This window comes from Clinocottus analis, unplaced genomic scaffold (assembly GCF_023055335.1).
Source record: "Clinocottus analis isolate CAN_PGR_092001 unplaced genomic scaffold, fCliAna1.0.p SCAF_52, whole genome shotgun sequence".
Lineage (NCBI taxonomy): Eukaryota > Metazoa > Chordata > Actinopteri > Perciformes > Cottidae > Clinocottus > Clinocottus analis.
In genome coordinates, this window is record NW_027176210.1 from 41,698 (window position 1) to 112,982 (window position 71,285).

At 45.6% G+C, this 71,285-nt stretch overlaps 3 protein-coding genes across 10 annotated transcripts in view; all 3 read left to right on the forward strand.

Moving 5' to 3' along the window:
- LOC137803304 (protein PALS1-like) overlaps positions 1-11,049 on the forward strand; it is a 20,553-nt gene extending 9,504 nt beyond the window's left edge. For both annotated transcript variants that reach the window (XM_068601611.1, XM_068601610.1), the window contains 16 exons: positions 2,148-2,431; positions 3,639-3,816; positions 4,435-4,535; positions 5,476-5,583; positions 6,687-6,764; positions 6,877-7,017; positions 7,303-7,464; positions 7,919-7,996; positions 8,105-8,288; positions 8,373-8,444; positions 8,680-8,751; positions 9,075-9,242; positions 9,332-9,421; positions 9,811-9,923; positions 10,062-10,172; positions 10,294-11,049. In XM_068601611.1, the coding sequence (XP_068457712.1) occupies positions 2,252-2,431; positions 3,639-3,816; positions 4,435-4,535; positions 5,476-5,583; positions 6,687-6,764; positions 6,877-7,017; positions 7,303-7,464; positions 7,919-7,996; positions 8,105-8,288; positions 8,373-8,444; positions 8,680-8,751; positions 9,075-9,242; positions 9,332-9,421; positions 9,811-9,923; positions 10,062-10,172; positions 10,294-10,470 (2,013 nt within the window). In that variant the 5' untranslated portion in view covers positions 2,148-2,251 and the 3' untranslated portion in view covers positions 10,471-11,049. The remainder of the gene's footprint in view (positions 1-2,147; positions 2,432-3,638; positions 3,817-4,434; positions 4,536-5,475; positions 5,584-6,686; positions 6,765-6,876; positions 7,018-7,302; positions 7,465-7,918; positions 7,997-8,104; positions 8,289-8,372; positions 8,445-8,679; positions 8,752-9,074; positions 9,243-9,331; positions 9,422-9,810; positions 9,924-10,061; positions 10,173-10,293) is intronic.
- A 4,233-nt stretch (positions 11,050-15,282) lies between these two features.
- On the forward strand, positions 15,283-51,563 carry ccdc88c (coiled-coil domain containing 88C). Of its 2 annotated transcripts, XM_068601598.1 has the most exons (32): positions 15,283-15,323; positions 15,680-15,936; positions 17,697-17,809; positions 20,600-20,708; positions 28,462-28,531; positions 29,196-29,254; positions 30,200-30,283; positions 31,325-31,468; positions 32,303-32,526; positions 33,000-33,081; positions 34,068-34,226; positions 34,530-34,676; positions 34,811-34,961; positions 35,055-35,236; positions 35,326-35,463; positions 35,557-35,841; positions 35,934-36,731; positions 37,056-37,183; positions 37,275-37,416; positions 37,509-37,619; positions 37,829-37,990; positions 38,093-38,370; positions 39,454-39,597; positions 40,162-40,348; positions 40,458-40,603; positions 41,347-41,436; positions 41,550-41,854; positions 45,175-45,264; positions 45,790-45,894; positions 45,989-46,126; positions 46,686-46,924; positions 48,410-51,563. In XM_068601598.1, exons 2-32 carry the CDS (start codon positions 15,877-15,879, stop codon positions 49,175-49,177), a joined length of 5,838 nt encoding a protein of 1,945 aa, XP_068457699.1. In that variant the 5' UTR covers positions 15,283-15,323; positions 15,680-15,876; the 3' UTR covers positions 49,178-51,563. The 2 variants fall into 2 exon arrangements, with proteins under 2 accessions (XP_068457699.1, XP_068457698.1); XM_068601597.1 differs by lacking the exon at positions 15,283-15,323 and having other exon boundaries at positions 15,333-15,936.
- Positions 51,564-63,499: 11,936 nt separating this feature from the next.
- The window catches only part of LOC137803307 (ovarian cancer G-protein coupled receptor 1), an 11,127-nt gene continuing 3,341 nt past the window's right edge, over positions 63,500-71,285 (forward strand). The window contains exons 1-8 of one of the 6 annotated variants that reach the window (XM_068601632.1): positions 63,522-63,578; positions 64,879-64,953; positions 65,462-65,489; positions 66,504-66,701; positions 68,962-69,232; positions 70,296-70,445; positions 70,739-70,872; positions 70,977-71,199. In XM_068601632.1, coding sequence (XP_068457733.1) covers positions 69,137-69,232; positions 70,296-70,445; positions 70,739-70,872; positions 70,977-71,199 — 603 coding nt within the window. In that variant the 5' untranslated portion in view covers positions 63,522-63,578; positions 64,879-64,953; positions 65,462-65,489; positions 66,504-66,701; positions 68,962-69,136. Of the gene's footprint in view, positions 63,579-64,498; positions 64,954-65,461; positions 65,490-66,503; positions 66,702-68,961; positions 69,233-70,295; positions 70,446-70,738; positions 70,873-70,976; positions 71,200-71,285 lie in introns of those variants that run through there. The other 5 variants (XM_068601634.1, XM_068601630.1, XM_068601635.1 and 2 more) reach the window with 5 other exon arrangements.

Consider the following 71,285-nt stretch of genomic DNA (forward strand, 5'->3'; position numbering starts at 1 on the left):
TGTGTGTGTGTGTGTGTGTGTGTGTGTGTGTGTGTGTGTGTGTATCCTGCGGGTAAGAGATAGCATATCACATGCTGTTGTTATTGTGTCAGGGAAAGATAAGGCATCCATCCGTCTCACCTGTTTATCCCCCTCCCTGCTCCATCCACTCTTCACTGCCGTGTGTGTGTGTGTGTGTGGCGGGGGGACCACCCGGCTGCTGACAAAGCCGTTGTCATGGTTGTGTGCGGGGCGGTGAGGATGTTGTTGTCTCTGAACTACTGTAGAGAGAGAAAAGCAACCGCGGTGGAGAGAAGGTGACTTTGGGTTGAATCTCTGTTAGGAAACCAGTGACCAGCTGCTGTGTGGACCAGGTGCTGGTCTCACCCAGTGACTTCAGAAACCAGTGAGGACACAGCCAGTGACTGGAGAAACCAGTGGAAGCTGCATGAACTGGCAGGCTGGCCACCAGTGTGTAGTTGATCTGAACGTTGACACGCTTCGATTGTGGATTTAGCCGTCATGAATGAAATGAGTGAAAGAGCTCCTGTGGGTGGAGGATGTACGAACTGGTAGAAGCAAAAGAATAAACACATTTATCCCTAATGAAGGAGGTCCGTGGCCCTGAAGCTCAGCTGCGTCCGCTCATAGTAAGAGTTGCATGAAGCCGAGGCGTTCCACCAAAGCTGCACATGCTCGGTCATCTCCATCAGAATCTGATCCTCGTTGCTCTCCTGCCATGTGAGCGTCCCTCTGTGGACCGACCAGAGTCCAGCAACGGCTGGAGCCAGATCAAGGCCTCACCTGCGTGGTTGTTTCCTCATGCTAATCTGATGCAGCAGATTACGTCTCTTTTTTTAATCTAAATTGTCCCTTTGTTGATTTTCAGGGCTGTACTTGTGTAATTGTGTCACAGTCCTGTATTTACATGACACTCATCGGGTTGTGCAGAGACGTGTGAACAACGATAAACGTTTTGCTGGAACATTTCAGACCAGTGCTTCTCAACTGGTGGGTTGTCCGTTTGTAATGGGTCAAGGACCTTTGCTTGGAATATATATACATTTTTATAAGTCCTATGATTTTATTTTAAAGGGACTTTTATGACGCGCAGTGTCCCTCCATGTTTTCAGCGGTGTGTGGGGTGATCCCTGTGGGTCCACAGCGTTGGGCCTTCCTCCATCAGCAGCCGGCCGCTCTGCTGCACAGAACACGTTAAATTGACTCTAAAAGCTAAAGTTCAGAAACCACTGACCCACTGACTTGTACACTATTCCTCGCCATCTGTATTCAAACTCATGGTTTGGATGTTTCTTGCTGGTTTTCAGAGCTTTTTGGCGATTTGAGTCTATTCTGTCTGGATTTTAATCCAGAACTCCGGCAGACTTGAAATGTACATTTAAGTTTTATTTTTGGGGCAACGTTCTCACGTAGCCTCTGACATGTGTCAAGAGTAAGAGGCTCAGACGCACAGACGGATGTATCCGGTCTGTTTTCAAAATAAAACTGGCCATGTTTTTCTGTGTTTCTTTTTGTTTTCATTCTTTCTGTGGCTTGATACCAAGGGGACGTTGGTCACTCGCTCACAGACGAGGACGTTTTTTAAAGTGATTCATCAGCATGGCGCCAACATGTAAATCCTTTTAAAGGAGGACACTGATATTTATTTATTCCCATGTGACTATTATGTTATGAGATGTTGAGAATGTTCCTCCATCGGGGTCGTGGCTTGTCATTAGGGTGGTGGTGGGTCCAGACCAGCTGAGAAACACAGCTTTAGGCCAAGCTGTCGTCTCGTCTCCGGTCGGCTGTCTGTCCGTCGGCTCGCTCGTGTTCCCTGATCTCTGCTGCCAACGGCCAGAATCACAGAAAAGAGCCACATTGGAGTGATTGTAGTATTTACCAGTTAGTCAGGCGATGCAGCTGTTAGTTAAGTATCAGAGTCTGAGTCAGTCCAGCAGTCAGTCGTGTGTTCGGTCTGTTTGACCAGTCACACCAGTCTGTTTACCTGCTGGGTAAATGGATACCTGGCGGTCACCGGTCATGAGGCCTGGGTCTGATGGTGTGACGGCCACGGCCTGCTGGACAGAAGGAAACCTCGTGTTGTGCAGCTGACTGTCGCTCACCAGATCAATGACTCAGTTTCCTGCTCTCTCCGCATGGTGAAGGTGTCATGGCCGCCCTGTTTACCGAGCTGCCCTCCTAGAGCCGCCCGGTGTCCAGATACACATGCCGTAACGGACCCACAACCCACACACGCCCACTCCGAGGGATGACGACCTCCCATCTGAACGGCTATGTCGTCGAGGAGGGAGGAGGAGGAGGAGGAGATGAAGAACTGAGGGGAGGACAGCAGCACCGGGAGATGGCCGTCGACTGTCCAGGAGAGCTGGGCAGTCGAACGCTGCCAGTCCGCCGGTCCGCACAGCTGGAGAGGATACGACAACACCAGGTACACACAGACACACACACAATGTGCATTTAAGGACAACAGGACTGCACACCTGGAAAGGGAACAGACAAACAGAGTAGAAGTCACAGACTGTGCTGACCAGTATCAGTCAGTCTCTGCGGTGGCGGACCTCACGCGCTAACTAGCTAACTAGCTAACTAGCTAACTAGTGGTGAAACCACCTTCACTCAGATGATGCTCTAAAGTACAACTCTAAGTTGCCTTGTACTTCACTGGTCTGCTCATTTCATTATAAAATAACTGGCTTTAGTTACGCTGCTGTTCAGGAATAACAAACAAAACACATGATACAGCTAACGGACATGATGAATTGTAAGAAAGTGAACTACCACAAAAGTTTATACCATGAATAATGATCCTCTCTGTGACTACCGGTCTGTGCAGTGGACCAAAAGGGGCATTTGTTCCATGCACACCTGTAAACATGGAAAGGAGAAAGAACGAGACGTTTGGAGACTCACAGCTCACATAAAATGATCATCTAGGAAGTTTCAGTCGAGCGATCTTCATCCTGACTTTTGGTAGCTTGTTTGGGTGAAGCGGCTTCCTAGATTTCCCGTAACCTCGACCAGTAGCTGAGCCTCGTGGACGCCCATCTTTATCTGCACACATGACAAAAGACTCTGCTGACCTTCACTTCAGCATGTTTTGTGCAGCCGGGAACACAAAGGCTGTGCAGTCTGCACACTCAGGCGTCCTCTTCGCGGCTGCGTGACGGACATGGGTCCACTCAGGAACCCGCCCACCTGAAGCCTCACACAGTGAACATCTGCACAGACAATGTTGCGTTGGATTACTTTATATCGTGCTTTGGTCTGCAGTTTTAGATTGATGAAGCAGCAAAAGCTAAAAGACGCCGCCGCCTCGTTTCTGAAGGAACAGAAAGTTCTTTCTGGTGTTGGCTGGTTGCTTTAAGGCCTCCATCGTATAATGTACAAAACAACAGATCTGCATCTTCACTTTAAATGTGTGACAAATGATTAAAGCATCGAGTACAGATTCATGGTTCCTCTGTTTTTAAATGAGGTTGATGAAGTTCAGTCATTCTGATTTTGGGCACTTTTGTATAAAGTTAGATAACCAATTAATAGAATCATCATTTGCAAAGCGCGATGTAAACTGTGAACAGAGAAGTGACCGCCTTTGCGTTTCCCTCTGTGCTGTTTGTGTGTCTGTCGTGCGTCAGGAGGACCTGCGGCGCCGCAGAGAGGAGGAGGGCCGGCAGCTGGACCTGAACGCCTCGCTCAGACTGCGGAAGCTCTCCCAGCATCCACACATCGGCATCGACAACCCCACATTCCTGCAGGACGCTCACACGCCACAGCAGCCGCCGCTCGGCAGCCAGCACACACACGCACTGCTGGGTACACACACACACACACACACACACTTAGAGGAGAATGACAGATTATGGATGAAGAAGTAGAGGTGAGAAGAGTGCTAAAACCTTGAAGCTCATTTAAATGTGAAAGTGAAAGGGTGAGGATACAGTATTACATCACAAGGAATACATCATTTACATCAGCAACACTGCGTCTGCACCAGAGAAAACCTCCATCGAGGCAAACAAGGTGCACTGGAGGGTGGAGCAAAGAGATGGAGAGAGAAAACACTGCCTGTGAGGAAGAGGAATGTAAGGAAGACTTTCTGCTGCTGGAGTAGAATTCCTCCGGGAGGGAGAGAAGACACAAGAGGCTCTTCAGGGCGACTTAATTAAAAGTGTGTTTCAGTTGGTGGTGTGGACACACCGTCACACAAACAGGAACACACAATCTGAGGTCTTGACTTAGAAATGAGATGCAGCCTCACACACACACACACACACACACACACACACTAGTCTGGAGCCATGGCAGCAGCTGCCACAGAGAATCTGTAATATTGAGCTGATTGTCGTCTTTTCTTTTGTGTAGAACGCTGTGTAAAAGTCAACTCTGTGTGTGTGTGTGTGTGTGTGTGTGTGTGTGTGTGTGTGTGTGCAGAGTTGGAGGAGCTGCTGCTGTCTCTGAAGCAGGTCCGTGGCTGCCTGTCGGACCAGCAGAGTCAGAGCGACGTGGAGCTGGTGTACTCGCTGCTGAACAAGGTACCGTGATGCAGCTGGAGGTTTGATGGGTGATCGAGTCATTTCATGACGTACAGAAGCTCCACAAAGACGGAGCGGCCATGATCTGTACAGTGGTATTGAGGGAGGGGGAGGACACACACGAGCCAAGTCTTTGTGGAACAGAGTCCACGGATCTCTTTTGTTTTAAATATGACTTGAATTGGATGTTTTTATGCCCCGCGGTAACAAATAATTCAGTGTTGGTCCCGGATCGTTGTGTGAAGCGTCAGGAAGCTCTGGATGGTCCTTTGTGGCTGCAGGGACAAGTTCCACGAGGCTTATGTCAAGATTTTACTCACATTGCAAGTGAAGGGACCTAGTTTCAGTTTTGTTTCCTGCCTGTGGTTAAGTGGGTTAAGTTTGTGCTTTAGAGATCTAATGTTTTACATCTCTATGCCCAAGTTAAATGAAATCAAACACAAGATAAGGGAGTAAAGCGCCTCATCTGCCATTTTCTTCTCTTCTGCTATTGTAATCACTACAGTGCACATCCAGACACACTTCTTCACTTACAACCACGCCAAAGGAAACATTAAACAAATGTTGTACAAAGTCCTCTTCTTTCAACAAGTTGTTTTCATTGGTTTATTTTTCTTTGCTGTGTGTTTTCTCACCAATGAGATTCACTTTGTGCGTTTCCACCGCGCTCGCCTTCGTGCCGCGTCGTTGTGGAAATGTTCGTGACGTGGAATAATGCACGAGGCATAAAATGTGACTTTATGGTTTGGTTCCTCACGTCTGACTCTCTTCATGAGCAGCAGGAGGTCCACTAGAGCCTCAAAACCAACAAAAGAAGGTTTTTTTAGAAGGTCCAAAGTCAAAAGGGTATATGAACTGAAACGCTGTGATGTACACTGACACTTTGATTTCCCTTTTAAACCATGTGACCACGGCCTCGTGTGTTTTTGTTCTCCTTCAGTCGGACTTCCAGTCGGCGCTGAAGATCCACAATGCCGTGGCCACCAGCATGCACCGGCCCTCTCCTCCATACCCGCACACCCAGCAGGCTCTGCAGCTGGCCATGGAGGTACGGCACCGCCATCAATTCTGATCAGACAGAAAGCTCTCTCACACACACACACACACACACACACATGCAGACACACACACACACAGACACAGACACACACACAGTCCAGGTCAGCGAGTGTATCCTGTAATAACGAGGTTGGAGACAGAGCTGCTCTGTTCAGCATCAATTAGAGCTGTGTGTACACACACACACACACACACACACACACACACACTCTTGTCAGCCAAGTCTTTTATGTTGCGATCACATTTTAAAACAACAGCCTGTTCATCCTGAATGCTGTCGTGGTCACTTTTAGTTCAGACGGGATGATTCATCAGAAGGAGCGGGCCGGCGCCGGCCGGGCGGCCATGTTGTCACTCTGCTGTTCGCGCTCCTCACGGGGACGACCAGACCTCACGGGTCCAAGAGAACCCGGTCGAGTGAAGGCTTCTCCACACGGCACTGCCAGAGACACGCGCCTGTGTCGCCGATAGCCAAGTGACGAGAACAAACCAACATAATATATTTTAATTTTCTCCTGTTAGCTGGACTTCATATTAGCTGCAGATTGGATCTATTTCTTCATCGCTGCCCATATTGAAATGATTTTCACATCCTTTGAAAACGATCGGCTTCATTCACCAACAGCTCTGAACAATAGTTTCCTTTGAAATGGTTTATTTTGACGTTTGGAGCTCCACCCCCCTGAGACTTTTGTTTTGGCGATGTCGTCTTCATTCTCTCGTCTTTTTGTTTCTGTATTCCTGCGAGTGCACGCGGCCCTGCAGCCTCGTGCTTTAACCGCAGTCACTCATGAGGATCGACTGTTCTTTCAAATGACAGGTATACTGACGTCCATCGATGTGAGGAAAGGTGTGTGTTTCAGCAGCACATTGTGAGAGAGCACATTTAGGTGAAACACTGACGAGCTTGTTTCTCTGAGAGAGCAGCACATCTATCATTCAGAGCGTAGATGGGTCCTGTCGCATTTAGCATCAAAAGCATCGTTCTTCACTGTTATCTTCATGAAAACCTGCACGTTCTACGTTGATAACATGCCAATAAAGTATGTTCGTAATGATGCCAACGGTGTGTTTTGTCTCTACGATTTCCAGACCAGGAGTCTGATCCAGTCGAGTCAGAACAAAGAAGGTCTGGAGCTGCACAGCCTGCTGTCAGACACACACATCCAGGTAGAGACACGCAGCGCTTCATCAGCAGCGACGCCAGACAACGCTTGCTCCAGGCCTGTCGCTGAGGTGTGTGTGTGTGTGTGTGTGTGTGTGTGTGTGTGTGTGTGTGCAGTCATTGCTCCTGGCCCATGACAGCATAGCGGAGACGGAGATGCAGCCCGAGCCGCTGCCCTCCGAGGGAGAGACGCTGACCCAGTGGGGAGGAGAGACGGTGAAGATCGTTCGCATCGAGAAGGCTCAGGACGTACCGCTGGTAAGAGCTGACCTCCTGACCTCCACTGCTGGGGGCTGTTGTTGCTTCAACTGCACTCAATGAAATCATCTTTCCACACTAAACCCAGTCGTGTAACTGAGATAACAAATACTTTCTGAATCTTCTGCCTTGTTCGGTTTGCTCCCGGTGAACAGATCCTGTGATTTATTTCAGTCACGTCTCTGATCCTCTTCTGTAAAGTACCAGCTGTTTCTTCCCTGGAGTCAATGCACACTCCCTGATATGCTGTGAATAACTAAGTGTCACCCCACTGTGTGTCTGTAGGGGGCGACTGTCCGCAACGAGATGGACAGTGTAGTGATCAGCCGCATCGTTCGAGGCGGAGCAGCTGAGCGGAGTGGACTCCTGTCAGAAGGAGATGAGATACTGGAGATCAACAGCATCGAGATCAGAGGGAAAGATGTCAACCAGGTCTTTGACATACTGGTAGGTTCATCCACACAGTTCCTGGAGCTCCACGCGGTGCGAGCACAGAGATTCATGGAAGAATGAGTCTGGAGAATGAACACTGTTACTCAGACACATCTTTTACTGGACTTTGTTGTGCGGTTCTCCTTTCTCCAAGGTTAAAGAAGTGTTTTCACTTTCAGTAGTTATGTTATCTTTACATGTCTCTAAATGTTCACTCAATCTTCCTCCATCCCACTGCGTTGTGTCCAGATGATTATTTGTGGAATAGTTTCCTTTGTGGCGATGGCAGTATTCTCTGCTGCTTTCATGACATGGAGCAGTATTTGTTGAAAGGTTCAATGTAAAATGCTGTGTGTGTGTGTGTGTGTGTGTGTGTGTGTGTGTGTGTGTGTGTGTGTGTGTGTGTGTGTGTGTGTGTGTGTGTGTGTGTGTGTGTGTGTGTGTGTGTGTGTGTGTGTGTGTGTGACAGGCGGACATGCACGGCCTGCTGACCTTCGTGCTCATTCCCAGCATTCAGAGCAAACCTCCTCCCGTCAAAGAGTCGGTGGTGAGTGAGTCGTGAACACCGAGTGCTCGACATGAGCAGCTTTTAAAGGGCGACAGAAGTGAAAGCGTCTTGACTTCTTGTCCCCGGCCGTCTGCCTCACTGCTGCAGGTCCACGTGAAGGCCCATTTCGACTACGACCCATCAGATGACCCCTACGTGCCGTGCAGAGAGCTGGGCCTGTCCTTCCAGAAGGGAGATATCCTCCACATCATCAGCCAGTCGGACCCCAACTGGTGGCAGGCGTACAGGGACGGAGACGAGGACAACCAGCCGCTCGCCGGCCTGGTGCCAGGTACCTGCTTCTGCCCGAGTTGTTGTTGTCTTGTTTATTTTATAAGAGCATGTGAAGCTACTCATGTTCTCTTTTCCTCCTCAGGGAAGAGTTTCCAGCAGCAGAGAGAAGCCATGAAACAGACCATAGAAGAAGACAAGGAGCCGGAGAAGTCTGGTCCGTCACAGTACTGCACACTCTCTCTTATTCAGTGACTGGTTTAGTGTCCAGAGGATCACAGGAAATACCTGGTCCACTTGTTGGTGCCCAGTCCTCCACTTAGCTACCAAACAGGAAACCATTTCCCAACACTACACATTCATACATTCACAAACTCAAACTCAGGTAATCGCCTCAGTAAAGAAAATGTGTTTCTTTTGGCTCAAAAGTGTGTGTGAATGCTTGTTTACAGGGAAGCTGTGGTGCGCAAAGAAGAACAAGAGGAAGAGAAAGAAGCTGCTGTACAACATCCACAGGACCGATGGTAAGACTTCCTGTCTCTCTCAGGCTCTAATGTAGTAATGGATGACCAGCTGTGGATGTATTGAATATTGTAAGATTGAATTGGGCATGAATGGATGTCTACAACGGCTTATCAGGTTAACAGGAAACGATGAGGGGCTGAGGCGTAGACTGATTTATCTGGACTGTTTTTCAAAATAAAATAACATCCCCTGTTCGCTGCTGACTTGATCAGGTCATCTTGCATCCGTCACGTCGTGTGATGGAGTCTGCCTCTAGCTCTTCTTCCTCCCTCTGGACCCCGTGATAACTGTCTCATGAAGTTCTTCCTGTCCATTTGCCCAGACGTTGACAACGAGGAGATTCTCACCTACGAGGAGATGGCTCTGTACCACCAGCCGGCCAATAGGAAGCGTCCGATCGCCCTGATTGGTCCAACCGGCTGCGGGCAGGTGGAGCTGAGACAGAGACTGCTCAACAGTCAACCAGAACGCTTCGCTGGAGCCGTTCCCCGTACGGCCGACACACACTGTGCAGTACATGCTCTCATGCGTTTGTGGATATACTAATGTGTGTGTGTGTGTGTGTGTGTGTGTGTGTAGACACCACGCGGAGCCGTCGGGATTGCGAGCTGAGTGGTCGAGATTACCACTTTGTGTCTCGTCAGACCTTTGAGGCAGAACTGTCAGCAGGTACGCTGTCATGTGGCTCGATACTCTGAATGGAGATGAATTATTATGACATTCATTCACCCTGGAGCTCCAGATCTCTCCAGGGGGCTCAATTCAGGTCCTCTAGTCTAGGTCTTCTTGTTTAGGTCTTCTTGTTCAGGTCTTCTTGTTTAGGTCCTCTTGTCCAGGTCCTCTAGTCCAGGTCCTCTGGTCCAGGTCCTCTTGTCCAGGTCTACTAGAGAGAAACAGTATAATTTTCGGGCTGGATTGAGCAAATGAAAAGTCCCACCATGACAGGTGACGAGCGTCACGCTGTGGAGGGTGTGTAACCTCCATGGACGTCCCGTCCTCGTCACAACAAGAGGACACGACCCCAGCAGGTCTGACGCTCCCTCTGGTTCTGTCCCCAGGGAAGCTGATAGAGTCCGGGGACTTTGAGAAGAACCTGTACGGGACCAGCTCGGACTCAGTGAGACAGGTCATCAACACTGGAAAGATCTGTGTGCTCTGTCTGCACACACAGGTGAGTGAACACACACACACACACACACACACACACACACAGGTGAGTGAACACACACACACACACACACACTGACTAAAAGGGGTGTGGTTGAATCCTCACGGATGTGTGTGTTTGTGTGTGTTTGTGTGTGTGCAGGCTCTCAAGGTGCTCAGGAGTTCTGACTTGAAGCCTTACATCATCTTCATAGCTCCGCCCTCCCAGGAAAGACTCAGAGCCCTATTGGCTAAAGACAGCAAGAACCCCAAGGTATTCATTCATGTACTCTGATACACAACACCCGCGTTTACGTCTCTGTTTGCCTCACCTGTGTGTGTGTGTGTGTGTGTGTGTGTGTGTGTGTGTGTGTGTGTGTGTGTGTGTGGGACAGCCTGATGAGCTGCGTGACATCATAGAGAAGGCCAGGGAGATGGAGCAGAGCTGCGGTCACCTGTTTGACGCCGTCATCGTGAACTCGGACCAGGACAAAGCCTTCAACGAGCTGCTGCGACTCATCAACAAGCTGGACACTGAACCCCAGTGGGTGCCCTGCTCCTGGCTGCGCTGAGAACACACACTCTCACACACACACACTCTCACACACACACACACAGCAGTCACAGAGCGTCACGGCGGCGTGCAGGTCTCTTGCGGTCCGGCCGGACGCCGAGCGCCAGGAGAAGTCTGGTGGTAGTTGTAACGACATGAGATGAAGTTGTAGTTTTATGGGGAATCATCACAATATTTACAATACAGTGTCTTAATATTTGGATATAAAGCTAAAACAAATATATTCTTATGATAGTGGAGAAAAGGTCCAATATTTTGAGATCAATTTCTAATTTCACAAGAAAAAAGTCCAGCCGATGAGCAAAAGTCATAATCTTCTTCCATCATCAGCAAATGAAATTGAATTTTCATTTGACAAGAATCCTTCATATTTGGGGATAAATATTAGTACAAAGTCCTAATATTCCAGAGAGCACGTAGTTATTGTTCTGCTGTATGTTTGATGGAAGCGTGCAGATTAGTGTGTTGGTTCATCTGACACTGCGTCTTCTTTTCTGCCGCAGTTATGATCTTAGAAGTATTGATGTGTAGTTGAAATGTGCCTTTTCTTGTAATTCCAGCTTTATTCTCATGACAAGCTGACTTCTGTCTTCTTTCCATCGACCCGAGTACTCTGTTGTACTGCAGAGAGTACAGGAAGTAGTGTGTGTGTGTGTGTGTGTGTGTGTGTGTGTGTGTGTGTGTGTGTGTGTGTGTGTGTGTGTGTGTGTGTGTGTGTGTGTGTGTGTGTGTGTGTGTGTGTGTGTGTGTGTGTGTGTGTGTGTGTGTGTGTGTGTGTCCAGCGTGTGTGTGCGTGTGTGTGTCCAGCGTGTGTGTGCGTGTGTGTGTCCAGCGTGTGTGTGTGTCCAGCGTGTGTGTGTGTGTGTGTGTGTGTGTGTCCAGCGTGTGTGTGTGTGTGTGTCCAGCGTGTGTGTGTGTGTGTGTGTGTGTGTGTGTCCAGCGTGTGTGTGTGTGTGTGTGTGTGTGTGTCCAGCGTGGCGTTCATACGACTCATCTCTTTCTCTTCGTCAGTTCTCAGTGAGAGCAACATATGGACCTGGAAAAGTCTCCTTTTCCTCTTTTCCTCTTCCTCCTTTCGGAGCTCTTCTCCTTCATTACGCACCCTTCGCCTTCACTCTGTCCTCATTTCAACCGTTATGATTTAAAATATTTAAGATGTCACAGTCACAATTATTGTAACTTTTTGCAGTGCCGAGAATGTGTAACAAAACAAATATGATTTTGTGTTCTTTTTAGTTTTTGTCTTCAGTAAGTTGTCCCCCGGTGAGATGTCACACACACTAAGATTCATAAAGTGCTCTTTAAATCCACACTGAGCCTTTATTGCTATGAAGAACACACACACACACACACACACACACACAGCTGTGTATGTGCACAGCGCCGTGCATTAGACGCTGACTTCCTCCAGAAGTCTTTCTCCTCGTGGCCTGAAGCTGCAGCGGCTCTCCAGGTCGAATCAAACTGTTGCAATAAACACTTAAAGAAACACTTAAAGAAACACTTAAATAAACACTTAAACTATTAAGTAAAGGACGCAGCACTTGATAGTTCCTCTCTGACTCATCGCATCAGACGCCTGAGCGGTACAGGCAACATGAACGTTGTAGGTTTAGTCGTGATGCTGAAGTTATTATATATTTAGTGTGAATGGATTGTGTGTCTGTGTGTCTGTGTGTGTGTGTGTGTGTGTGTGTCTCTTTGGGACAGCAAAGTATTATTATGACCTGAAATAGACCTGACGAACGATCACTCATCACTGGCTAGAGCATTTATATATTTGTAATATTGAAAATAGATTTATGAAGTGCAGAATGCACCAATAGGATTGCAGGTTTCACCTTTTGCCTCGACTGCCATTGGTCCAGGAGGAGGAGGGGGCGGAGCTAAGCGAATTAACTGTATTGAATGTCAAGTTAATTGAAACCACTTGTTTATCAGACATCACTTCTTCCTGAGTAAATCTGCTTTTTGTATGAATATTCACAACAAATAAATAAATAGATGATTGATAGACTGTTTCTTTTTGTTCTTTCTCAGTTTATTCATGTAATTATTTGCCCAGAAACATTTAAAAGTAACTCTAAATGAATGAAAGCCAGCTGTAAAAATGAGTAATTGGAATTTGGCTTCACATTCTCCACATGCCAGGAAAGAACTCATGAAGGGAAGTCAATGGTTCCCTCTTTTTCCTTCCAAATCCACCCGGGACGCACCGACCGTACGTTCATCTGAGAGCTGAGTTTGGGTGTCGGTCGATTCCTCGTCCTGATCTGCAGCGCCGCTCCATGAACCGGCTGCAGGCCTCAGGTTCTTGAGTGCAAGGCAACATTAGACTTCACATGTTTGAAAAACCAACTGTAACAAATGAACTCTGGATGTAAATGTACTTGTTGTTTCCTAACAGAATGGTTCTCGGTCCACAGCCATGTGAGTCGGTATCAGACGACGTCCTAATCGGTTCGTCTGTAAATTGAACAATTCCTGTGGTGTTGCATAGCTGCAGGACCTGCACGGTGCTGAGTCAGCGATACCAGCTGAGCGACCCAACGCCTGAGTGTCATTTACTCTCAACAAGATGTTACTAACCTCTAGATTCCACAAAGGAGGAAGAACAATGTGTGATCTTCTGATAAAAATGAAAAGACTGCATCATACTATTGACTTCCAGTAGCCTGCTGTGGATGTTTGGTGTTCTTGCCTCTAAAAAGCATTAAAATACACTGTCACAGCATGTTACAGTGTTTTACTGTGTTCTCTGTGAGAAACTGTTAGCCAGCATTTACAGCAGATTATTACAATGTATGTGACAAAAGAAAATCATATTTTAAACTCTCACGGTCTTTATCAGTGACAGCGTCTTCACCGACGTATTAGGATACGCCGGGGAAGACCATGAAATGTGCTTGAAAGCCCTGAAGAAAAGGCTGGTAGGTATTCTTTCACTCGTATTGTTCCCAAGTAATTTCATCCAATTGTGAGTTCAGATGTACACAACTGTTCATGAGTCAGGAGAGGACAAAGTATCTTCACTGCTATTTGATATCAGTATTGTTTCATTATTCTAGTTGTTTGTTTATTGATATATTAGAATAGCTTTTTCTTTTGATGTTTTTAATTTTGTTCCTTTGTTTGTTTGCGTGCTTTGTTTTGTTTCGATTAATAAATAATCATAAAAGTGGGATCCTGCATGAACAAAGCTTTCTTTTGGTTGCGTAATCCACATGAGACGCGACGGTGGCCTTTTGATTTAAGTTTGTTTTCTTTGATTTATTGGACAAATGGCCACTACAATTACTGTTAATTACTGTTCTAACGTATTTCTACTACCACTTACATACTTAAGTCAATGTAAAATGAAACACCATTATTTAAAAAGTTAAAGGATTCATGAAAACTATGACTATTTTATTACTGTGAAGCTGACTTCCATCCAGCTGGCAGAGGTCAGGTGTAGTAGAATAGAAAAGCCACATGGGGGCGCTGTTCTACAGATTAGTATTATTACCACGCGGGATCTCTAAAGTACAAAAAAAAAAACCTCTTTCTTTCGCTTCGGTTGTGTCGGCTACATGTTGGGTCTGGTTCTGGACATGAAGCTTGTCTGATCATGAAATCTAAAGCACAGTGAGCGGGGATTTTCTCCAGTACTCCTCCACATGTACTCAGACTGCTCTGAGATCAGCGTCTACACGTCTCACTCCACTCTCCCACTAAACACACGTGTACAGAATGCTTTACTCTGCAAAGTAAAACAGGAACATTCACATCAAGTGTGAGACTTCTTATACAAAGTACAATACGCATTGAGAAGTCATTTGTCATCATTTGCTTTGATCTGAGCTGATCTTCGGTTTCCTTTTCAACCTGTTTGGGGAGCCGTCAGAGAGTCTTAATGCAGAGCAAGATAACTAACCCAACCCATGTCTGCGTTAGTTTGAAGGAAACATTCTCCCTTCAAAAAATCAAACAGTGCTGTTTGATTTTTTACGTTTTTTTTAAGTGTTTTTATGTTTATCTTGCAATAGTTGCTATGAATATATTTTACAATGTTTGACCATTTGATGATTAATAGTTTTGAGATTCTCAAATGGTCAAACATTGTGAAATATACAATTCATTAGACAAAATAAATAATCTTAGAACTATTTCTGAAAAGGTTTTGCAGACAAAAGTGAGTAGAGAAACTGTCTGTAAATTACAGATAAAACAACCTTTTTGAAAACTAAAAAGGTCATGAAAAAGTACTGTGATGTGTTGTTAATAGAATGTGCTGGCTAAATATGTAGATGATGCTTAGCACACATCTGGTACGCTAACTGTCGCTAACACAATCAATTACAATGCATCTTACTAGCTAACACAAGTAAGAACCAACAGTAGAAGGAACTGTAGTTAAAACATGAAGAAAATCATCTATATCCATATTGTACTAAAAATAATATGATATTAGTAAAACATGGTTGGTTATTGTAATCTGTAATCTGATTTAAGAAAATGAAAATTCAACATCAAAAGACCGTTAAATATACATTAATAATGAAGCTCACTCACTGTTATTACCTAACTAACATAAATCCACTAATTGAAAATTCCCCAAAAAGTTAATCTTATATCCTTCTGAGGACGTTCATTATCTTGTTCCGTCGAAGGTCTTTGGCTGGTGACAAATGGCAGTGACGTCACGCTCAGTGAAAACCCTGCCAAATTACTCCACTATAATTGGCTGATTTATATCGGAGGGCGGTGACCGTGCTTTTTGCGTGAGCGGATTGGTCGGCTCCGCTGTCAGTCAACCCTCCCCTGCTGCTGGCTGCACACAGTCAGGTTGATGGAGATAGGAGGATAGAGGTAGAGAGACGTGGTGGAGATGTAGAAACAAACGGAAACATTATTTTTTTTAAACATTCTCTGTCTACTTCTACCGCGCGTTTCACTTTTCTCTACTTTGTTTACTTTACTTTTTTTGTATTTCACGGCCGTTTTTTCCGCTTTACGGTTAGAGTCTCGTATCCCTTGGAAACGCGAACAACTGTCCTGCGAAGTTTGGATCAAGTGTTTCACCTTCAGCCGGAACATAAACTGGATATTTACCCGCTAAACTAACGGAACTAACACCGTGCGGCGCATGGGCGTTTGTGGAAGTACTTCAAAAAGTTTTAATTCACATTTAAAGTTATTTTTTTCATTTCAAACCCGGTGTTTAGGGAAACGGGACAGCGCGAGACAATAGTGGTGAGAGCGAGAGAGAGCTCGTGCGGGAGATGGTCGATGCCTCGCGGGGGCTTTGTTCCGTCCCGTGTGGTGACCCAGCGCGAGCCCGCTGCGGATATCGACCGACCGGCCGGTGCCTTTATGATTGGTTGGTGATTGATACACGGACTCGGGGCCCGTTGGAAGAACCATGGACGTGACTCTGTCCGAGTTGCTGGCCGCTTTCATGGAGTCGCCGCTGGTGGTGTGGGTGAGTGGGAGCAGCACGAGCGCACGCAAACACGGTTGTGCGGCGACGCACGCGAGCTTCCGACCCTGTCTCTGCTTTACTTTCCCTCTTCTTGTGCTCTCAGCTCGGCTACACTTCTTGTTGTGGAGAAGAATAACGAACTCACCAGACTTGTAGTTATAATAACTACTTTGACCTGTAAAGTACTACTTGCAGTAGTTTGCTCTCTTTATAACCCTTCTTTTAAACCATTAACCCATTTATTGACGCTGCTCAGACAGATGCGTTGCAGTGACAGGGTAAGCTTTTCAGAATAAAAGCCGCAGACTGACTGACGCATTGAGGGATGTTTGTTCTTCTGAGACTTTCCAAGTTTAGATTTGATATCTAAACTTGGAAAGTTTAGACAGGGAAACAGGTGGATTCTCTGTTTCTCCTGTTATTTCAGCTTCCTGTTTCTTTACTTCTTAGTGTCATTCTGCCATTCAAATCCTTACTTTTCCCTCCCAGTAGACTCACATATTATCCCTGTTTTGAGTGGTTTTATCTGTCTTTGGGTGGATTTAGCAAGTGCATGGGCCAAAGGGTGTTGGAAAACAACTTCTTCCATCGGAGCAAACAGCCCTGCAGCTGATTCCCCTCATCCAGGGAGGCTTTAAGCAGAAACTAATGCCAACTGGATGGAGTCTAAAGCGGCATTGTTTTACCCAACTGAAACCTTCAGAAATGTTTTGTTTCTGGAATATTGTTTGTATGCATGTTTTCATTTACAGGCATATTTAAATAATAAAAAAAATACATTTGTTTTACAGTTCTATCCAAACATTTTTCACAACCTTAACAGAAAGCAAAAATAAATAAATAATGTAGGATTAAATATATACATTCCTTACTAAACTTTACTCTAGATTTCCGTGTCCTCAGAGTTTGGGACCTGTTTCTCCCAGCCGTGAAGACGTACATACAGCATTCAACAGTTTATTAACTGTGGTACTTCCTGTTTCCTTGTGACCCCATCCTGTTGACCCCACCGCCCAACCAACAGTTTCTCTAAGCTTTGTTGGACACAGACAATTACAGTTAACACTGAGTAGTTACGAGTTTCTCTCTCTCTCTTTCTCATTTCTTTTATTTTTTGCACATCCAAGGTCAAAGAGCCTTGGGTTTTCCTGCTATGTTTTGGAGGAGAAAATGAAAGAGCAGCGCTGGCTGCAGTGGAGTTGCTCAGCAGCAGATCAGACTGTGGTTGAACTGAGCAGCTTCCAGCTGTGTTGCTGTGTGAGCACGAGCAGGGCGTTCCTCAGAGAGAGAGCTTCACGCTCAGCAACAACAAAAAACCTGAATAAAAACGGTGTAAAACAAATTAAATATATTATATATTGCATTTTAATTCCAGGTTCACTCAAAAAGAAAGTTTCATGTTTTTTTTAAAACATTGCTGACATGAACATATTTTCAAATAGTTTTTGGTGGCCAATATTGTTCCTGCTGGCCACGAATAGATGCTTTCCAAACACACGTCTGTCAGCGACGGGGGACAAAATCCACAGATCCTTCTCTGAGCAAAAATGTATTCTAATTTTCATCCACCATCTTTTTCATGACACATTGTGTCATTATTTGTCCATGGATGTACTAGAGAGAGAAGGTTACCCAGTTTAGGAAACACGATTCAGAATATGTTGATTCAGCAGAATGTCTTCCACATGAAGTTCCAACAGGAATGGAAGGACGTTCCTGTTTGTAGGAGCCTTGTGGTTGACTTCTCCTCCTGTGCCCAGGTGAGGACGCTGGGTCCTCTGGGCTCGTGCGACGACGCGGGCTCCGAGGAGCGCGTCAACATGTTCATGGAGCTGGTGGACGGCGTCTTCCTGCACAAGATCATGACACACATGTAGGTAACGCCGCACGGATGTGAGAGCTTTAACATTCATTTTGTGTGAGTCAGTGAAAAACATACAACCCTAACAACAACACAAGAAGGTTCTTCAATGTGTCTGGAGCGGGTTTATGATAGGCAAGTGAGTTAATACAGGGTTTCCTGTGTGTGTGTGTGTGTGTGTGTGTGTGTGTGTGTGTGTGTGTGTGTGTGTGTGTACGCGCATGTGTGCAAGTGTGCGTGTGCGCGCGCGTGTGTGTGTGTGTGTGTGTGTACGCGCATGTGTGTGTGTGTGTACGCGCATGTGTGCAAGTGTGTGTGTGCGCGCGTGTGTGTGTGTGTGTGTGTGTGTACGCGCATGTGTGTGTGTGTGTACGCGCATGTGTGTGTGTGTGTGTGTGTGTGTACGCGCATGTGTGCAAGTGTGTGTGTGCGCGCGTGTGTGTGTGTGTGTGTCAGTGCGACCACATCCTGATGTGCTGGTTTCAGGTTGTAAACGTCACGGCCAGATGTGCTGCTGAAGTCTGCATCTAGACAAACAGCAGAATGAATATGGGAGATCATTAGCGGCCCCTTGAGCGGAGCTGCTGTCTGTTTGCACTGTGATTTGAAGAATTACACAGTTGCAGACGGTCAAGAGAGGGAACATCTCAGCATATTCAGTTTATGCATATTTAGATAAGCTACAGACGCACTGGGAGGCTCAGTCCCATATCTGAAGGTGATGCAAGAGTGGAGGCCGTCCGCTTCAGACAGCAGCATGTGGTGTGAACAGGCTTTTCAAAGTGTGATACTTCTTACTGTTCAAGGTCTTGTAAGTAAGTTCATTGGTGTGTTTTCTGTGGAGCTCTGTGGCAGCGAGGAGGACTTTGGATACGCACACACAAGACTCGTTAGTAGGACACGTTCATTGGTGGCTCAGGTCTTTTTATGAAATTTGTTGACAATAATATGTATGTATATATGTATGTATAGGCTTATCCTTTTTAATCTTTCTGGATTGGACAGACAGCATTTGGTCCCCCGGGACACTAATACTGTCCACAGTAATAATAACCCACCCAGACGGCCCGCTGTCCCCGATCAGACCACATGCTCATATGTTGCTTATTGTCTTCAGAAACAATGATAATCGCGCTATTGTTCTCCACGCTGAATGTAGGCTGGGCTATCTAGGGAGGGGTGCTGGTGATTAGGACTTGCTTGGGGTTTAGGGGAAAGTGGGTTACAAAGGAGGAGGCCATGAGGAACACTGGAAAGCCACTCAGAGAGCGTTGGTCAAGCAGTCAGTCAGAGAAGCAGTCAGCTGTCCTATCAGTCGCTCTGAAAAGCTGTTACTGCTCTGACCTTTCAGATCATTTCACATTTCTGCAATGACGTATGTATGTGGAGCAGAAATGTGTAATGGTTTTGTAATTTAATGTGGTTATCTTTAATGAGCTGTGTTGGACTTGTTGACGAGGAAACCACGAGAGGTGGATGTATGTCCTGGAGATAACGTCGCGTTGCTGGCTGCTGATTATTTGCGGTTGGAACATTAGAAAAAGTAGGAAACCCTAAAATAGGCTGAAGATGAAATGATGGTCCAAATTGTTGCACTGAAAGGAGTTGAAGTGTAACTGTAGGGAAAGGAATAAAGTGTTAATTTACTTTAAGCACAGAGGGAAATTGAGGTGGTAGTGTCAATGGAAGTGATTGAAGAAATGAGTCGAACAGATTAAGTTTCTGCTAAAATGGAAGCGCTGAAAACATGATTATTTATTTGATTTATGATGATTGAGATCTGAAAAGGGTTCCAAGTGTCAAATGAAATAAGTGCCAAGTGAAGTTGAAGTGAACGGGGTTGAAGTGTAGGCTACGGGATGAAAGATAAAGCTGTGGAGGATGTCAGTAGTGATTGAGTGTGGGCTCTGAAAGCACCGGTTCATTGATCCATGAGAAGAAGTAGATTTGATAATCGGTTAATCCTGTCAGACATATTTGAACTCCCTCTTCGGTTTCCGATTAGTAAATGAAATCTTCATATTGCTTTTTTTTATTAGATGAAAAAAAGCAATATGAAGATTTCACCTCGGGCTCTAATCAGTTATATTTCACTGGGACCTGAGATGAGTTAACCACCGATGGAGATAAGACATTTACAAAAGAATAACAAGTGAAACTCAACAGCTCCAGGCGTTCCACGTGCATTATGCCAAACCGTAAACAGAAAAACATGGCCGACCACCACGAACGGATGTTTCATCTTTAATGAACAAACGGTTGAGCGCTCAGAAAGTGAAGCCTCTGAGCGCGAAACAGAAGATGTTTTTATTTATACGCAGAACAGATTTCACTGTGAACACAGACGAATGAGCTCAACGCTGCCTTTTAGTTGTGTGTGTGTGTGTGTGTGTGTGTGTGTGTGTGTGTGTGTGTGTGTGTGTGCGTGTGTGCGTGTGTGCGTGTGTGCGTGTGCGTGTGCGTGTGCGTGTGCGTGTGCGTGTGTGTGTGTGTGTGCGTAGCAGCTTAGTGGTAACAGCAAAAATAAAGTGTAATCAAGCCTCTGTATACTGACGCCATGGTTTTGTAGGTCCGGCAGAGAGCATTACACACACACACACACACACACACGCACACACACACACACACACCCCTCCGCATTCATGCACGCACGCTTGTTCATTCGGAATGTGTGTGTATAATTAACACAATCTTTGTTTTAAGAAGCAACAAGTAACACCAATCTAATCTGTGTGTGTGTGTGTGTGTCTCTGTGTGTGTCTCTGTGTGTGTGTGTGTGTGTGTGTGTGTGTCTTTCCATAGCGACCCCAGTCCAACCAATCAAAGGCTGAACAAGAACGTGAACAATGACTTGTCTCTTCGGCTATACAACCTGACGGTTCTCACCAGACAAATCAGGACGTACTACAAGGTATGTTCACTTCCCTTTGTGAAACGCCCCCACGCTGGCACAGTGCTTCCTCCTGCGCCGTGCCGTTGGGATGGGTATTGATGATGCGGTTTATCCGTATGGATCAACCTTGAGCGTGATTGACAGCCGGCGCTCTGCGGCGCTCGATGGGAGCAGGAAGTAACAGTGCGGTCAGATGAGTGGAAGCAAATCTCATCGCGTCATGCTCAGTGTGAGGCATTGAGTCACGTTGACATCACGTATCATATCAAACGCCTCCAAGACTTCTTGTCTACGTTATTGTTTTCTGCTTCTGAAAGGTTTGTGAGTTACGCATCACAAAAACTACTCTTTTCTTCTTGGACTTTCTACAAGATGACTTTCAGAAAGAGGTTGTTTTTCTTCTTCCAGACAGCAGGTCAAAGGTTACCTAATCCAGACAGGGTTCCATAATGCAGCATTACTATATAAAAATATAATTTGAGTCATGTTTTTTTCTCTCACTGTTACAGACCAGTTATTGTGTCACATGATGTAGACTCCAGACCAAAGTCCAGAAAGGGTTTCTTTTCGTTTGAAGGTATCTTTGACATGCAATACGCTCCTCATCAGTGTGTGTGTGTCTCAACAGGATATGACTGCAGCTCAGCCAAATCAAATGCATCTGAGCTCTTATCTCTTGATTTATTATCCAGCAGAAACGCTGCTCATGCCTCTGTGCAGCGAGCTGCGATTAGCTTTGAAGGGATTGGCCACATTACATCATGGGCCTGGCATTAGCACACACACACTCCCACACACACACACACACACACACACACACACACCTGTGTATCATTGCCAGTTTTCTCTCTTTAATTCAGTGGAAGCTTCTTAAGCTTTTTCTTCACCATCTGATAGACATTGTGTATTTCTGATATGAATACGGTGGTCATTAATGTCATCATGAATCCACCTGAGGACGGCTGCTTCACCCACGGGTGGCCTCCTCGTGCACTCTCGTGTTCTGCCTCCATAGATAGCAGCCATGCCGTTTTGATGTGAGTAGACGACGCATGATTTGTCATGAGCTTCAAGGCGGCTTGTGTTTCCCTGTCATGGTGTCATTGTGGACGCAACACGTGTCGCCCGCCGGTTACAAACACACACATTTTGTCTCTGAACAGAAACGATGAAGCCTTCGTGTCCAGTGTCTCCCAGAATACAGTGCAACACTGGTCATGTGTCAGCAGATCAGACAACAATAAAGGCCACATCTGCTGGTGTGTGTGTGTGTGTGTGTGTGTGTGTGTGTGTGTGTGTGTGTGTGTGTGTGTGTGTGTGTGTGTGTGTGTGTGTGTGTGTGTGTGTGTGTGTGTGTGCACTTGGTGAAGTGGGTCATTCTGGGCAGCATGGGGTTAATCTGTCCATGATGGTTAATCTCTAACCGCGGTCGAACACACACACACTCCTCACAGTACAACCTTAAGTCAATGAGTTATGAGCCTCACAACGCCACTTAGTTTAGGGTCAGCCACAAGAACACAGCGTGCACACACACAGACACACACATACGTATCCATACAGCTGTTCATGAGGGGCTAGGTGTTGCTGTCTCCTCATTAGATGGTGTCTCAGCAGACACACAGGCTGATCCAGTGACTCCTCCCAGTCTCCCCAGTGACAAAGCACTGTGTGTGTGTGTGTGTGTGTGTGTGTGTGTGTGTGTGTGTGTGTGTGTGTGTGTGTGTGTGTGTGGACCCTTCTGTTCCGGCTCTATTGCACAAAGCACGGTAACCTGAGATCACAAGCTCTGGATACTCGGCTATTAACTCTTTTCACTGGTCTGCTGCGTTTTCTGTCTTAACGCAGGAAGAAGTGACCAGTTCATTGTTTGACAGAAAATCAATCGAAGACATTAAGACCGTAAAATCACCACTTGTGGGTGACGGCCTCTGAAGTGTGAGGATTACAATGTTTAATTTCTCTGTACAGGGAGAATTCCTGGATGCCGTTTGGCCTTTCTTTCTTTGATAAGTGACTTCTGAAAATAAGCTTTTGTCATATTTGCTGAAACTCTCATTAGAGCAGGAGACGGATAATCCGTGACTATAATCCGGTTCCTCTGCATCCCCAAAGTACTCGTAACGGCATTTGCCAGAATCCACCATGGCCGAAACCAATCGGAGGCCGGATGAGCCTCTTATGCGGTGTTCACACTATGAGCAGCCAGAGCCGAGCGTGGCCCGCCGCGCTGGCCTTAATGGCACTGGGAACCAGTCTTTAGACCGAACTAAAATGTAGGACTGGATGAGGCTTCACTTCTTCAGTTCCTGCTTTGTATAAGAACCAATCACACAGATGGCAGTGAGTTGAACTATGATTCAACGTAGCCAAGAGCACAGCTCCCAACACGTGAACCAGGGGAAATGTTCTTCCTCCACACTAAGGCCGATACAGGTTGTCACACTGGACAGAATTGAAATAGAAAGCGCTCCAGTGACACGACCAAATGACAAAGCATTGATTGTTTAGAGAGAAAACATTGCTGCTTCATCCAGAGGTTGGTCAGGTTACAGATACACAATCAACCTCTGTTATCGCCTCAAAATTAAACTTCCGTGAGTGTGAGGAATTTCAGAGAACATACGTATTCAAGCTCTGACACAAGGAGCTCTACTGTTGGCGTAACATGTAAAGAAAAAGATGCCAGGCAGCGGAGGAGAGCAGCCGGGAGGTGGAGGTGGAGTCAGAACCTCTTCCTTCTGAGCGTCTCGTGTGACAAAGTGTCTGAGCGTGACAGCTCCTGCATGTAGAGGAGCTCTGGCGCTGCTGCAGGACGCTTTATTGTTGTGTAGTAACTTAAGCAGAGCTCGGCCCTCCCCTCTCTTTCTCTCACCCCCACCCGTCACCTCACTCCTCCTTGGTTACTGTGGGAACGGCAGAACAAAGCCCTCAGCCTACATGGGATGTTTTTGAGCTCCATATCCTCTGGCCTACTTCATACACACCCTGGTGTGTGTGTGTGTGTGTGTGTGTGTGTGTGTGTGTGTGTGTGTGTGTGTGTGTGTGTGTGTGTGTGTGTGTGTGTGTGTGTGTGTGTGTGTGTGTGTGTGTGTGTGTGTGTGTGTGTGTGTGTGTGTGTGTGTGTGTGTGGTCTCTACAGACTTGATAGGGATCTCTAAGGTGACCATCACTTTCACACACAAACACAATATTATGGTTTTCTGATTATCCAAAAGCTAGCTTGACAAAGGTGATACACAATTGTATAACTTTATATTTATAGTTATTATGCTTTTGGTCACAAATAAAAACATATTCAAATAAGCTTTTTTTCTTTCTTGAATCTTATTCAGAAGGAAACATTGTACTTTTTGACTGCCATTATTAATTATTGGATCAGTTCTAATGAACTCTGCAACAGGCAGAACATACAGAGAGGCGCTAAAGCAGCATCCGCTTGACCAGAGGCTTCAGAAGAAAAGGTTCTTCACCGCTTCACAAGGCTTTGTGTTGTAGTCCTGTGATCATAAGCAAATGGCAAAAGTGAAGTAATATTTGAGTTGAAAGAGAACATTAAGGTTCATGCATGTAATATGTATTAATCTTTTCCCACAAAATTAGAAATTGTGGATCAACTTGTTTGTTTGCCTTCTGCTAATCAGAGAACCATACTTTTATGTTTATTCTAAACGAAGATGTTTGTGTATTTTGGAGTGGTGGTCGACTGAAAAAGGTCAACTAGGACGGTCTCCTGATTGGTTGGCATTCTGGTGTTTATGTGTTTATGTGCCCGTGTAGACTGGACAGACCGTGCAGAAGGGAACAACTGAGGGCTGAGAGACAGAATGCTAATGTTCCTTTTGTCAACAGAGAGGACAGACGGGGAGTAACTATGCAGGATGGAATGAGCCTTCACTTCTCTGCCTGTTTCTGTCGGTCCTGGAGGCCGTTATCCGTGCAGCTACTCAACCGTGTACTGTACCGCCATGCTGATTAATTAAGTTTAACGTTAACCATCACAGAGTGATATACGGTTTAAGTTTTACTGACTGCCGTATGTCATTGTTCAGTACAATATGCGAGCAGGACATCAGCATTCATGCTTCTCTAGCTGCAGGATTCTCATTATGTTACAGTGTAAACAATCAATCCGTGTTTAAATTGGCAGCACGGCTAACCGCTAACCGCTAACCGCTAACAAACAAAGGTTCCATTCAGCTGCATTGTGATGCAAGCATTGGGCAAAGGTGAGTTGTACGTTATCATGATGTGTTTGCATGTCATCTCGTAAAATGCAGCGTTGGTGGGAAACTTGAATGAATCCAGATGTTTTCACAACAAAATAAAAATATGTCAGAGCTCTTAACACTAAGCAGTTGATACATCATGAAAACTACTAATGACCAGATTTGTTTTAATCAATAAAAACACAATATTTTATTTCCTCCATAATTTGAGTTCTGTTTTTATAAAGATAAAAAAACATGAAAAATAAACTCATCTGAAGTCAGTAAACATCAACAAATCTAAATGTTATCCTTTCATTTTATTACAGCAATTTCTTAGTTGTTGTTTTTTGTTCATGAAAACACACAATGTATTCACTCAAATTATAAGGAATTAAAAGATAGTGTTTTTATTGAATAAAACAGATCTGCTCGTTAGCAGGAAGAAGGAAAAGAGAGAAACCTGACGTAGCTCTGTGGTGTGTTTGGGTTTCCATTCGCCAAGAAGATCGTGGCTTTAATGCCAGAGCTAACTAGTGCTAACTAGCGCTAACTAGCTTGTTTATTATAGATGAGACAGAAAGATTAACACTCTCTAATACCAACTGGACCTGCACTATGTTACTGTACACAAAGGCAGTTGTGTGTGTGTGTGTGTGAGTGTGTGAGAGAGAGAGAGATCTATAGATATTCTCCTGCAGCAGCATCAGGATCTAACACTTAAAACTGACATGGGATCAATGTTCCTGCTCCATGACCCATTTAGACGCACACATGCAAGGCCCTAATCCATGGCCCACTAACACACTGGGCTCACATTTCTAATCCCAGATCAATAACATGGTGGCAGCTAACAAAAACATGAGCCGCCGGGTTCTGTGCTCCACAACTTAGACACCACTTTAAATCAATGGAAAACAATGCAGTTTTTCTGGAAATACCAGTCCTACCAGATATCATTGACTGCAAGTTAACTAACATAAAATATAAAGTAAAAAACCTTGAACAAAGTTTGAATCAGTTGCTTGAGAATTCTTTTTGAATTAGTGCAGTTTTCCTTGACCCGCGGTGACGTTACTGGAGAACACGACTGAGCTTCCTTTGGTGCTCAGCAGGACACCGGCCATGACACGCATCCAAGCCGTGGCTTCTCACGGTGCAAGTGCCCCCGAAATAGAGGCCTATGGTCTCATCATGGGTACAAACAGCAGGGGTCTCATAGTAGAACCGTGTGTACGATCCACACGAAATGATTGCTGATATGCAAATGAGGAAATACAATATTCAGGTCTTTAATAAATCCCAAATTGACTTGGATATGTAACCTGCCTCCAACACGCCCACATGCAACCGCACATGGTCAGTGCACCTCAAGGAGGCTGATGCATAGACATGAAGCTGCTGATCAGCTGTTCACGGCCACTACGAGAGGAAGGACAAGAAGAATGTACTGACGTCTTTCACAATTGAAAGGTGTTTATGCTATAGGCTAACTAGCACAAGCACAAATAACACTGCTAATTGTAATGTGCATGATAAAAATCATCTTTGATTTTTTAAATTCCTTATACTCACGTTCCATAATCTCCATAATGCTTCCGTACAGGTGTGAACATTTTCTAATTGTGCTCTAAAATAACTTTCTAAACGTCCCTCAAAGCACTTTAAAAAATGCAACCCGGCTGTATCGCCTCCTGCTTCCTGTGTACTTCTACTTCCGAAGAATACATTGTAGTACTACAATCGGCGGTTATGCAGACTCACAGTGCAGCTCGCTCTGTCAACGCTGATTTTCTAGTTTTCATTCAGTTGTCAGCAGATATGTTTTCAAACCGTATCAGTCCAGCACAACTAGAATATGTCACGGCAGGTATCGCCTCGCTCGCTCCAGAGAGTGTTTGGTTTAGTAGACGGCTGTCGTTGACTCACTCCGCGTCTCCATGAAACAAACCAAAAGCTGTTTGCAAAGCCTGCAGACTGACGCGGTGGTTCAGCCCCGCTGTGACTGTAAAGACATCTGGAGGCCAGCCTGCATGTTTTATTCACACCGTGGTGTGTGTGTGTGTGTGTGTGTGTGTGTGTGTGTGTGTGTGTGTGTGTGTGTGTGTGATCGACAGAGGGAGACTGTGGGTCTCTCCTTACCGTTCTGGTGTATGGGCCGGTGCAACGGTATCTGCAGGTATACCTCTCCGGTGTAACGAAGCTGTAAGCTGATCGTGGGATGATGTGTCCGGTCAGCAGATGCTCTGCAGGCCAGAGCTCTGCGTCTCTGACCATGAAGTTGTGACTGAACAAATGTACACAAATGGCACGTTACAAATGGAGTTTTCTAGTCCATAATAACTATGGAATAGACATCAACTCACACAAATTTTGATATCTTTTCCTCGTGTGTGCGACTGTGAGCAGGAGTGTGCTTTTGAGTATATCCTTCCAGCCATCCCCTCCCTGCTGACAGCCACTTCCATCATCCCACAACACCTATATCTAACACACACACACACACACACTCTCACACACACACACACACACACACACACACACACACACAGACTTCCCTTATCCTTCACTCGGGGTCACGTCCTTTCTGTAGACCTAATGTCTTCCTTTGTGACCTTCCACAGACATGTTTCCTCGTCCCAAAGCGACTTGCTTTGACAGTCAAATGACATGTTTCAATAAAGAGACACCACCTCAGACTTTACAGGACAGAAACAATGAAAGTGTTTTCATTTGCCTCACATTCCCGTCTGGACAATTGGGTGTGTTTGGGGGACAGGAGAGGATATTCTGGAATGGAAAGCATTCCCTCCTAGAGGGCTGTTTCTTTCCTGACTCACACACACACACACACACACACACTCTTTATCGACAGTTGGGTGTTTCCGTTGGCTGCTTGCCTATATACACACACACACACACACACACACACACATGTAGGTGCACACGTCTGGGTCAGTTAGTGGCTGGACTTTGATTCCTTTCTTCTTGTATCATAATATAATATTTGAGCCTCATCAGAGCATTTTGTTCGTCCAACATGTTTAGAAACTGTTTACAATAATAGTAGTTTAGTTATTTAGAGCCCAGTTTAGCATCTTCACAACTGGCTGATTTGGTTTAGGAATCTCAATTGGCTAACAAGCCGTGAGAAAAATTTCAATAATAAATGCCAAAGACATGATGGCGGTAACTTAAACACACACAGACACCCTTTGTATATGCGTGCTGTTTGTTTCTGTATAAATGATCAATTCAGCGCGGCTGTGGCCGTGAACGTCTCTGCTGTAAAGTTGTCCATTTTAACATGGGGGTCTGTGGGGACTGACTCTTAGAGCCTCAAGTGGCCGTTCAAGGAACTGCAGTCTTTGTCAGGAAGTTGCTTCTCGTACAAAAACAAATGTGCATGATTCTTCCTTCATGAACACTGATGGGCAGTGGTGTCAGTGACACGGTCGCTTGCACAGTGAAGACCATGCAATGACTAATGCAGTTTTCTTTTTCTGCTCTGTGTCCAAACCACCTCCCCCCACACACTCCCATCCTCATCTTCTCTGCTGCAGGAGACCTTGCAGCAGCTGATAGTCATGCCCCTTCCTAACATCCTCTGCATCGCCAAGGATCCCATTTCAGGTAACGCACACACACCTTACTGCTAATCAAGTCCCACACATTTCTACTGTCTGTGGGCCACTAATGAAAGACACATAGCCGGTTCAGAAGAAGGAAGTCTGTTGTTGTTAGTTTATCAGTTGGACAGGTAACACAAGCTCTAAACACAACCCAGCTCTCACCGACAGCAAAAACAACTACGTTGGTTCTGTCTTCTTTTATGAACGTGAAACAAAAGTTGTACAAGTTCTGTCTTTCACGAAACAAAGACTTTCATTATTTCATCCAACACCAAACTGTTCTGAACACACAGCGTCACCATGGTCATACAGTGACCCTTTAAAGGGACCGTGTGCCCAGATGTCCCCTGGAAGCAAGACTACATGGAAAACACACGTGAACTTCTGGTGTTGAACCTGATGGAAGCTGTTTGCGTGTTTGAGGCGCTCCAACCTGAGCTGCTGTTAAATGGAGTAACAATGAGAGTCTGTTGTCGGCAGTGAAAGGTCACACTGCCGAAGGAGGAGAACGGCCTCAGACCTTCAAACATGCAGTTGAGAGGCTTGCTGTTTGACTTGTGTCGTCTCTCAAAGTAACTTATGCTCACTGGTACTCAGCTGCGTCGGGCTGAAGCGCTCTGAGGATGTTGTCATGCGTTCTGACATCTCTGTGTTGTTTCCTCCAGCTAAGAGCATGGAGCAGCTGAAAAGACTTTTGTTGCTGATACTCGGCTGTGCTGTCCAGGTAACACACACTCTCACACACTCACACGCAAGCCCAAACAGATTACTGTACCACCCAGTCTCTCGGCAGGAAGTGTGTTTGTGACTATTTAGTTTTGCATGTCTGAGCACAGCAGACATGAGGTGCAGGGCGGGAAGGCCTCCGTCAGTGGTTTATATGTAAAGTAATGAGCACCAGCACTACGGTGCTGTATGATGAATATTTTGCGTCCTGGTCGGAGCAGTTTGGTGCTTTCTTGAGGAGACTATGACATGTCACTGCATATTACATATTGAAGTTAATTCCATAACGTGTAAAAAGTCAATTTTATTCAATCTACTTTGGAATCTATTCTTTTCAAATGTATTTGGACTGAAGAAGGAGCCAGACATGGCGAGGTAAGAGTTAATTGGAGTCCCTGCAGTAAAGAGGAGGGGCTTGTCACATGGGAGGTCGGGCGCAGGTGGTTTCTCTGTTTGTTTGTTCTGCTCTTTGTTGTCTCTCGTCTCCACCTCTCCCACGGCTGGGAACCCACCAAAGTGCTTTTTTCTTTCCACATGAGTTTTCCCTTCATTGCTCCAGCCTTCCTCAGTCCTTCCTCCCTTTCTTTCACTCTTCCCTCCTTTTGTCTCCTCCCTACCTGGACTGGTTCTACTGGTTCCAGGAGAGAGACCATGAGGGAGCGGTGAATGGAGAGACAGAGGGAGGGAGAGGTGGATAAAGCCTCGTGCAAGAATGAATGGCAATGTCAAACAAACCATAATATACAAACTGCATTTCCCATAGTCCTGTTCTGCTCCACGGCAAAGAAACATCAACAAGCACCGTTTGTATTCAAATGCGTTTGCTGTTTTCATTTCCTGCTGTGTGTGTGTGTGTGTGTGTGTGTGTGTGTGTGTGTGCGTGTGTGTGTGTGTGTGTGTGCATGTGTGTGTGTGTGTGTGTGTACGTGTGTGTGTTTCTCAGTGTGAGCGTAAGGAGGAGATGATCGAGAAGATCAAGCTGCTGGACATTGAGACACAAGCTGCCATCGTCTCTCACATCCAGGAGGTCAGTCGCTAAGAAAGAATCAAGCTCACGAGTTCAGGCGTCGTTGTGCGGTTCAGGAACAATCAAACACACACTGAGGGATAAATAACGTGTGTTTCTGTTCATAAACATGAAAACATGTTCTAGTAGAAACCCAAATTACCGGCATGAACAGGAAATGAGCTCGAGGTGTTCCCTCTCAACTCGAGGCTCAGGTCACTCATTTCTTGGTCTTCATCGGTGGATGGAGTTTCAAAATGGTGACATTTCCATGTGATCTAAGTAAGTGCAGACATTGGAACTGGTCATGTGATGACAGGTTGGTGTATATAGGGTTCAAAGATGCTCTCTGGTCAGGTGGATGTCTTCTTTGAGCTTTTCTTTGTCGTTCACTGACTCGTAACCAATAGTTGGGGCCTTGTAGACCAGCTGCTTCACCAAAACAACAACAACAACAAGACAATCTGCATCGACCCGATGCGCCTCAACAATCCGTGATCTGTGTCAGCGGCTGATGAAGAATCTCTAAAAGTTCTGTTTGCTTGTTCTTCTCGATCCAATTCGTGAATTGAAACCATGATACGTTCCGAATCGCAAGTTTTGTGATGCGTTGCACTCGTCCTTGTTCTCCATGTGTGTCTGTGCAGCATGAAGCAGTCCAGCATCAGCTGACATGAAAGAGCAATAAGCGCTCGGGCAGCAGTAACATGATTAAAGGCATTTTGTTCTGAATGTGCAGTTTAATGAAGCTCCTTCGTAGCTCCAAACCGGTCAGCGCTTGATTCCTTAGACGGGCTGGATGCTGAGGTCTTGCTAATGATGTGATCTTGCTCGTTAACTTCTCTTCAGCCCCGCAGACGCGTTGAACAGTCTTCTATGAGACACACATTGTTCAAACTCACACAACTTGTAAGATCCCGAGGTTTCCGACTGTCAGAAAAAGTCAAGCCAAATCACAGCGGTCACGAGTCTGTGGGGGAAATAAATCTGATTCTAACCAGCGATATAAACATGCACCGCCAGATTCAGCTGAATCAGTATTTAACTGTGTGTCTCTTGCAGGTGACCCACAACCAGCTGAACGTCCTGGACCTGTCCTGGCTGGAGGAAGGCTCGGAGCTGGCGCAGGACGAGCTGGAGCCGCTGTCCCGCAACATGGCGGCGTCGCTGCAGCAGCTGATCGACCAGAGAGACAAAGCCAGTGAGGTAGAGACTTGCACACATCAATAATGACACAAACGTGTTCGCATTTTTAAATATGCGTCGTTATTATTACATACATGTGTGATTATTGTGACAGACTGAAAGCTTGTGCTCCTGTCACATTTGAGTCATCGTGACCTCTTTCTTCACCGCGTTGTAAAAGTCAAAGTAGAGACGGTATAACACAGGTATGATGTCATCCAGCAATCAAAATGTGTATATTTATTTCACAAACATTGGAATATGATAGGATCTATGTAACATGTTTCCAAGTGTTACCAGTATAATACAAAACGGAGCCGCCACATGCTTCATCCTGCACACTGGACGATTGACACGTCTACGACCTCTTTGTGAACAGCCTGCAGCTCAGAAGAGTCACAGAACCTTTGTCGCGTGTCGTCTCAGCCGTGTCAATCATGGCTTCACAGGTGCCTGAAGCCAGGAATTTAACAGGAACTGGTTTGTGCAAACAGAGTTTTGACAATATTTCTTAATGGGAATATAGTGACTTTTGATGAAGTATCTTTCAGCTCAGCTTTAGTTCATCACACATGATTCTCTCATTGACAGTATATAATCTAACAATAATTCATGTCTTTACAGTGTCAGAATAACCTGCTTGTGTGTGTTGTGGGAATCAAGTCCAATTTGTAATGTTAAATGATGAAATGCTGTCTCAGAGTATTTTCCACTGAACACACTACTAAATAGATTTGTGTCAGTAAACTTCTCAAAGTTAAAGAAGAAAGTCGACAGAAGTCTGCCCGTAACAGTGTTTTAATGAGAGAACACGTGTGAAACAAGAATTTAGCAAAAGCCACTTCTGCCTTCCAGGTGATTGTGGATCTGACCCAGGAGAGGGACTACCTGTCCAGTCAACAGCCCCAGGACGGGTGCAGGAACCTGGGCATGAGCAGCCCCGAGTGCGGGCAGAGCGGGGCGGTGGGAGCGAAGAAGGGCGGCTCGGCTGTGACGGAGCTGACCAAAGAGGAGAAGCAGCATCTGTCCGTGGAGCTCGCCGACACCAAAGCCAAGCTCTGCAGATACAGACAGGAGCTGTGAGTGTTGATCACATGACGCTTGTATCGCTCATAGTGCCGACCCGCACGCTGTCACAGACCAGCCTCCAGCTTTCTGTGGCCATACAGCGGCAGCTGGAAGTCATTATATGTGCCACATAGCTTATTATGCCGTCTCGCTCTGATAGATGTGCAGTGTAATCACATAGGGGGACCCATCTATTTGCAGGTAAACTATCCACTCCCACGTTACACACAGCAACTGTGTGTAACGTTCTGTCTGGATTCTTTCACGTAGTTATATTAAAGACTCGCAGTGAGTCTACTGTGTTTCTACAATGTCATTACTGTAAGTTTTCAAACTCTTCAATTACCACCAACCTCTCTCCACATTACCAGGCTGATTACACAACATAATTAAGGATTGTGTGTGTGTGTGTGTGTGTGTGTGTGTGTGTGTGTGTGTGTGTGTGTGTGTGTGTGTGTGTGTGTGTGTGTGTGTGTGTGTGTAGGGAGGAGAAGACAGAGCAGCTGATGGATTCAAAGCATGAAGTGGAGCGACTGGATCAGGAGTTACAGAGACAGAAACAAGAGGTCAGGACCCGTCATGAACAATGTTTAGTCTGAAAGTTTACTGTCTCAAGTACTTCAACAGACTGTGAATTCACTCTGAAATGCTGTTTCACAGCGAGGTTCATTCTCTTTCAGCTTTTTCTACAAAAATACGGATAAAGGCATCTAATAATCACCTTCTGCAGTCATGAATATAGACAACGTGTGTGTGTGTGTGTGTGTGTGTGTGTCCTGTGGACCGGGTCAATAGGATTCTGGTAGTTGGTCCTCTGCCTCCTCGTATGTGGCCCTAGTTTCTCCAGGAGGACCTCAAACTGTCCCTGTTCTGCAAATCCATGTAGAATATTTTATTAAAGTGTTGCAACTGTTGCACATTTGCATTGCTGCATGTAGGAATAGTTCTCTATGGCGACATTTTAAAGAGCAGGAAAAACATTGCTTTATTAAAACATTGCTTTTTTATGCATTGCTTTTTATTTTTATACATTGCGTTCATTCCTCAGGCCTTTTTTAAGCTCAACAAATGATCTGAACTGTTGTGGAGGAGCCCTGCTCTGGCTTGTTGACCCTTTACTACTAAAGGAATACAGTTTTGACAGTTTTGACAAGATCTTAAGCCCTAATTGGTCCTCGTCGCTGTGTCTACGGCGTATAGAGCAAACACGTTAGTCGCTTTGGATAAAAGCGTCAGCTAGATGAGATGTAATGGAGTTACTTTGGTTCCATTACTGTTGTTCTGTCATTCAAGCTTGCGGTCACCAATAATAATAATAATAATAATTATTATTATTATTATTATTATTATAATTATTATTATAATAATAATAATTAGGTTGCAGTTTGTAAACACAATATTCTTTGTGCACTGTGTCTTTCTGTTATATTAAAGTAAATGTCAAATGATGTGTGTGTGTGTGTGTGTGTGTGTGTGTGTGTGTGTGTGTGTGTGTGTGTGTGTGTGTGTGTGTGTGTGTGTGTGTGTGTGTGTGTGTGTGTGTGTGGCTCAGAACCAGTCTCTGTCCTGTGAGGCTCGTTCTGTCCGAGTGTACCGGGACGAGGTGGACTCGCTGAGGGAAAGAGCGGCGCGGGTCGACCGGCTGGAGACTGAACTGAGCAGGTGTAAAGAGAAGCTCAACGATGTACACTTCTACAAGACCAGAATGGAGGTACACACACACACACACACAGCTTCACGCGGCCCATCACCTTCATGTTCTCCTGTCTGAAGACACTTTGTCCGATATTGAATCTGTGAAGGATCATTGTGACGGATTTGTTTTCACGTTTGATGGTTTCAGTATATTTTCACTTCTTCTCCATTTCAAATGGCCTTCTGCAGTTCATATAACTGGTTGTGTGTGTGTGTGTGTGTGTGTGTGTGTGTGTGTGTGTGTGTGTGTGTGTGTGTGTGTGTGTGTGTGTGTGTGTGTGTGTGTGTGTGTGTGTGTGTGTGTGTGTGTGTCATACAGGAGCTTCGCGAGGACAACCTGACCCTCATGGAGACCAAGGTGCTGTTGGAGGAGCAGCTCTCCACCTCTAGGGGGCGCTGTGATAAACTGCACACGCTAGAGAAAGACAACCTTTTACTTCGGTCAAAATTGCACGACCTGGAAATGGTATGACCGTCCAAGCTTTAGTTTTTGTGTATCTATGGTTTCATGAGGTGGATTTTCACACGAGGCCCAGATATCAGACCAAAATGAATGCAGATTATTCCCCTCATTAAGAACAGTACATGTCTGTTGTGCAGGACAGGGACAATGAACGTCGGCGGTTGGAGGAGCTGGTGGAGGAGAACATGCTGCTGGAGATCGGACAGAAACAGAGTATGAACGAGTCGGCCCATCTGGGCTGGGAGCTGGAGCAGCTGAGCAAGAACCATGACAACACTAACACAGAGAGTGAGGCGCGCTGGTCTTCTGTCACACAGAGCTCTGTCTGCTTTGTGACGATTTTGTTTTCTCACCAAAGTCATGTGTTAAACTCTGCTGCAGCTCGTAAGTCGCTGGTCCATGAGCTGAACGAGGGCGTCTCCAGTCGGGTGTTGAAGCTAGAGAAGGAGAACCGGGAGCTTCAGGCCTCCATAGAGAGACTGAAAGAGGGCAACCACCTCCTGCAGGAGCAGCAGCTCCACACGCAGGAGCTCGACAGGGAGAACCAAGGCCTCAGCAAGAAGGTAGAAGGACACACAGTAGTTTTCTGTTACCTGTTACTCATTTGCATGTCACTAATAACCACAGTACGTTTATCTTGTGTGTTTGTTAGTTGGACCGTCTCCAGGGTTTATTGGACCAGGAGAGACTGACCAATCAGGACATGGAGTCCCTGGGAGAGGAAATATTGAAGGAAAAACAGATTCTGGGGAGAGATATGCATACTCTGAGGGCAGAGAAAGACAGACAGGTAGTTCACACTCACACACACTTGGGTAACATCACACTGTCCGCTATAAGAGGCCAGAATGCATTGTTCGTTCCAATCCTCCTGTCCAATCAGATCTCAGAGCTGGAGAGCGAGAAGCAGCACCTCTCTGACGCCGTGGCGTCCCTTCAGGAGCGAGCGCAGTCAAACGACGAGGCGAGGGTCCGCGAGGTGGAAACGGAGAACCGCCTGCTGCACCAGAGCATCACCGACACCAGCTCTCGATTGGCCAGCTTAGAAACCCAACTCAAACTAGCCAGTGAGGATGCGGATAGGCTGAGGGAAAGGGCGGGGCGGTGCGAGGAGGTGGAGCGAGAGGCGGCGAGGCTGGAGAGGAGCAGGGACTCCCTGAACAGAGAGGTAGTACAAAAACACATGTTTTATGTATTCTTAGTACAAGCTAACTTTGATTGAAGAATAAATTATGTTTGACTTCTCTGTCTCGCTTCTAGGTGGCCTCTCTGCGTGCATGCAGCGAGCGGTCCGAGGCTCTCGAGAAGCAGGTGTCCTCCCTGGAGCAGGAGGTGCACCGGCTGAAGCGGGAGGCAGAGGAGGCCCAGCGGGAGCAGCAGCGGCTGGCAAAGCACGAGGCGGAGAGCGGTCTGCTGTCGAAGGAGAACCTGGACCTGCGCTGCTCGCTGGAAAACCTGCGCTCCACATCCGCCCGCCTGGCCTCCCTCCAGGAGGAGCATAAAGAGGCACAGAGGGAGACCCAGGATGTGCAGAGGAGGCTGGAGGAGGCCCGAGAGGAGGCCCAAGGAGAAAAGAAGAGGGCGGAGAGGCTCGAGCTAAACGTGGCATCCCTGAACCAGGAGAAGCATCGCTTAGGGGAGGAAGTACAGAGGAGCAGAGAGGAGAGGGAAGACGAGGAGAGACAGAGACAGGACACCCAGGTCAGAGAGGAGGAACTGAGGAGGGAAGTAGAAGAGATGAAGGAGGAGCGGAGAAGGAGGGAGGAAGTTGAAGAGGAGAGGAGGAAGCTCCAACTGGACTTGGAGCAGTCAGAGATTGGCAGGAAGCACCTGGAGAAGGAGAGCTGGAAGATCCGAACGCTGCTGGAGGGGAAAGAGACAGAGCTGGAGGAGAAAGCCAGACGATTGGCCACCGTGAAGAAAGAGGGCGTGACTCTCTCTAAGGAAGTGGATAGGCTGAAGGAGGTGTCAGTCAAAGCCAAGGAGTTGGAGAGGGAGAACAAGGAGCTGCAGAAACAGGCGACTATTAACAAGAGGACTTTGGCTACTCTGAGAGAGGTGAGAGGACAACGTCTGTGGAAATGATTAAAAGTATTAAACAACTTAACAATAAATAGTCCACCGGTAGATAACACTGACCCCTTTATTTGTAACGAGAGACCACTACACAATACATAAACTAAGTGAACCTCAAGTTAGCTGCTGACGCTAGCTGTGGTGGCTGTTCCATGACCAACATTGTTTTAACCCTGACATGAGGGCATGTTGATGTGTATGAGTTCCCTCGCTGCAGCTCTTGTGTGTGTGTGTGTGTGTGTGTGTGTGTGTGTGTGTGTGTGTGTGTGTGTGTGTGTGTGTGTGTGTGTGTGTGTGTGTGTGCAGGAGTTGGTGTCGGAGAAGCTGAGCGTTCAGCAGCAAAGTGTTGAGTTGGAGAGACTGAATCAAGAACTGGAGAAGATCGGACTGAACAGAGAAAAGCTGCTCCAGCAGGAGCTCGCGCTGGAGGACAGGTAGTCTGCTGCAGACTCACAGGATTCTTGTGTCGAAGTTAATGTCTGATGGGAAGTTGACCGGACAATTTTCCTCTTGTGCACCCGGCAGCAGGTACAGGCTGCTGGAGTCTCGGCTCGAGGAAACCGTCCAACAGACGATGAAGGTGAAAGAGGAGAAAATCTCCTGTCTTGAAAGGAAACTGGAAGAGAGCAGCACGCTCAACACTACGCTACGTGCTAAGCTAGCCACAGTAAGCACGTGCACACAAACATCTGTCAAAGAAGTCTCCAGCTTGTGGGGGTTTTTTTTTAAGTGTGTCACAATCTGTCTTGTTTGTTCCAGGGGGAAGAAAACCACAGCTACCAGCAGAGCTGTGGAGGCGACCGGGGTCAAGGGTCAGCCACCGCTGAACTGCTGCGGATCAAAGATCACCTCATTGATGTCGAGAAGAATGTATGATTGATATGATCACATATACTTGTGTTTACAACGTATTGTAGTTGTTGTGTATATATTTACATTTTTATAATTCACCTTTTTTCACAAAATGAATGAGCCTCTGTTGAATTATTGGACCATCAGAATTGACTGCATGTGGCTCCTGTGTACCACTAAGATGTTCTTCATGTTATTAATTGTTCTGGTGTCATTTCTTTCCCAAGAGTTCCTCCCTGCAGATGGAGAGCAGTCTCCTGAAGGAGCAGCTCAAGCAGCTGGAGAACCAGAACACTTCTCTGAACAACCAGATGACGGGGCTGCAGCGACACACCTGCACCCTGCAGGAGCAGAATTCAGCTTTACACACACAGACCGCCAAACTGCAGGTACACCGTCCAAGTCAGTCACCGTCACAGCGGCTGTGCAACAGTTCTGCAGAGAATGTTTTATTGGACCGCTGCCTTCTGATGGACTCATCTGCATCTCAGGTGGAGAACTCCACGCTCTCCTCCCAGAGTGCCTCTCTCATGGCCCAGAATGCCGTGCTGCAGGGCCAAGTCACCGCCTTGGAGTCGGAGGTGGAGACGTGGCAGCGGCAGCGCGAGGAGGCGTGGCGAGCCAGAGAGAGCGTGCTCAGCGACCACGAGCGCCTGCTGAGCGTTCACGAGAGGCAAGCGCACGAGTACGAGCAGCTCATCAGTCAGCACGCTGCGCTGAAGGGCAAGCAGAGGTCGCTGGAGGGCGAGCACCGGACGCTGCACAGCAAGTAAGTGGCAGCACGCAGACCCGACTGCTAACGATGAGTCCTCATCCAACACTGAGAGGTGAGCAGTGAGGAATATTTAGTCAATACTTAATGGGGGAAGCTAAAAGTAATCCAGTCCTCTATTAAAAGGACAGTGAAATGACATCAGAGCATCTTTAGCTTCTGTAACTTTGGTGTATTGCGATGTGGGGCTTCATGAATAAAGTGCGACGTAAAGCAAAGATACGGAGCTGTGGGATCGTTGATTGTTAGATCATCCACATCTTATGGAAATGTAAAACAAGTTTTCAAAGCTGAAATCTAAATACTAAATACACTCTGACGTAACGGTTGAGGGAGGTTTGACATGATGGGGTTAACCAGCCAACAGAAACCCCAAATATTTCACATTTTGCAGGAAGAGGAAAAAAGGAATTTGTGATTAAAGAAATGAATAAAGTCATAAACACATATCTTGCATTTACATTAACACCGGTTTAGAACTTGGTGGATATATATTTATCATGTCTCATGTCACTGACTGCAGTGGACAGATTGTTACTGTTATTTTTGAGTTTATAAGCTGAAGCAACTAATAGGATATGAAGAACATTTTTAATTAAACTGACATGAAGCGATCCGCAGTAGAGAAAGAGGTCTCACTCTGTCTGAGTTGTTGGGACTACAAACACACGAGCAGGCTGAGGACAACAACTTGATGACGGGCTTCACTTTAGCCCTTACTGTTCAAATGAAGTATCCCAGCATCACCCGGACACCAACATGAGATCTGCTCTTCATGTTTCAAGATCAAATAAGTCCAAACTGAGACAGAGAATGAGCCTTCCCCTTCACAAAAATGAAGCTTACAGAAATAGTTTGCAAAGTGCAAATGTGAATGGAGAAGGAAGGTGGACTGGATTGTAGATTTATAGTCTTTATTCTTCCACTCGTCTTCACGATGTGTTAACATGGTTTACTCTCCTTGGCCTCACAGTGGAAACAGGACTGATGCCAAAGAAATGGAAACTGTTTTTCAGTTTAAGGAACCACACATGACCGTGCTCAAGTTGTAATCACAGGCGACGTCGTGTCTGTCTGCAGGTGTTGTACTTTGCTGCAGCAGAAAGAGAAATGGGAGGATCAGGAGAGACACGGTCGCAAAGAGAAGGAGGACCTGAACCAGGAGATCCAAAAGAGTCGTCTTCTCCAGCAAGAGAACCTACAGCTCAAAACAGAAGTGGACAGGTACTGCTTTACTGTTTCTTAAGGTGTTTTGAAAAGGTCTGGCGTTAAAGGGATGGCAATGACGTTAGGAAGTTGTGTGAAGTACTTGTCCACAGTCAGTGTATTTCCTATCGTATGACCTGCTGACAGGAGCAAAGCAGCGTACTGCTGTGGACGGGGGCAGCTGCTAAAACCTATTTACTAAGCTCAATACCACGTAAAATACAAACTCTATTTGGAATGTTTTTGCCAGTTTGATGGGACGAGTTCACCAGCAACCTGCGTGTTCGACAAGGTAAAAAGAAACGGCTTCAGTTTCTCACCAGATCCATATGTCTCACAGCAAGGTAACGCTCAGCATGTTGATCCGGTGGGCCTTCTCCCTGGTGGTTAAAACATGTTTATCTGACAGCAGTAGGTCGCTAACGTGCAGTAACTCAGGTCTAGTTCTTCAACTGTTTGACGTCATGACCGGCCATGAACTGCACGTAATACACTGACGATGGACAAGTGCTTCTTGAAACCCCGCTCCCAAAGTAATCCAAACTAGAACTCAAGTTCTTTCTCTTCTGAATCCCCCTCCAGGTTAACAGAGAGCCAGTCGCACCAGGCGGAGCAATGTGATGGACTGCAGCAGCGCATGAACGACCTCAAGAGCTCACTAAGCTCCGCCCAGCGGGAAGAGAGTCAATGGATGGCACGATACGATGCGCTGATGGAGCAACACCAGGGCCTGGATCTAACCATGACCAAACTAGACAACCACTGTGAGGTGAGCTGGGCCTTTTGCTTGGCCAGCAGGGAAAACACCTGAAGCACAGCATTCACCGTCACGTGTCACTGCACGGACCTGACCCCGGCTGCGTCCCTGTGTTTTTCAGCTGTTGAGCCGACTGAAAGGGAACCTGGAAGAGGAGAACCACCACCTGCTGAGTCAGATCAACCTGCTGAGTCAGCAGAACCACACTCTGCTGGAGAGGAGCATGGAGAGCAAAGAGCTGTATCACCAGGAGCAGAAGCTATACATGTAACTGCACAATGACACCCGCAACACAAACTGTGGCCCATAAAACCACAGCGCTAGTAAACCACATGTCACTATGTTTAACTATACAGCAGACGCCACAAATTACATGGAGGGATGAGCTCATCTGAGGTTTTGTGTGCGCATGAAGGCAATATAAATTAACCCTTTGCAAACCAATTTGCTGGAAAGCTTCATTGCTTCATCTCGCATCACTACAAACTATGTTTTTGGAGCATGTGGATGTTCCCTTAAAACCTCCTATTTATGGTCAAATTGACCATGAAGCAGGGTACGCTTTAGGGCTGGACTACCTTGTGATTGACAGGTCACTACCAGGGTCATAGACGGCATCTCTGTCAGCTGCCAGCAGTCCAAATACGGTCACGTCGGTTCACTAAATTAAAAAGCCGAGCTGGCGCCGGCCAAAGCGACGGGCTCGACGTTTATAAACAGCAGTCCACAAACCAACATGAGGACCAGGTCCACTTCTGTGTCTTTGATTGGAACGCACCACAAAGCTTCTAGGGAGTCCCGCCACAAGTACAAAACACTTCCTGGTCCAAATCACATGACCTAAATCATATAGCTTTCCTGTTCCAGCTTTACAGATAAACATAAAACAATGCAACAGTAGATTCAGGTATAACTGTCCACTGAGTGTCTCTAAAGAATAAGATGTGCTGAAGTAAACCATGGCCATGAATAATCACAATGTTGTCTGTGTGTTTTTATTTCACGTGCAGAGACAAGCTGAACGCTCTCCGTCGCCAGAAAGAGAAACTCGAGGAGAAGATCATGGACCAGTACAAGTTCTACGACCCCTCGCCAAAAAAGTAATGCCTTTATAGACTCACTTCATTTACTTTCTCACAGAAAATACGCACTAGTTGTGTGTGGAGTTGGTGCAGAGCCGGCCCAGGTAACGGGTTGATGTGTGTCCCGCCAGGAGGAGCCAGTGGTCCGGAGCCAAAGCTTTAGCCAAACTGATCAAACCCCGCAAGGAGAGCAGCAGGGAGAGAGGGCCGGACCGGGACAAGGACGCAGGCAAGGAGAGGGAGCGGGCAAAGAGCGCCCCGGACATCCCGCTGCCTTCCCCGCCGCCCCTGCTCCCCCCGGAAACCCCACCGCCTCCACCCCACCGCACAGGAAGTGACAAGCTGGACGGCGGCCACGCCCACAGTAACCACAACAACCACACCAGCAGCACCGGCCTGGGACCCCAGAGTCCAGCGCTCACGCCCATCTGCAGAGGTAACACCCTCCGTCTTCATGCACCGCTCATCATCAGGACCGTGAGGCTCTGCCTCTGTGAAGATCATGAGGCATTGACAGTGGAGGAGACTTTCATGTCTGTGTTGTCATCTTTATGGAGCACGAGAGAGCGGAGAGCTGCTTGAAGTCTTTCATTTTGAAATGCATATGCAAGTACATTCTTGCTGATATTCATGGTTTACAAACCTGAAAGCTGATGGAACATGGTGACTTCTGATCAGGCTCACCTCCGTGTCTTCACCTGAAGAGGGCGCTGTTGATCTCCACACATCACTGCCGCTTCGCCCAGCATTAGTCTTTCCATGTTAACACACAGAAGCATCCAATAGCACACAGAGGGATTATGGGATGTTTCTACTGCATTCTTTCCAAACTCCTTTTGGAGTGTTTGTAATGCATCATTACATTTTACACTTCCAGGTGCTTCCTGGTACTTCATAATTCACTCATTGTTTGAACAAACAAAAGGTACAAGTTTGATTCAGTGATTAAAAGCATTTAATACTCTCAGACTATTAGCCCTCTGAGTAACTATTTTTATCATAATAAATGTGTGCTTTGTGAAAAAGGTAAATCACTATTAAACTACTCTAAATTCATTAGCAGCTAACAACATTTTTAATATAATGATCATAACAGATATTACAGAAACACGGTATTATGTTAATGATTATCAAACATTTCTAAAATGATACTAGATAATAATAATAACTTTAGAGCTGAAGTTCAGTGAAATGACTTCAGCCCATGTCGGGCTTGTTTAAACCATGGATCTTATAACATTCACACTGGACTCCTTCAAGCCACTAACTACACTCACGTCTGAACCAGCTGGTGACAAGAGGCCTCAAGCAGACGATTGTACTCACACACACTAGACAACTCTACACACTCTGGCTACCTGAGCCACACTTTCATCTCCATCCTAACACCAGACGTGGGTTCTTATGCATGGTCCTAACTTTATTAAGTTTCTTTTTCAATGTTGTTGTTTCATAGAGCTCCACTCTTCAGTGGCCTTCTCCTCACGGCTGAGCTCAATTCACTCTCACTGGCTTTTAGGTTGAACTCCTCCAGCAAGTTGAAGTGAGATTAAAATCAGTCTTAACCTCCAGATGTGTTGTCTGCATAGGTGACACATCCCGACACCAAGCTTTGCACTAGTAGTCCTACTTTGTTTGACTTAGAGTGAGTTGAGGTCTCCTTGAGTCTAATCAATGCATGGTTTCACTTGTGGCTGGTTTTATTCTCGTGGATTTTCCTGCATGATGTCTATTATTTATCACTCTGCCAATAACTTCTTAATCAACTGTTTCCTTTGATTCACTGTCATTATTTCATCATTTGCTTTACGTTTCTCCATCCCTCTCTCCTATCTCTCTCCACTCTATCCATCTCAGCCCCCCCCACCCCAAAACGCTTCAGTTTCCTCCGCAGTAAAAGTCAGGAGAAACTCCTCCCCTCTTCCTCCTCCTCTTCCTCCTCCTCTTCCTCCCGTCCCTCCCTCTCTCTCACCAGAAGACTGCGATTCTGGTCTTCCACTGACATCACAGCTGACGTCATCACTAGCCAGTCAATCTCAGCCAACGGAGTATTCTAAAACCCCCTCCTCCTCTTCTTTAACCACACACATCATCATCATCTTCCTCATCATCATCATCACTGCTTAGCAACACTGACTCTCAGCACACAGCAATGCACACATCACACACGCAAGTACTCATGAACACTAATGCACTCGCATTCCTCCAGCCCTCAATGCACATTCAGAACACACACACACACACTCACACACACACACACAGGCAGGTGCACGCAGCGGGTTTGAGCCAACCAGTATTACTAGTAAGTAGTAAGCACACACACGTGGACATGGTGTATGTGTGCGCACCATGTTTCCCAGCACGCCTGCACACGTCTGCATGTCCTTGCTTCAGTCTTGGTGAGGATGTGTGTGAATGGAGCTCGTGTGTGTGCCGCTGTGCTCGCTTCATGTTGTAACCTGGTGTCTCGCTGAGGACGGAGTTCTGTGTTGAGAGACGATCTCCTCTCGGTCTGCATCGGACTTGTGAGCTGAAAAGACGATCTGTTGGCTTCACAGAGCTTCGCTGCAGAACGAGCTTTCTCTTAGTTCAGTCCTCAGCGAGGGGTCACAAGGTCACCGCTCTACTGCAAGCTCGTCTCTTTGTCACCCTGTCTGTCCGTCCTCTGCTTTTGAAACACCAGCGTCTCTAAAACAGCCGACATGAATGAGATTACGAAACAAAAGGTCTTCCTCCCAAAAGAAAAGTCAAATTCATCACACACACTCACAGGTTTTGTCCTCAGCTTTACTTGACGGTGGCTAACTTTAGCTACTGTTAGCTCAGGTTTAGCAGTTCGCTGACTTGGACTCTTCTCTAGCTTTTCTATTGTTACTGTGACATTTTAGCCAGATACACATGTGACCTCATCAAGAAGTAAACCGCTCATGTTGTCACATCCCGTTAGGGAACCATCCCATAACATCCTTTATGTTATGATCTGCTCGACACTTATAGCTAAACGCACTCATGCATACTCATAATGATTCAATAACCTCATCATAACACATCATAAAGCATTCTAGAAAGACTTACAAGGGCATGTACCATGATATTTCATCACTGCTGGTCACTCACTGACTTTTATTTTGCCAGGGTCACAGCGTATTGAGGGCTGCAGGGATGATGTATTTTGGTAGTCAAACAGGAAGTTAGTATCACACCGGTTCCCGCTGCAGAAGCCAACAGGAGTTTTCCTTTGGATTATTTCTAAAAATAATCTCTGTGGCAAACATACTTTATGATACTTACAAGTTTTGTTCAGTGGGACAACAAACACCACTTTTATGATCTTTGAAGGGTCAATGCAATCAGAAAGAAGCTGACGTTAGTCTGTGAAGGAGCTCCACCGCGGTCACATGACTTCACTACTCCCGCCTGTGTTCACCACAGACCTTTTTCCAGACATCCATTCCTGGTTTGGACTCATTCCTGCAGAACTGTATTATAATTCTCATAGTTGTAATAGATTATTATCACTGTTTCTGTGTTGTTACTGTTGAAATGAGAGCAAACGCCAGAGAGCAGGTGTTTGTACACGCAGTGACGTCTCTGGGTTACATTGGTGAGAAACACCCAGTCACAATGTTCAGTGTGGCTGAATCAGTGAGTGGATAGCTGATGTCTTGCTTGGCTTCCTCGCTCCTTCATGTGACGCGCAGCACACGTCTCATGGTCATACAACGGGTCCCTCACAGCTCTGTGGTTGGTCCTCAGGTTTGGGTGACCGGGGCCGCGGCGTGTTGCGCAGCAGCACGCCAGGAGGCAGCAGTGAGAGCGTCAACGGAGACGACGGACCGGGACAAGGTAAAGAACACCCCGATGTTTAACGAGGGTCAACTTTGGATGCAGATGTTGTAAAATCCAGCAGGAAAACTGATCATTAGGATGGATGGTAGTTTGAGGTGTTCACATACATTGTGATACGGCCTAGTTGTTGTAAACTAACAGGACTGGTAGCATGCACACTGTTCACTCTGTGAACCACCGGCTTGCATTGATTTGAATTCGTAGCCTAAATGAAAACGTACGTTTCCAGCTGCTGTGTCACGACCTGTTACCTCGTCAGGTGTCGTGGACGTTCATCACTGCCAGTGTCTGTTTGGTCTTGAAAAGCTAAACTGAGTCACTGGGAAGGAGGAGAATCATATCTTTACATTATGCGGTTGTACTTTGTCCTCAAACACTTCCTGTTACTAATACTTGTAGCTTTGAGAAATGCTTTGTTAGTGGATGATGTATGACATCATTAAAGGTGACAGGTATTTTGAGTATAATATAAATTGATGATACTATGTCAGCCTCACCTCTTTGCGCTCGCTGCCCCCTCAGGTCAGACCCTGAGAGCTCTGAGCTCCACTCCAAGCCACCCGTCCCCCTCATCGGGCCTCGCCAGCAGCTCCAGACCGGGACCAGGTCTCGTCCGCAGGCCCAGAGGCGAGCCAGACTGTTGATACTCATATTAATCACCCGTATTCATGAGGCAGCAGGAGTGTGTGTTTTGTTTTTAACGGTGCGTGAACATTTACAGGTCTGTTATTTGATGAAGACTCTCGCCACAACTCTCCTGACTCCATGTTCGGTCAGCGTGGCAACACGGGAGGTCGCCCGGGGTCAGCAGACTTCAGCCGCAACACCTCCAGCTCCAACTCGCCTGTCAACGGCAAAGGTACACACACACAGACACACACACACACACACACACACACACACACACACACACACACACACACACACACACACACACACTCTGTGCATCAGAGGGAACATTATATTTATATGTTGCTGAACCTTCACAGCTCGGCCAGTTCTTTACATGTCAGTAAACAATAGATCTCCAAGTTTTAGTGATAAAACTATAGATTAGTTTATTTATCATATTAGAATTTCTGAGCATATAAACAACAAAGAGAAGATTTAACAGCTTGCGTTGTATAATACCAAATGTTTATTGGGATTTATTCTAAACCTTTGGCAGTATCTCCAAACCCCTCTAGATGGCGCTCTGAGGCTCACAATTGGGCAGCAGGCAGCATGTTTGTATAATGAAAAAGATAATTGATATTATCTATTATTGATAATGTATAATATTAGATGATAAAGTATAATGCCTCAGTCTGTGTACAGCTCATTCATGCTTTATGTACAATATTCTGTCCTAAAATGCTCACAGGTACTCAAAGTGAAAGTTTCAGTCGGTAATAACTCGATATTTCTAACGGTTTTAGACTCATCGGATCGCCAGGCTCGCTCAGCCAGCCTGTCTAGTGACGATGCGATGGGTCTGAGCCAATCACAACAGGCCCTGTCACGTAGCTCCACCCTCCCATACGACCAGGCGCCCCAGAGGGCCCAACCGCAGCGCGGGGGCGGGGTCAGGGCCAAGACCCGCACGGCGTCTCCTGGAAGTGAGATGGTGACGCTGGAAGAGTTTCTGCAGGAGAGCAACAAAAAGTCTCCTCCTATGGTGAGAACTGCATGAATCTATAGTCCAAGTTTATCTTAATATGTGTGTCAACTCATGAGAAGTCCAGTCAGCCACGAGGTGAACAGAGACTCAGTATCCACTTTATTACAGACACCTCTCGTCTGCACATCTCACAGCTTGAGCCTTCAATTAAAACTTTACGCTCACTCGTCACAAATTAATTGCGTTTCTTTTGTTTTCTGAATAAAAAAGGCTTAACAATATAAATTGTTAGGTCACAGAATTATTCTGATTCGGCCTTAAAGCCATGAACATTGCAGCTACATGAATAATGTACTGTGTGCACGAGGAACTGAAACCTGAACATAATGGTGATGAAGTCAATGTTCAGATTATGGTTTGGTTCTGAGCGACAGCCAGACGTTCATCAAACATTACAAAACCGTACAGAACGAAACATAAAAAAATCCAATCCCCTCTAATAACCTCCAGGTCGCTCCTGGTCGTGGTGTCAACAAAACCAATAGCAACAGTGAGAGTTGTATGGTGCAAATCATGCAGTTAATCTCTAGACAAACAGAAAGATGGAGTCGTTTTCTTTATTCGGTTGTTATGTCTATGAGAGTAAAGAAAGGAGCCAGTGAAGCGTGTTCTTTTGGGTCCAGATATTGCTGCAGTGAATATTTCTGCAGGTTTGGCTGCGGAGACCTTTCAAGACAGACTATAGAATAATAATAGTTTCATATTCATTCACAGCTGAGCAGACTGCTTGGAACAAACATAACGGTGGAAATGAAAAGCAGCTCCACAAACCTAGAATGCATTGAACAATGTGTTGATATCGACGCTTTAGTGTCTTTTTCATGCTGTGGTTCACTTCCGCAGTATTCTGAGAACTGCTCTGACTGGGGAAATGTCCCATGTATGGTCATTTTACATTTGAAAAAGACACACATTCTTTAAAGATGAGGACACATCCACCTGTTTTAATCTGCATCATCAAAGAAGTGACGTTCCTGACATTCAACAGCTGTGAGGTTTTATTCCAGCTGTTGTCCACGTAGGGACTGAGCCTGACGTGAGGAATCAACGTGAGAATACCACTGAGTGGCCGTCTCACTTGTCATGCATCTGCTGATTCACTTAAAGAACTGCAACACACAAATTCACATTATGATCAACAGCAGACGTATTGCATGTTCTTTCTTTCTGCCACACGTGATCATTTCTACAGCACTTTAGGGAGTTTTAAATCTTGACACTGCAATCCAAATATTGTTTTATTGCAAGTCAAATAAATTGGATGAGAATCCAAAAATATTTTTGCAAATTCAAACGGTTTTGCGAGCTGTTGAGCTGAATCTCGTGGGCGGAGCTACGCTGAAAGAGCTAGCTAGCTAGCTAGCTAGCTAGCAACAATGAGAGGCAGATGGCGTCTGTCCTGATCAGTCAGCTAGACCTAAAAAACAATATTTTTTAAGATGTATTTATTCTTTCTATTTTTTGTATTTCCTTTTTGTCTAGGTGTCAACAGAAAGTAGAGAGGACTTGATGACTGACTACTTCACCAGAAGTCCCGCCCCCTCGACTCCCGCTGACAGAGATCAGGTGACTCCCACCAGCTACGTCACGCCCACTGTGCAGTCGTCCAACCAGAGGCCGGGTCAGAGCGTCAAACCCTCGCCCCGCCAGCCTGTCGGCCAATCCCCGGCCTCGGGCCAGCCCGCCGGCCAGAGGAGCAGCCAATCGCTGAGCAGGGCTTTCAGCTTGGCCTCGGCTGATTTGCTGCGCTCAAACGGGCCAGACAGCTTCCGTGGAACTGAAGGCCAATCGGATGCGGTCGTTCGGCGACAAGGGGGAGGAGCTAGCGGGAGAGAACGGCCGCTCTCCGCTCGGCTGGCCGGCCCGACCAATCAGCACGGAGACGGCAGCTTCCTGAACCCGCCTATTCACCATTCGTCCTCTCTCAACCTGCAACCGGAGAGACACACGGAGAGAGAGCGAGAGCGGGGGAGGACGCCCGTCTCTCGGAACGGCCCCACCTCGTCCTCCACCTACCACCACCGCGCAGAGGTCGCCATGGTGAGCCCCGTCAAGGCCGCGCCCGCCACGCGGCCCGACGAGGCCGCTGAGCACGAGGAGGTGTTGAGGGAGGGGCAGACGGGTGACTCCTCCCACTTGAAGAAAGAGAGCGACAGCTGTGACCCTGTGGAACGCCCGAAGAGCACGCCTGCTTCCCCTGACCCCAACAACGACCCCCAGACTGTGTGGTATGAGTACGGCTGTGTCTAAACACTGGCACTGACGGACACCCGAGGGTGTGGCCGGGTCTAAACACAGAAACAGTCTGCTGGGCTGAATCCAAACCCTCACTCACAAGCAACCAGCCTCCGGGCTCTTTGCATCGTGGATGCATGTTATTCTGAGCGTTGCTCAGATGCAACATCAGCTGGGAGTAAGTCTAAATCCTGGAAAGCAAAAGCCAAATGTAATTGCATCTCTACCCAAAGGAGTCGTGACCTCTGTTTGTATTTTCTGGAACAAACGTTTGTAGCTCAACAAGCAGACCTGACTCTGAATGAACAGTCAGGAAGCTTCCTGAATCAAAGATCTGCCAAGGATTTCAGCCGCCCCCAAACAATCATGTCCCCCCTCGCCGACTGGATCTGAAGAGCGATGTCACCGTTCTCCATCAGTATCGGGTCTCTGAGGGGACACAGTGTAGACTCACTGATGCTCTTTAGACATGAACACCTCAACACTATAGATGTCTCTGAGAATGCAGGATTCACCGGCCTCTGCTGTTTTATTATTGCCTTGGAGTCACATCCAGACATGGAGATGGAGCTGAGAATCCACAACACTCAAAGCCCTACGTGCGGAGCTGAGGACCAGAATACTACAGGCGGGCTTGGTCTACGAGCTGGAACTCTCGTGACCACCGACCGACGCACAGTCCGGCCCTGCTAACGTTCACCTGGAGGCCACCGGTTCAGTAGGACTGGAATGAGCTGTCACCGAAGGAAGTGGTTGGACTTAAGTGAAGGCCACCAGAAGCACCAGAGCGACTGAATGTATCAGATTTCTCCTCCTATTTTCTGTCCTCCTCCTCCTCTCCTGAACAAACACAGAGACACGAGGAAGGAGAGAGGAGGATGGACTCAGGCACCGAGAGTTGAGGAAGGCGGAGAGCGGTGGACAGATATAGAGATGGAGAAGTTACAGGAGGACGGAGAGACAAACAGGACAGAGGAGGACGCGCTCCTCCCAGTTAAATTACAGTCCTTCTCCCTCCATCTTTAGATTCTGTCCCAGCATGCAACACTCTTAACACTTTACTGGAAACGTTGCACAGCACGGGCCAACACTAGCTTGACACACACACACATACACACACAGACAGATGTATAATAATATACACAGAGGAATTGTCCTTGAGGGGCTCGGTTGTGGCTTTGCTAACCAATGAGCTGGACTTAATTTACACACACACACACACACACACACACACACACACACACACACCCCACTTGGTAAACCACTGTGTGCTGCTGTGGTGCACTGCTGCACGCTAGGTTAGCCAGACACTAGTGAGTCTGAGTCTGCACAGCAGAGAGGTTCAGACCCACTGTGATCTGGATAGTCAGAGTTTGCATGTGATGAATTGGCAATAAAGTTTTTCTAATACCTGAGAGCACCAAGTGTTTGCTGTGGGTCAACAGGTGATGGGGTCAACGTGTCTGTGTGTGCTCACATCAGGCTCAGCGCTTACTGGCCCCTGACCTAGTGCCAGCTTCAGCGAGGTCAGGGGTTTGACCTCGAGCACCATTTGGATCAAATCCCACTAACAGACGGGTTCCTTCAGCAGCGGCTGCTTCCAGCACTTCCACTGTTCTCTGTCGACACTTTGAAATGACAACCAACGGGGACCTGGAGGAAGAACACCAACCAGATGAGTCTGACCACGCAGAGGTTCACGTTGTTCACGTCTCATCACTCGGGGAGAAGATGCAGATGACTGTTTGGGTGTTATGAATACTCTGTTTCCTCTGAGAACACTGAACAAAGAGAGGAAGAGGTGGAAATAAATGAAAGTATGTCTTAGAGACAGATGATGTTAATGGAAAACCAAGAAACTTATGCTAATTCTTCTGACCTTCAGTCTGTACTGCTGTTAGTGAATATGCAGCTGTGCCTCCTGCATCCTGACCTCTGATGATGAAGAGGAGGAGGAGGAGGATGCAACTCTGGAATCCACCACCAACCTTTCCACTCGCCTTTCAGAACAAACAGCACGTCAATATGCAACGAGCTAAATCATTTCATCTGGAACATTTGTACATGACAGATATTTTATAAACGGGCCGTTATCCTAAAACCTTCTGGATCCTTTTGATCCTGAAAATAAATAACTCCTGTCCTCCAAGTCCAGAGGATCCACGATCATGATGTGACACACAGCAGCGTGGTGCTGAGTGACACTTTAGAGTGTGTGTGTGTGTGTGTGTGTGTGTGTGTGTGTGTGTGTGTGTGTGTGTGTTGCTTCAATAACAGAAAAGATTGCTTTTGGGAATTCAATGTTTTTCTTTCGACGTCAGCACACACACTTGTGCGCATCACATTATGTTATTGGCTCTATGGAAACTGTGTGTGTGTGTGTGTGTGTGTGTGTGTGTGTGTGTGTGTGTGTGTGTGTGTGTGTGTGTGTGTCTTCTTGTCTGTCCTCTCACTCCTGTGGGTCAGCTTTACTTGCTCGTGTTGAGAGCAGCAGCGGCCGTGACCTTTTGAACCGGGCCATGACCTTTTGAACTGGGCCGTGACCTTTTGAACCGGGCGCGTCCAGACGCGCAGGAGGAGCAGCGTCACACACACTTCCTGTTCCTCTGGTGCAACTTCCTGCTGCTGCTCTGCTGTGATGAGACGACTGAACTGAAGGAAAGGCGACTGGTGTGAAACTGAGGGTGAAGTGTTTTGTAATAAAGATTTACAAAGTGTGACTGATGCTGCTCTTCACTACCACACTCTGAATGTGTCCCACTTCCTTTTCTGTAAGGAATATATCACAAAGTATATTTTACATATTCATATTGCACGATAAGGACACCAGCGTGACAGGAAGTAAGAGATGCTTCTGCAATCCTGTTCAAACGACTTTTTTCAGAGTTGAGTGTCAATTTATTAATAATGTTATGAATGATGTGTCCCTGTGAGCCACAGCGGCATGCCAGAGAGACACCGGGACCGGAAACCAGGACCGGAAACCGCATGTTTCTCTCGTCTTAAAGCACTTTGTCACTACGTCATCATTCACACTGATGGGAGGAGCCATGGACTAACTCATCTACATACATTACGTCATACATGTTCACCCTCCAAGAGCAGCTGCAGGGTTCAGGTGTCATGGACCAGCGGGACCGGGGATCGAACCCCCGATGCTTGGATGACAGGACACGCTGCTCTGCCACGAGACACAGGCGCCCCAATGACAGGTGATGTTCACCTGAAGAGGCTCGTGATGTCAGGATGTTGGAGCTTTGGTGGATACATAAAATGCACAGCGTCACTCATGAGTGACGTATTGTTGTCTACATGTTGTGTTTGTATTGTTGTTTGATGCTTTCTGTTCATCTGGTGAGGTTTGTTGTGAGGAAGTTATGCAACTCAGTCACATCCATCATTTGTCTAGATGTTGTTTTCCCATCATGCACCATGCTCACCCCTACGTAACTAAACATATGAAATACATAACGTCACGTTTGCGTGTCATCTCGACCTATTCGGCATGTGCGTTGTGTGCGCGCGCAAGTGTGCAGGGAGCGCGCTCCCCACGTGCGTTTGTGTCAACTACAGAGAGAGCGCGAGCGCGCGCAGGCGGTGACTGTGACGCGCAGCTGCAGCGGAGAGACCGGTAAGGACTGCTGAGCTTCACTGATTATGATTATGTTGTAAACTAGACTACAACTCTGGAGATGTGATGTGTGTTTGTGCTTACGGAGAGTCTGCTGCTGCTGTTGTTGTTGTTGTTGTTGTTGTTGTTGTTGTTACGTCTGTCGGCGACAGTCTGTGATCTTCGGTATTAAATAGCTGAAGTGGCACATCAGCGGACTCCTGTTGAATATGGATCATTATGGAGCGGTCACGTGTCTCGGGTGAGGAGTTAAAATGCGTTTTGGCTCCACAGCTCTCCAGTGAGGAGTTATTAATTATTGATGTGAACTAGTGGTGTCAGTGTGCACGCGCTCCATCACCGCGTGCACCGGACTGCTGCGCGTGATGGGGCGCAGCATGGGGGCGACTTCAACTTCAACTCGAACCACGTAAGATTCCTCAATATCTAAGTCTTATGAAAAGTGACCGCAGTGTGCAGCTGTGAGGAAGAGGATGAGGAAGAGGAGCTCCACGGCTGCTGGAGGGTTCAGACCAGAGCAGTGACTGATTACTGACCCAGTAGATGATTAGACTATTGTAAAAATAAAAAGGTAACTTGAAGGCACAGGACAGGGTGTCGCCGTCGCTCTGCAGTCTGATCTCTGAGCGTCCTGCAGCAGCGGAGCTCGAGTCTTTCATCAAATCAAACAGAAGCAGCAGTAATCAATATGTTTACAGGGCTGTGCTTCAGGGATTAAGACAACACGTACCAGTCCGCTTGGGCTTCATGCCTCCATGAGCCACGAGGTTGAAAGCTGCAGGACCGACCTGGAGCCTTCAGTCCAGAGTGTTCTTCATCAAGCTGTGCTCTTCCACTGAGGGAACTGTGCAAACTTGAGGGATGTTTTCATGGCTGCACCATCCAATGAAATGACATGCAGCGACAGGCTGTATTCTTTTGGAGGGAGCGACTACCCTGCAGGTTGTTCTGCAGTCTTTACATCTTGATGAGGTTGGCCAACAGTCAGTTTCTGCTTCCTGATTAGATTCACAACGTTCCCACCAAACATTGACTCTCTGCCCACAAAAACAGAGGCTCGGCCCAGCGGCTCTAACTCGTCCTTAAACTTCTCATCCGTCACACGTGTTGTGACTCGGCCCTCAGCTGTACGGACACGGAGCAGCAGCCGCATTGCTGAAGCTCTTCCTGACGCCGCAGAGCACTGGAGCCCATTTACATGAACGTCACGAGCCACAGCAGAGAGAATGGATACAAGACGTCACACAGTATCAATAGATTAGGAGTTAAACTTCAGCCAGACCACAGGACATGACGTTGTAACACAAACACGCAAAGACACAAACTGCAAAAGTCGTTCATTTCTCCTCACAGCGGCGTCTTTGGAATCAGTACTCGGAGCAGAACTCTGATCTCTCGCCTCCGACCACACAAATAAATGTCGATCACAGTCTTTTGACTTCATTCTTAATTCAGGCACTCTGTGCTTTAATGTCCCTGCAGCCCGTACTTGGGTCCGGGCCCAGAGGTTGGGCACCGGTTGGACAGAATGCTTTTCTCTTTGTGGACACAAACCTCCTTCATGGTGGAAAAGGCCTCCTCAGCTCTCTGCGGGTAAAAGACGTGTCAGCGTACATGCAGAATGCATAAAGGCGGTAGTGCTGCGTATTGTGATCAGTAGGACTGGAGGAAAAGCCGAGGGCCTCTGTGACGGTGCCAGGGGCCACAGGGAGGCCGGTGGCCATGGAGGAGCGGTCCCGGTGTCCTGCGGGGCGACACGGCTCTTAAATTACTCTTGATGTGGAAATTATAGTGACTGGAAACGCCTCGAGGACACGACCCTCCACCAGGTCCACCAAAGAGACTCTTGGGATTCACTCAGGGGCCGCTGAGGGTCCCTGAAAAAACCTGCGACCACTGAAGACCCCAACATGCCCCCTGTTGGCTGCTGGGCTGGCAGGAGGTCTCAGAGGTCCTCAAGGTGTTCCAGACCTCTTCCAGAGGCATGAGACGGACTCTGCCTGCAGGTGCTTTGAGTCCAGAGAGAAGTTTCTCTCCAGGACCTTTACCGGGCCCTCCACGAGCAGGACCTGAACCCTGGAGATCCGTTTGGACCCATGACTCTCAAGGAGTTCCCATAGTCCCTAGAAGGACTGGATGACAGATCCGTCTTCGAGGGTTCCTTCAAGACCCCTGACACGTGAGAGCAGCCATGAGCCCGCTGGCTCCTGGCATCCTGTAACGGCCCCTGGAAGGATAACAGAAATCCCTCGTGGACCCCGAGACCTCCATCATGACCGTCAGACCTCTTGAGACCCTGGTGAAGGTCTCAGGGGTCCTGGAGAGGATTCCAGGCTCCCTGGAGGACAACAGGGCCACAGGGAGGCGTGGCCCTTCATTGTGGTTCAGGGCCCTTCCAGCAGGACGCAGGCCTTCATGGTGACTTCTGCTTTTCACTTCCTAAGTGTCAAGATTGAAATACTGTGACATGATTTAACAGAATGACTGTAATATTCATCTTATGACTGACAGTTCAACATAAGTTCTATCACAAATGGACTCTTATTCCTTTCCTCCTCTCACTCGCTGCCTCTTCCTGTCTGATAGCTTCTTGCTCACAGGGTGAGAGCGAGCAGGTTCGGTCTCTGGCTAATCTCTGGAGAATACTCTAGTATTCTGCGTGTGTGCCGGTGCTTCATGTACTTTGGGTCCAGCATGAAGTAGAACCTGTTGTCACTGGTACAGCCTGTTGCTCTACGTCGCTCAGGAAAGTAGAAGCTGCTGCAGAGCTCCATCTTATTCACCATCAGCTGCACATGCAGAGCAGCACCGACGCCGCTGTGTTCCATATGTTCACATGTGCTGCTGCCGGTATGTTTTACTCTGGTGCTGTATGAGCGCGACTGAGAAGCAGATATGAATAATGCATTGAGTATTCTACTCTGACATCTGATGAAGCCATCTGATCACCGCTCTGCTGGTTCACGTCGGTCTGTTTGTCCCTGTGCTTATCATTAAAACCATTAGTTCTTTCAGCAGGACTTGCATCACTTCTTCAGCGTATCTCACTCTCTAATCGTCTGTGTCGATTAGTTTACAGGCCGTCTTTATCTATCGTGCCGTCATGGTGCTCATTGTTTTGCCCAAACTAATCAGAAGCCAGTGAAGCATCAGAGCCACGTTTCAGTCCAGAGTGAAGCCGTGGGAGCGATTCAAAGACAGAATGAAATGCTCTTTACGTGTTATGGATGAGCCTTTAATCCTGTCTATAATGCTCCTCGTGGTCGATTGCTCATCATAAACATCTCGATGAGCTGGAGAGCTCTCGGCCGGCAGGTTGGACATGTTGAACATCAGACGTCTGAGAGACGTCCAACAGCTTTCATGAGCAGTGACTCCACTTCTGTCTGGAGTTCCTCTGTGTCGTAAATCAAACATGGCCACCGGGTTAATAAATCAAACTCTGCTTCCCTTGTGGACGGACACCAGAGAGCAGGGGAAGAGGCAGGAACGCCACGTTCGACTGAAGGAAGTCTCTGAAGTATCGGAGCTGATGGATGGAAGTGAAACTTCCACCGGCAGCACGTGAAATATTACAGCAGCGCTTTGAACAGAAATCATTGATTCCATATGTTCACTTGTGCTGCTGCTGCTAATGCTAATGCTAATGCTAATGCTGCTGCTGCACCAGACCGGACTGTTGCTGCAGCTCCTTCTGCTTTACCTGGTGAACTCAATCACAGGTGATTTGCTGCCAGCAGGAAGAGCAACACAGTGAACGTTGTGGTCACACAAACACTCAGCGGTGTTTGTGTGACCACAACGTTCACTTTGCTCCATCAACACTGCAGCAGGAGATTACACAACAACCATCAATACTCTACTAGTTAATACCATCAATACTCTACTAGATAACATCATCAATACTCTACTAGTTAACATCATCAATACTCTACTAGTTAACATCATCAATACTCTACTAGTTAACATCAATACTCTACTAGTTAACATCATCAATACTCTACTAGTTAACATCAATACTCTACTAGTTAACATCATCAATACTCTACTAGTTAATACCATCAATACTCTACTAGTTGATATCAATACTCTACTAGTTAATACCATCAATACTCTACTAGTTAACATCAATACTCTACTAGTTAACATCATCAATACTCTACTAGTTAACATCAATACTCTACTAGTTAACATCAATACTCTACTAGTTAACATCATCAATACTCTACTAGTTAACATCAATACTCTACTAGTTAACATCATCAATACTCTACTAGTTAACATCAATACTCTACTAGTTAACATCAATACTCTACTAGTTGATATCAATACTCTACTAGTTAATACCATCAATACTCTACTAGTTAACATCAATACTCTACTAGTTAACATCATCAATACTCTACTAGTTAATACCATCAATACTCTACTAGTTAACATCAATACTCTACTAGTTAACATCATCAATACTCTACTAGTTAACATCATCAATACTCTACTAGTTAACATCAATACTCTACTAGTTAACATCAATACTCTACTAGTTAACATCATCAATACTCTACTAGTTAACATCAATACTCTACTAGTTAACATCATCAATACTCTACTAGTTAACATCAATACTCTACTAGTTAACATCAATACTCTACTAGTTGATATCAATACTCTACTAGTTAATACCATCAATACTCTACTAGTTAACATCAATACTCTACTAGTTAACATCATCAATACTCTACTAGTTAATACCATCAATACTCTACTAGTTAACATCAATACTCTACTAGTTAACATCATCAATACTCTACTAGTTAACATCATCAATACTCTACTAGTTAACATCAATACTCTACTAGTTAACATCAATACTCTACTAGTTAACATCATCAATACTCTACTAGTTAACATCAATACTCTACTAGTTAACATCATCAATACTCTACTAGTTAACATCAATACTCTACTAGTTAACATCATCAATACTCTACTAGTTAATACCATCAATACTCTACTAGTTAACATCAATACTCTACTAGTTAACATCATCAATACTCTACTAGTTAACATCAATACTCTACTAGTTAACATCATCAATACTCTACTAGTTAATACCATCAATACTCTACTAGTTAGTATCATCAATACTCTACTAGTTAACATCATCAATACTCTACTAGTTAACATCAATACTCTACTAGTTAATACCATCAATACTCTACTAGTTAACATCATCAATACTCTACTAGTTGATATCAATACTCTACTAGTTAACATCATCAATACTCTACTAGTTAACATCAATACTCTACTAGTTAACATCATCAATACTCTACTAGTTAACATCAATACTCTACTAGTTAACATCATCAATACTCTACTAGTTAACATCATCAATACTCTACTAGTTGATATCAATACTCTACTAGTTAACATCATCAATACTCTACTAGTTAACATCAATACTCTACTAGTTAACATCATCAATACTCTACTAGTTAACATCAATACTCTACTAGTTAACATCATCAATACTCTACTAGTTAATATCATCAATACTCTACTAGTTAACATCAATACTCTACTAGTTAGTATCATCAATACTCTACTAGTTAATATCAATACTCTACTAATTAGTATCATCAATACTCTACTAGTTAACATCAATACTCTACTAGTTAACATCATCAATACTCTACTAGTTAATATCATCAATACTCTACTAGTTAATATCAATACTCTACTAGTTAGTATCATCAATACTCTACTAGTTAATATCATCAATACTCTACTAGTTAATATCAATACTCTACTAGTTAGTATCATCAATACTCTACTAGTTAATATCATTACTATACTAGTTAACATCATCAATACTCTACTAGTTAACATAATCAATACTCTACTAGTTAATATCAATACTCTACTAGTTAACATCATCAATACTCTACTAGTTAATATCAATACTCTACTAGTTAATATCAATACTCTACTAGTTAACATCATCAATACTCTACTAGTTAATATCAATACTCTACTAGTTAACATCAATACTCTACTAGTTAACATCAATACTCTACTAGTTAACATCATCAATACTCTACTAGTTAACATCAATACTCTACTAGTTAACATCATCAATACTCTACTAGTTAACATCAATACTCTACTAGTTAACATCATCAATACTCTACTAGTTAACATCAATACTCTACTAGTTAACATCAATACTGCAGCAGGTTGTTTCATAATGAGCTGTCCTGCTTGGTCAGGGTGATGAAGACGAGGGTGGTGAGTAAGAGCAGTGTCTCCCTGTAGGTGACAGCACCCTCATCACAGTTGATTTACCGCTTGCTTCTGTTGCCACGGTTACGCTGTCAGGGTGCAGCAGCAGACCAGCGCCGAGGAAAGAAGTCCAGACCTGAAGGTTCAGGTACTGAGTCTGGAGATCCAGTCTGGGTCACACGTATCAATGTTCAACTGGACGTCTGTACTGGGACCGTGTCCTCACCCTGGACCGTGTCCTCACACTGGACCGTGTCCTCATCCTAGACCGGGTCCTCACACTGGACCGTGTCCTCACCCTGGACCGTGTCCTCATCCTGGACCGTGTCCTCATCCTGGACCGTGTCCTCACACGTGGACCGTGTCCTCACCCTGGACCGTGTCCTCATCCTGGACCGTGTCCTCACACTGGACCGTGTCCTCACACTGGACCGTGTCCTCACACTGGACCGTGTCCTCACACTGGACCGTGTCCTCATCCTGGACCGTTACCTCATCCTGGACCGTGTCCTCATCCTGGGACCGTGTCCTCACACTGGACCGTGTCCTCACCCTGGACCGTGTCCTCACCCTGGACCGTGTCCTCACACTGGACCGTGTCCTCACACTGGACCGTGTCCTCATACGATGGTATGCTTGAAACAAACATACATACTTACATACTTACATACTTACATGTTCATACGTTCCGTGTCCTATGATGTGTGTGCTAATAGCTTAGCTTTTAGCTTAGCCTGTGACTCTAAACACCAAAGCCAGAGAGCCCTGCTGTCCCCAGAGCTGATTGAAGCACACATGGACATGGACGAGCGAAGCCAGGCATCGAACCGCCGACATCCTCCTCTCAGCCTCCTCCTCTTTGGAGTCAAGAGGGCCGCAGGACGGAGGCCTCTGCTGCAGACCTCTGCTAGGAGATCCACCACGGTGCCACATGTTCTTCAGAGTCCTGACACGTCCTAAGATCTCCATCTCCTCCGCCAGCGAGGACTTTCACCAGTCCAGTGGAGGAAAACAAAAACGTTTTTATTTTATCCTTTTGTTCCCAGTGAAAACTCTTTCGAAGGGAACTGCTCTTATCTTGGAGTTTGAGGTGATATTGGGCTGAAATGAAAATGAATGTTTGAATATGTCTGTAACTAAAATGTGCATCACTACTGTCACGTCGCTGTAAGGCCTCTTCCCCTGCAGGCGGCTACTCGTGATCCACAGAGCTCCGGTTTACAGGGCAACAACTCTACCACATGAACCACATACACACACATGAGTCCAGGTCCGCATGCCGTCAGATGAGGGTGGGGGGGTGTTGGGGGGAGGGGGGGTGGTGTAAAGCTGAGTGCTTTGGGCTCAGAGGGGTCAGAGGTGGTTTACAACGATCCTCTCCGGGGTCTTCATCAGTGGAAAAGTTGAGGCGACTGGTCTAAAGTGGTTGCGCTCTGCTCGTTGGTACTGGAACCAAAGACCATTTAGGGGCTGTTGAGTCACTCTGAGTATGTAGACAGGGACCACATGAGACAGGGACGCATGGTCCATGTCTCTGGAGATGAAGGTCGAGGTAGGACATGTGCTCTGCTACAGAGCCGTGTAGGAAGTATGGCCCAATGAGTACGGAGCATGCCCCGTCACGCCCCATGTGCAGAATGGCTGATGCACCATCGGGGGAGGGAGGGCAGTGGTTAGCATGCCCGTCTTTCAGTCAGAGGTTCATTCCCCGGCTCTGCTCGTCCTCGTCGTTGTGTCTGGATCAAGACTCTTAACCCCTCACTGCTGTCACTACAGCGCACAGAGCCACACGTCAGCCTCTGTGGATAGAAGAGTCAGCTCACTGAAAGCTAATCTATCATTCACAGATACTAGTGAGTCCAAATGGAGTTTGTTCAGCCAGGTTCATGTGGCGCTCCCTCTGCAGACATTCGTGCCTCCATCTTGTGTAGCGACAGCAGTCGGCACACCGTCTTTCCTCACCTGGCACTTTGCTACAGCGTCCTTCCTCCTCCTGATGTTCTCACTGATGCGAGTCTCTTTGCTCAGTGTCCTCGTTGTCGGTGTGAACCAACATGGTGCCGTTTAAAGTCATTAGAAGTAGGCAAAAGGCAGTAATCTCACCAAGAACAACAGTTTGGGGGTTTCACACACACACACACACACACACACACACACACACACACACACACACACACACACACACACACACACACACACACACACTGGTTTAACCTCCCTCCAATTATCCCAACTGAACGCCTGTGTTTGACTTCATTAAATGAGATCTCACAGAGTCTCTGATTTGATGGAGTCTTTCTCTCTGGATGCTGCTGCTGGGGAACAGAAGGCCGCTGACTCTGCAGCCCACATGAAGAACCAGCCAAGAACCCTGGACATTATTTATTCTAGATATTAAAGGGGCACCATGACAGTTATTGTATTGAATGTACTACCGGAGGTCTCGCCAGACAGTTCAGTGTTCGTAGTCGTGACTCAGCCGTCGCTCCCTCACAGGCCGACATCCAGACTGATTTATATGGAGCTGTTGTGTTGGGTGTGTTTACACAATGTCATCAACTCACAAAACATAAAGCTTAGTACACATGGTGTTATGCCTTGGGCGATCTGAACCCATCAGCACCACATCATCGCTCTGTGACTTCCAAACCCATAATCCCAGTTTTAAACTGTGACACCCGGATGGTTACGAGTTGTAGGACACAACAAACAACCTCCTTCAGGTTTGAGTCCACATGACAGCGTGAAGGTGAAGGAAGCTTCTTCATCATGGCTGAAGTAACACCCAACAGGTTCAAACGTGTGTCTCTGCTATCGATGTGTGTCTGTGGTGTCATTGCTCTGACATCATGGCGCAGTCACAAAGCTCCTGTATCTGCTCTGAGGAGCCACCAGGAAGGCTTTATTAGAAATAATTGTCTTTTCATGATCTGATATTTCCCTCAATTACTAATATTAATGAAAGTCAGAGGGAGGAAACACTTCCCACAACATGTCTCATCGCTGTGTTCAGTCACAGGAGGCTGATCCTGACGGTCAGGTTTCATCAGTTTAATAATTTAGTCTAATTAATTCACCACACACTGTATAAATACACAATGCAGTTTGTTTAAGGTAATAGAAAACATTTGTGTAGTAGCCGATCTACGTGTCTGCCACTCTGGTGGGTGCGGGATGAGATCCTGTTTCTCACACACTGCTTCAGTAAAACAGTCCAGCCGTTGGTACATCTTTAGGTTATTGCACATTTAATTATAAACTGACGGCAGTTACATGTTGTTATTTGGACTTCCTGAGCTGTTTTACAAAGTACTTGGTTTAGCGGTAAATACAATAAAATACACACCCATGACTAATGGCTCCAACAATCTCCACTCTGACACTTTATTAACATGAATACAGTGATGATAACTGTCTTTATTAATATTAATACAGAGATGATAACTGTCTTTATTAACATGAATACAGTGATGATAACTGTCTTCATTAATATCAATACAGAGATAACTGTCTTTATTAGTAGTAATACAGTGATTATGTGTTCAGACTCAAACTTTGTGGAAGTCTCAGCTGTTAAAGCCTGTGAACAGCTGATCACAGCTGTATCAGAATCAACCGCTGCTTCACATGTCGCTTCAGATGAAAGGACCGTTCATGTCTCCTTGTTTCCTTCCTAGGATACGAGGATGCAAACAGAGACTTGATGCTCTCTGGTCTGCAGACATGACGGGTCACACACGCTTTTACTGCGCAGGTAGAATTCAAGTTTATTCTATTTACCAGCAGATTAAGGGTTAAACGCATGGGTCAGCTTGATACTTGAGGAATGCACAGCTTATCCAGCTGTGCCCTAATCTGCCTGTGGTGGATTTAGAAAGACCAGAGCGAGGCCTCCGAGGACACAAGAGACCTGAGGAAGAGACACGAGGCGTGTGGTGGAAGTGTGTTGCGTTCCAGAGGCTCTGAATGCTTTCATATGTTACACTGTAAACCCGAACGTCCTAAGTAATTAAATAGATTAAGTAGTGTTTACTCAAAGTTATAGAAAAAGTTCTATTAACTTAATTATGTCAAGTTGCTGTAACATGTTCTTCCTTTTTGAGTAATATTAACTAAAAATGTTTGATTTAATGGAACTATTTTTGTTTATGAGTAGGCATAACTTAAAAACATAGCTTAAGTACAACTTAATATGATTAAGTAATTACATAGTAAGAATGATAAAGTCATGTTATTTCTATTGTTTAACAGGGATGATTTAAAAATGAACCTAATTTATATAGCACATGCTGAAATACAATCAAATCCCACAAAGTTAGCAACATATTAATGACAAATAAAACGTTAAGCTGAAAATTCACATTAAGGAAGTAGTCATAACTTTTTCGCGACCGTTATCAAAGTGCATTATGGGAATTAGGCGGGCGAAGTAGACTTTCCTTCCCTCCTGCACTCTTTTGGACCAGGCTTCTGTCATCATCGGCTCAGACTGTTTTCAAGGTGAGTGAAATCATAAGTGTTAATATATACTGTATATAAGTTGATATATGTAATGTGTGAAGTTGAATTGTTACAATCAGCCAGTTTCCAAACCTCAAAAACGTAAAACGTCTTTTAAAAAAAATAAAAATTCCGGACTTTTGCTTTGCCAGCGACATTACAATGTCGGCTCCACTCACTGAGACTTCAGTCTTCTCTGCCAGTGTGTCTCTGTACTTCTGCGGTGGCTGGTTTGAACTCAGAGACGCAAGTGGCGGAACGTTACGTGCTAACGTACCTGCTGATACGTCACGTACCATAGCTAACGCTAAGTAACGTTAGCTAGAGTACGTGCTAACGTACCTGCTGATACGTCACGTACCATAGCTAACGCCAAGTAACGTTAGCTAGAGTACGTGCTAACGTACCTGCTGATACGTCACGTACCATAGCTAACGCCAAGTAACGTTAGCTAGAGTACGTGCTAACGTACCTGCTGATACGTCACGTACCATAGCTAACGTCAAGTAACGTTAGCTAGAGTACGTGCTAACGTACGATAGCGTGTACTCTAGCTAACGTTACTTGACGGTGTATCTCGGACCAGCCGAGGCGCATAGCTGACGTTTGCTTTTTCGACTGAGAAAAATGCGGTTAAGGAACGTACTCAGAGATGCAAGTGGCGGCTAACGTGTGTGCTAACCTACGTAATCTAACTAACGTTACTTGACGTTGGCTAACGTACGTTAGCACGTACTCTAGCTAACGTTACTTGACGTTGGCTAACGTATGTTAGCACGTACTCTAGCTAACGTGACTTGACGTTGGCTAACGTACGTTAGCACGTACTCTAGCTAACGTTACTTGACGTTGGCTAACGTACGTTAGCACATACTCTAGCTAACGTGACTTGACGTTGGCTAACGTATGTTAGCACGTACTCTAGCTAACGTGACTTTACGTTGGCTAACGTACGTTAGCACAAACTCTAGCTAACGTTACTTGACGGTGCATATCAGACCAGCCGAGGAGCACGGCGGACAGTATTCCGCTAGCTTGTTCGACCGAGAAAAATGCGGTCAACGAACGTCCGCTCGCTAACGTAACTTAACGGTGAATCCCGGACTTGAAACCACGGTCTTATTTTCAGTCAAACAAGCTAATTAAATCAAATACTGTCCTCCCGTGCTTCTCGGTTGGTCGAGCAGTAGCGCCCGGTGTTTCTGCATCCAGCTTGCCGTCACTTGCATCTCTGGCATTTCTTTTGTATGCACGTCGTTCTGTTCATTCATTTTGGTGTAAACCTGGACTTTCTGCACAGTTGCAGATAGAGATTCGGCGACACTTTTGTTCTGCGCTAACGCCACCAAACTTCAGACAGGTTTTGTCAAGCTAAGTAAGTTATTCAAGACATGTAGTTATACCGTGGCAAATAAAAAGCACATTATTGTTGGACCCTGCATAGTAAATATTAAATGGTGTTATTGAGACTTGCATGTAAGCTGTATGAATCAAATCAAAAATCTCTCTCTCTCTCTCTCTCTCTCTCTCTCTCTCTCTCTCTCTGTCTCTCTCTGTCTCTCTCTCTCTCTCTCTGACAATGTTTTAGTGTGGTAACCCTAAATCATACACATCAGCTTGCCTGTTTGATAAAAATAAAACGTTTTGCTGTATTCAAGTCAACAATTCATGAATGTGTTCTGTTCATGAATACCATCTTCCTAATTGATGTTTAACCTTTAGCACGGCACAGATCATATTTTACTTAACATTTTATAGCAGTGTTAGCTGTAGTCCATGATTATGTTTTGGTAAGCTACTAGTAACTAATTAAGTATGAGCAATTCTGTTAAAGAGTTTTATATGGTGGTCTTAATTTTATCATTTTTTTCTTTGCCTTTTAGGTTGATGGTTCCAAAATGGTCTGGAAGTGTAAGTTGTGCGCAGCTTCTTTCACCTCCAGAATATAGTTATTTAGACACTATAGGCCGTGTTCTTCAAGGTCAACGGCGAGGGCCTCTACATTTGCACATGTCAAGTGTGTCAAATAATGACCATTGTTATTTGTGTATTGTGTAATTTCTTTGTGCGTTTTCACAACAGGTCACGTGTACTCGTCACATAAGCATGTTGTATTGTTTCTCTCATGTTCTCCAACGGAATTCTTTTTTTTGAATGTGGACGTGGATTACAACAGCAGGTGATAGGGGATGTATAGGCTTTCTGTCGGGAAAAGAGGCCAAATGTTAGAATCATCTAAAGTTGCTTAAGTATATTTTAAAATTATTTTTGGTCTATTTATTTTAATTTATAAATGTTTATTTATTTTTCTCTTTAATTTTAATATTCCAATGTGCTAAAAGGGAGCGGGCAAGAAAATACGGTTTAATAGAGATGTTCATGACTTTAACATACATTGAGTTGTTTAAACTCAATGTATTTAAAGCAATCGATTGCCACAAAAAAATTTAAGTTTCAAGTCACATGTTTTTAAGTAAACTAAGTCAACATTTTTGAGGACTGTGTACTTAAAACAATGACAATGCAAACTAATAAACATTGAGTTTGGTTAACACAAAATGGTGTGGTTGTGTACTCATTTTTTTTAAGTTCTGTGAACTCATTCGAGTGGTTTAATAATAACTGAAAATAATTGAGTTGCATTAACAGAAACTGTAAGTCGTATTAACTTCAAATATTTGAGTTGAGCTAAATGAGCATTTTTAATTTAACTATAATCAAAAGGTACGAGTAGCAAGTCATCTAACCTTTTAAGTTCTGGAAACCTTTGACTTTTAAGTTCATCAACCCCAAAAATTTCAGGCAATCGATTGCCTTAAATTTTTTGAGTTCTGCTAACTTATTCGGGTTTACAGTGTATCGTGGAGCCGATCCGAGAGGCAGAGACATGTTTTGGTTAAACCCGTTGGCCGTGTCTCACTGCAGCTGGACACAGGAAGCTGCATTTAGATGCTCCTTCTTTTCCAACGGAGACCAGAACGCTGACAAGACATTTAAATGTCAAAGAAGAAATGTGTGTTTGGTGTGAGAGACCGAGACATGCAGAACTCTGACCGAGACGTGCTGGTGTTGATATTCAAAGTAACAGAATGACTTACCGGAGACTCATCGTGCTCATTTCAGGTGCATATTTATATTTTGTATTTCTACTCAAACCTGTTTACAGTCAAAACTAAAAACACATATTTTTCACATACTGTTTACATCACATGAAGTCACTTCTGAATAAAACACTCCTCTTCATCACCTGTCTATAAAAAAGAGAGAGCCGGCTCAGAAGTAGAACGTAGTAGTTTGAGTTGTGTGTGAATGAGTTGTCTTGTCTCTTATAGCTTAGTGTTGGCTTCATGATGAGAATGTTAAGTGATTTTCACTCATTTATTCATGTGCATTGCTCCTTTATCCTCTAATAATATCAATTGTTTAAGATGAAAATGAGATGATCTTGGTGAACATGATGCGTCCGGATGTTTGTGACAGAGGAACTAGAGAACTTGATTTAGCAACGTTTAGTTGTCTATGAACCTGCAGGTTGAAGATGCTCAAGTATAAAGATATACATATAGGAGGAAACAGCAAAGCATGTGAGCTCCGGTCACGCTAATAAAACTTATTCCAAAGATGCATTTTTATAACGTGTATCTATTTCATGATCTTAAAAAGCATAATCCATTTCCAATTGTATCTATGATTATTGGCTATTGCTGTAATAACAGTCTGGAGGATGTGTCATCTGAGCAGTAGATGCATGAGTAAATGTAAATGTACTCAACTAACAGGAAGTGCTAGATTTTAATCACTGACATGATCACTGTGACTAAAACACAGGAAGACAACGTGTTCCTTCACTTCCGATTCTTGTCAATCACACAGATCAGTTTATGACGATGAGCTGTGTTTCTAAGTGACGCCGTTTAGCTGTGGCTGTTCTAACAGCTTCTGTCCGGGGTTTTGTTCAGGTGGTTTCCACTGACAAAAACTTCTTCTGTGATGCGTGTAATACTACAACCAACAAAACCAAACTCATAACCAACAAAACCAAACTTATAACCAACAAAACCAAACTTATAACCAACAAAACCAAACTCATGACCAACAAAACCAAACTCATGACCAACAAAACCAAACATATAACCAACAAAACCAAACTCATGACCAAGAAAACCAAACTCATGACCAACAAAACCAAACTCATGACCAACAAAACCAAACTCATGACCAACAAAACCAAACATATAACCAACAAAACCAAACTCATAACCAAGAAAACCAAACTCATGACCAACAAAACCAAACATATAACCAACAAAACCAAACTCATAACCAAGAAAACCAAACATATAACCAACAAAACCAAACTCATGACCAACAAAACCAAACTCATGACCAACAAAACCAAACTCATGACCAACAAAACCAAACTCATGACCAACAAAACCAAACTTATAACCAACAAAACCAAACTCATGACCAACAAAACCAAACTTATAACCAACAAAACCAAACTCATGACCAACAAAACCAAACTCATGACCAACAAAACCAAACTCATGACCAACAAAACCAAACTCATGACCAACAAAACCAAACTCATGACCAACAAAACCAAACTCATGACCAACAAAACCAAACATATAACCAACAAAACCAAACTCATAACCAAGAAAACCAAACTCATGACCAACAAAACCAAACATATAACCAACAAAACCAAACTCATAACCAAGAAAACCAAACATATAACCAACAAAACCAAACTCATAACCAAGAAAACCAAACATATAACCAACAAAACCAAACTCATGACCAAGAAAACCAAACTCATGACCAACAAAACCAAACTCATGACCAACAAAACCAAACTCATGACCAACAAAACCAAACTCATAACCAACAAAACCAAACTCATGACCAACAAAACCAAACTCATGACCAACAAAACCAAACTCATGACCAACAAAACCAAACATATAACCAACAAAACCAAACTCATGACCAACAAAACCAAACTTATAACCAACAAAACCAAACTCATGACCAACAAAACCAAACTCATGACCAACAAAACCAAACTCATGACCAACAAAACCAAACTTATAACCAACAAAACCAAACTCATGACCAACAAAACCAAACTTATAACCAACAAAACCAAACTCATGACCAACAAAACCAAACTCATGACCAACAAAACCAAACTTATAACCAACAAAACCAAACTCATGACCAACAAAACCAAACTTATAACCAACAAAACCAATTGTTATTTTAGGTTATTACAAACTACATTTAAATAATTAACCATGTGTTGGTTTCAGGATGTCTCTCACAAAGAGTTGTGTTAATAATCTCTAATAAAGATGAATTATTCTGTGTTCCACAGTGGCCAAATGAAACTGGACTACCCAATCACAGGAGACAAGTTCAGGCCGTCGTGCTCCAGCCAACATGAAGACGTGTGTGTGCGTGTGTGTGTGTGCGTGTGTGTGTGTTGTTACACTATAGTTACATGCATGCGTGCATGTTGAAGGTGAAGTAGTGCGTGTGCGCTGTGTGTGATGGTGTCTACCATGACAGAGGACATGATGAACTGCACCATCAGGCATGAAATCCACCAGTACCTCTTCTCCAGTGTGTACATCCTGGTACTACTGGTAAGTGTGTGTACATCTTCAACACCTGCACAACACTGGGTCACTGTTGAATTCTTTATAAAGTGCACAAGTATTCAGAAAAGTGTTTTTCTTCCAAGTTGAGTTTAGTGACACAGGAAACTGATCTAGAACTTCCTGCTTGAAATCACAACATAGCAGCTGTTTTATGTTTGGTTGCGTTGGCACTGTGACGTAGAAAAGCTGCTCCATCTGTTCCTGGACATTACTCTGTGGCTCAGTTACGAAGCAGCTTCCACCTGAAGGGAATCAAGGTGATATTTCCATTCTTGTGATTGTTTTCCAGCAGTTGGTTGCACCTTCAAATTATTAATATTTATGTTATTATCATGAGGGGATGTCTGTGGACCTTCGCCTGTTGCAGAATGGGCCACTTTTATAATATGCATCCAGCCTTATGGAGGTCACTGTCCGCTGTGGGCCTCCACCCTGACCCTCCACCCTGAACCTCCACCCTGACCCTCCACCCTGACCTTCCACCCTGAACCTCCACCCTGAACCTCCACCCTGAACCTCCACCCTGAGCCTCCACCCTGAACCTCCACCCTGAGCCTCCACCCTGAACCTCCACCTTACTTATTGTCGCCTAAAGGAAGTTTGGCTGTAGTTCAGGAAGTAGTGTGCCGTGGTGTAGCGGGTGGAGGCTGGTGGGGGTGAGCATGTCGTGAGTTCCTCTCTGCAGAAGAGGAGTTTGTTCTTCACAGATCTGTAATTAAGGTTTTTCTTTTTAGAAACCACAAACCTCATCTCTCCCTCAAGTGTTTTGTTGCATAACTCAAAGCTGCCTCAGTTCATAGCCGTGCTCTTCCCGACACAGCGTGAACTCTTCTAGTCCTTTACTGTGTTTTGTTTAGCTGACCAAAGCTCCCATGTGCAGATGATTTAGAAAGGATGCATTTTAATCTGTGAATATGGATCATTATAGACTGCTGAACACAACACAGGGTTTTGGTAAATCATCAAATGTGGACGTTCTAAACACATGTTTTCAGTCAGGAACCGCCTGCTGTTCCAATAATGCATGATGGGACGCGTGTGCTTGCAGGTGGGCGTCCCCTCCAACCTGTACGCTCTGTACCACGCCGCTCTGCAGCTGAAGCAGAAGAGCGAGCTGGGAGTGTATCTGATGAACCTCACCATGTCCGACCTCCTGTACCTGGCGTCCTTACCGCTGTGGCTGCAGTATTTCTTCCAGGTAAAGTACAACCACTGCTCTACAAAGGTGTGGCAAGTTATTACAATACACGCAAAACGTAAATGCATTTTGTGCCTTTTCCCATGACATTACAGGTTATTACAAGCAGCGCCTACTCTTTGAACCAAATGTGTGATAACACACATGTGCACTTATTTGGATATTATTTCATTACAGCTATTATTCTAATAATAACTTCATAAGTTTCCATGTAGGCGTCTGCTCCAGTGTGGCCTCGCTGTGGCCTCGTGACTGACCTACAGTCTGCTTCATGTGTGTGCTTGCTGTTTCAGGACGATGACTGGCGTCACAGGGAGTGGTTGTGTCAGCTCTGCGGCTTCCTGCTCTATGAGAACATCTACATCAGCATCGGCTTCCTGTGCTGCATCAGCCTGGACCGCTACCTGGCTGTGGTCCACCCTCTCAGGCAAGGCTTCACTCTGCTTTATAGAGATGGCGACAGCAGGTCACTCCACCGTTTCATGGTGTCAGGGCCGTAATACCTCCTCTCTGGCCCGGTTCCTTCTGCAGGTTCACCTCCCTCCGCTCCATGAGAGCGGCGTGGCTCGTTAGCGTCATCATCTGGCTGAAAGAGATCGCCGTCGGTGTAGTTTTCTTCCGCCATAAAGAGCTGAGCAGAGACCGCAAGAACCAATCCGTGTGCTTCGAGCACTATCCCATGCAGCCGTGGGAGTATCCCATCAACATCTACCGCTTCAGCATCGGCTTCATGTTCCCGCTGGCTATCCTATTGGTACGCACGCTGCTGCACACAGACGTGGTCACATGGCTTCATTGTCAAAGTGAAACGCAGCAAACGCAAGAATTGTATTTTAAATG

Bases quoted from the DNA above. Each gene is read 5' to 3' on its own strand.
- ccdc88c (XM_068601598.1), top strand. From the start codon at position 15,877: ATGGACGTGACTCTGTCCGAGTTGCTGGCCGCTTTCATGGAGTCGCCG. The intron at 41,855-45,174 runs GTAACACCCTCC...GTTGGTCCTCAG, and splicing joins GCTCACGCCCATCTGCAGAG to GTTTGGGTGACCGGGGCCGC. The intron at 45,265-45,789 runs GTAAAGAACACC...CTGCCCCCTCAG, and splicing joins AGACGACGGACCGGGACAAG to GTCAGACCCTGAGAGCTCTG.